At 42.5% G+C, this 72,089-nt stretch overlaps 1 protein-coding gene and 2 pseudogenes across 3 annotated transcripts in view; 1 reads left to right on the forward strand and 2 right to left on the reverse strand.

The window, feature by feature from the left end:
• Positions 1 to 3,512, reverse strand: part of LOC308285016 (laminin subunit alpha-3-like) — a gene marked incomplete at both ends in the record, with an annotated part of 95,084 nt that extends 91,572 nt beyond the window's left edge. The window contains 2 exons of the mRNA XM_080725737.1: positions 2,395 to 2,547; positions 3,249 to 3,512. Coding sequence (XP_080581863.1) covers positions 2,395 to 2,547; positions 3,249 to 3,512 — 417 coding nt within the window. The remainder of the gene's footprint in view (positions 1 to 2,394; positions 2,548 to 3,248) is intronic.
• Positions 3,513 to 7,584: 4,072 nt separating this feature from the next.
• LOC308285017 (oxysterol-binding protein-related protein 1-like) lies at positions 7,585 to 41,288 on the reverse strand (annotated as a pseudogene). Its single transcript has 24 exons — positions 41,165 to 41,288; positions 40,974 to 41,059; positions 40,797 to 40,871; positions 40,553 to 40,671; positions 40,369 to 40,498; positions 39,882 to 40,031; positions 39,284 to 39,328; positions 39,129 to 39,202; positions 38,452 to 38,515; positions 36,507 to 36,585; positions 35,932 to 36,038; positions 28,091 to 28,259; positions 24,887 to 25,079; positions 22,087 to 22,162; positions 21,329 to 21,463; positions 20,392 to 20,489; positions 18,026 to 18,208; positions 17,682 to 17,789; positions 17,210 to 17,299; positions 16,815 to 16,938; positions 15,816 to 15,932; positions 9,914 to 10,037; positions 9,357 to 9,447; positions 7,585 to 7,687 (listed from the first exon to the last, which is right to left on the reverse strand). The product of its transcript is annotated as an oxysterol-binding protein-related protein 1-like (transcript).
• Positions 41,289 to 46,171: 4,883 nt separating this feature from the next.
• LOC308285018 (histamine H3 receptor-like) overlaps positions 46,172 to 72,089 on the forward strand; it is a 38,636-nt pseudogene continuing 12,718 nt past the window's right edge. The window contains exons 1-3 of the transcript in view: positions 46,172 to 46,356; positions 49,717 to 50,106; positions 50,470 to 50,856. The product of the transcript in view is annotated as a histamine H3 receptor-like (transcript). The remainder of the gene's footprint in view (positions 46,357 to 49,716; positions 50,107 to 50,469; positions 50,857 to 72,089) is intronic.

Raw genomic sequence — 72,089 nt, forward strand, 5'->3', positions numbered from 1 at the left:
TTTGATAGTGGAAATAGCCGATCTACAAGCTCACAACGCGTTGCGATGCGACACGTTGTGAGCTTGTAGATCTGCTATTTCCACTATTTCAGACATTTTTCAACATTCACGATTATGACGATTATGACAAAATAATTGCGATAATGTCAAATAATCACGATTAGACGATTATGTAATAATTGTGACAGCCCTACCACCCTAAAGAATCCTACTGAAACGTAACAAGGTCATTTCCAGACACAATGGAGGATTTGTCTGGTTGTGTGGTTCACAGATCAAAAGCCAAGAACTCTGTGTAAGCCAAAAGTAAAGATTTAGCATGAAGCTTCATGATCTTGACAAGAACACTGCATACAGTGTATCTACTCATTTTCTCCACTGATGGACCAATCTTTTTTTTCCTTCTAAAATGTTAAATGAAAGTTAAATGAAAAACTCTCCTGGAATCCCTTTCCTACGGTATTGGTGTAATCCTTTAAGAGGCTATTTTTTGCTATTAGGTAGATTAGTCTTTCACTAAAGCTCAACTAAGGCAGCCCTTACTTCAAACAAGGTGCACAGGGCAGACGGAAATGGCTGTCAAAGAGGCCTGTGCCTTTGAACCTTGCCGTTCATACATAAACATTTTATATGCCATTATCTGATATATCCGCTGTGAGAGATGGAAGATAACTCAAGTGAAGGGAGGCACCTGCGTTGGCCTTAAAAGAAAACCACAAGACTCATTCAACTGGATCCAGCCCACACATTTCTGTGACCGCATCATCTATGTGAATTTTAGAATCTACAAAGCCCACAAAGCCTCAGGTTGAACAGCCTCCCACAAACAACTCTGAAATTCTCTCCTTGCTTGAAAGGTGTGCTAGCTTACATAATATGTAGGAAGGAAGAGAGTCATAAAGTGCCCTGTAAGTCATATATCACTTGAGGTTTAAACACAGGTAGAGGCCCCAACAAAACCCATATCAAAGCCTAAATAAAGAACTACCGAAACTTTCTCACCAAATAGCCTGTATCATTAAGTCAAAGTGATATTTTGGTTTACTGGATGTTTACTCCAGAATGGTTTTATCACTTTGAGTGGAATGCTTGCAATTATGTTTTGGCAGCACCAACTACGACTGACATTGCTGAGTTTGCTGAATTGAAAAGCCACGTGTTTTAAGGTGCCAAACTGCCAAACCACAATTCTCCCATTAGCAAATCACAAATATTTAGGAGCATTCTTTTGCAATAATATGGTGTCTCTTCCCAAAAATGTAATTGTTTCTTTGCAAGCTCCAAATAAGAATTATTGTTACCGGAAACAAATATGAAAAAACTAAAGACAAAGATAAAAAATATTCTAAGACCTAAAGTACCAATGGTCCAAGTGCACACTGTTCAGAGTCTCACTTGTTGCACCAGATACAGGGTAACAGGTGAAGCAGAGTGATGTGTGTATGTACAGTATGTATATATAGCATGTTGTTTATAGCACACTTCATGCAACAATACCACTTTCCCCACTGTCAAATAAACAGAGCATTACCACGTATTAAAGTGACTAGGACATCCCCAGAGGCCCTGCATGCATCCATCCTTTCATAAGCATAATACTATATTTAGCCTCTGTGGCCCCTCACTCAGCTCAGGGGTAGGGGGCATGGGATCACTCACCGTGTGTTTACTAATGTTGTTTGTCCAACTGAAGCCTATACCCCAGTCCAGACCCATGTCCAAACCCTCCTTAACCAACACGTCCAGGCCTCCACATGCACTCCCTCTCTCAGACTTATAACCTCCCTCTGATCCCTAATCCCTAGACAGAATTCTTCTCTCTTTCCTCACAGTGGATAATTGAGCATTAGGTGCAATTTCATGGGCCATGAGCCAAACTCCTGCCACAGACACGGGTCCTAATGGACGCATATCCCCCGACCAAAGAGGCGTGAATCTGATTCCTGGAAATAGGCCAAGTGCAGGACATCACTCACATGACCACCACTGACTAAGATGAGGAGACTCAAAACTTCAAATATTCTACTTGACGGTAGAACAAAATTAAGCATGCATTTGCTCATGCAAAGAATTCACCGCAATAAAGACAGCAGAGACAACAACAAAACACAGCATTGAAAGTAGTAAACGAAGAGCTAGGATTTGTGGTAGGAATGCAAGCAACTGAAGGGCGTAGGCGGCAAGGCCTTCAACCACCCGGCTCACACAAATGACATAATGCATCTCACATCAGTAAACCAAGAGCTGAGGCAGAATACAACATCCCTCTATTCTCTCCTGTAACATGCACGTGTTATATTCCATACTGTCACCACCAGAACACTTGTCATTTACATGCCATGCAACAGTAAGGTGAATGACTGTCCTTAGTTGACTCAAGTGCGTTAATCTCACCTGCCCAAGGTCCAGAGTGACGTTCACCTCGTTGTTGGCCAGTCCTCTGGAAAGAGGAGGGCTTTGCCACCAGCGCTCTGTTCCATCAATGGCATTGGTCACTGGGTGAGCTTTGCTTGGGTCATTGGCATTGCAATAGTCACAGAATGATCCCTACAGTGGATGGAAATGATTGACACTTGTAAGCTGTATTATGAGAGGAGGTGTGTCAGTCACATGAAACGCATATTCAACGCAAAATTAATATATAGCCCATTTCAAAACACATTCATAGAATAGGAAATGAGCAAATGACCATAACAAGCAAGAATGCTAGACTATACCTATACCACATAGTTAAGTCTCCTAAAATAATAATAAAAAGTTTGGTACAGTAAACTGATCCAAATAGGCCTAATGGAGAAAAGACAGCAGTGGGAATAACACCCTTCAAAATAAGTCCTGAGGAGACAAAGCTCACATTGAAAGGGTCTTTCGTTTAGAAAACTCGGGAGTAAACACAATGGTGTGTAAAACTATTTTTGGCAGATGTACAACTTGGTCAGGGCAGCCAGGCAGAGTTGCCATGTTTCCCCGCGGGGATTTAATGACTCATTTAGTAGCAAATAGGAAGGGAACATTTGGCGGGGACACCGTACGGTCAACAGATATCGGACTCTGAGAGAATAATCAGCAAATGAGTGCTGATTATATTTGTTTCCATATAATCAGCACTCATTTGCAGGTGCACCAGGTAGCCTATTTTACAGTATATTGACAATTAAACTGCGTCTACTGCAAACTTAGACAATATGATTCAAATCATTTAATATGCACAGAATAAAAGTCATCAACCATCCAAGTTCCCCACGTACCTGTACATCCTGAGTTGGAAGTCTAAAGTTAGGTCCCCCGACAAGCTTACAGTACAAGTCAGATCGCGCTCTCTCATTGTCATCCTGACCGCAGGTTGCAGAGGCAGAGATCCGTGCCCCTTCAGCCAGGTTGAAATAGGGTGGACTCAAGCTGAACCCCGTTATTTCGTTGAACGATACTTGTCCGTCTACGTCCCTGACAAATGATATCGACAAAGTACAAAATAAAGCGACGAGATGAGCTCCTCTCATCCCTCTCGCCATGTTCCACGTTTAGAAATAAATCCCTGTAGTGTAGATGCTGAGCTGAGCAGAGCAACGCGCAGCTCGCAGTTCATGCCATCTCCATGAAATGTGCCCAGTAGACTACACAGCATCAGACTCTGTTAGGACGACTCCTGCCGCGTACGCACGTATTCTGCTGCTCTTCTACAGACCATGCTTTCAGCAGCATGTTTCCAAGCGAATGAAGCCCTCTCTCCTCTCTCCCTCCCGGGTTTCCTTCAAACAGTAGGCTGCTGCTGCCACACAGGGAGTATCAGGTGTCAGACTGTCAATGGCCAGAGAGCTCCTCACTCACATTTAACGTAATAATCAGTGTAACAGTAACTAAGTAGGCTACATTTACTTAAGCCTACGAGTTTGAGATATTTGTACTTTAGGCTACTTGAGTATTTATTCCAATAATTCCAAGTTTTTACTCCACTACTACCACCATGTAGATTTTATTAGGCCTATTATTACAAAACACACATAACTACTTCAGCCCTAATATATAGTAGCCTATACACATTTTGGACATTTGAAAATAGCAGATCTAAAAGTGATGCATTGTGGGCTAAGCTTGTAGATCTGCTATTTTCAAAAGATTTGTATTCATTTGAAAACTTGAAATGGCACATTCTGCACAATGACTGCTTTTACTTTTGGTAGCCTATACATTTTGATGCACATTTTGATTAGGCTACTTCTAACAGAGTAGGCTAGTTTGCACTATTGATACTTTTAATAGGGAGCTGCTGGATTTCTGGATGTTTAGGGATAATTTATGAATTCCCCTGGACACAAAAAAACTAGCAATGCATCAATGACAAAACGGGAGAAATATGAGGATGTCCAGCTGTACACAGCCAAATCCAGAGTTCTAACTTCAGGAGAGCTAAATTGCCATAATACATAATAATATATAATAATAGGCCACGGACGGACTCATAAGTAACGCTGAGAATACAGTCAGACCCAATTAGTTTACAGAGATACAGACCCATAAGGGTCCATTGGTTCCCAATAAAACATAATTTTAGCTATGGAGGTAACAATATCTAACCTTTAAATTGATCCTAGGGGGACACCTAGTGGATGAAACAGTCACTTCATTACAATACAGCAAAAATATGTAGGCTATTTTATGCAGATCAGATGTGCAGAATATTGGAGCATTATAAAGTAGTTATGTGTTAATATGTTATCCAGATAGCCACTGGCACTGTAGGCCAGATGACACTGTAGCCTATACATATTAGTCTGCCATATCCACTCTGTTGATAGACTCACTGTTCACATATAATCATACAGGCCTATCACTGGTGAGATATTGTGTGTGTGTGTGTGTGTGTGTGTGTGTGTGTGTGTGTGTGTGTGTGTGTGTGTGTGTGTGTGTGTGTGCAAGTATTACCAACTAAGTACAATCTGTCAATCTGGTATCCTGACATCCATAGCCCACTCTGTATTAACCATCATGATTCTGAACAACATCTAGAATCCATCGCACACATAACAAACGGTTGCAGTGCATATAAAAATCTATACATTGCTCGCCACGACCGCATTGTCGACTTAGTGTCCGATGCAGTTAGAAAATGTGTGCCATCTAGTGCAGCAATGCATAAACACTCCAGAGTGTTACCGGATTGGTTTGATTGTGCTTATGATGTCTTTGCTAGCATCCCAAATACACCAGATATTGTTTTTGTTGACCCCAGACACAGAGAGGTTCTGATTTTGGAGGTGGGTTGTGTTTTCGACCTCTACATGGACCAGGCTTTCCAAGACAAGCACTCTAAGTACCAGCCGCTGCTTGAAATCATAACAGATCTTGGGTATAGCTGTCGTTTCTCTATACTCATATTTGGAAGCCTGGGCCATGTACATAAATTGACCAAGAGTGGTCTAGCAATCACTGGCATGACAAAGGCCAAGGCCAAACAGCTGTCACAATACTGCTCTGTTTCAGCAGTTATGGGCAGTTTGTCTGTGTGGAGAAGAAGGTGCTATGTATATCCATGAAGTGTCCATGAAATATCAAAGCCCGTTAATATTTGTTTCCCTGTAAATTAATTGTAATTTGTGGATTCAAATAAAGAATTAAAATGTGTGTGTGTGTGTGTGCACCAAATGTTAATAGTCATGGTGATTTTTTTTTGGTTTGTTTTCATCTTGCACCCTACTTGAAGCAGGCAATCAGCTTTCATAAAGGTGTTATGGCATTAACTACCATCTCCATCATTATGATTACTGAAAACACCATATCTTGGCTTTGACTCCGAGCATAGAGCACGTTGATCGATGGGTCCCCGACTCCCCGTAGTGAGCAACTACAACTGACCAGAAGGACATGGAGCTCATCGAGAAAGAGAAGGCAGAATAGAGGCTGCCACCAGAGAGGATGCTCCATGGGGTGGAGACCAGTTTCTATGGAAACAAAATAGGTACCCCATAATGCCAAAATAAAGTTGGATCATGTAACCAGTCTTCATAAAAAATGGTGTTAAAAATGTTGTGTTCATAAAAATAAAAAAAAATAAAAAAAACTTGAACAAAACAAAATATTGACTTTTCGATCAGCCAGTAATTGTTGTATTGCAGTGTGGAATGTTTTGTGATGTTGATCTGGATCAAAATAAACTAGTTATTTTCTTGGTCAATTACTGTAACTGTTAATATGAAAACATATCTTCTAGTTTAATATTTACTGTACGGAGATTATCCAACAAGCAGTATTAACACAAACACCTTTAACAAGTAAGCTAAATTAAATGGCCGGAGGGAAGAGTAATAAACAGACGCAATTTGTTTTCATTCCTTTACAATTCGTTCACAAAAACAGTAAATATTGCCGCACACCATGCAATTCATCCCACAAATACCAAAAGTTTACAATACACAGATTTTCTTTTAAGAAAGGGCCATAAGACAAGACACACAAACGCATGTTCAAGTCATGTTACGCTTTTATTTAGCAACAATAGAAATTCTTCCTTTAGTCTGTCATGTTATACACAAAGAGTTAAAATCGTGCATTTAGCAAACCATTACCGAGGGCCCAGTCAGTACTGTATTTTACATAACCCTAGCCAATTACAAATACACGGCAGCTATTCACATCATCAGAAAGGAATGTGTTCAGTGCATGAATGTGTCGTGAACATGTGAGTTTCTTTTTCTTGAACATAGCCCTACTGTACATCTAATGCTTGCATAGATAAAAGTGATGCACATGCATTTCTTACAGGTAGATTTTGATCAAATGTATGCATGTTCATCTCAAAACGGCTAGAATTAAAGAGGACTATGGCAAAACCTTCACACAAACACACACACAATGAATAATTCTTTATATGGGCAGAGTTCCAGAACTCTGCGTCAGTTTAGCTATTTAAATATCCAAGTGCTACAGAGACTAAAGAGTCGAGATAGGGATTTTATGTGAAATACAGCCATTCTCCTCTACAGTACATAACAGACAGTTGTACAGTAACTTACTTGAATAAATTATCTCCATTTGAGATACATAAAATATCACGATTGACCACAACCATGAGGTCCAAAAGCCAACCACACTTTAGATGTAATGACATGTTTGATCTATAGTGCAAGTAAACAGGACAGACGGTTAAAGTTTTAGACATACATTTAGAAAGCTCTGAAGATTCACATTCAAGTTTAAAACACTCCATCTACCTACCGGTAATAGAATAAATGTAAAACACAATTAAGTAGCGAACAAGCTTAAGAGCGCTTTGTCTTTGTGCTTTTGAAATTGCAGAACTGATGCATTTCAGTGCCATTCAGCTCCCATCAAAAATGCTTCATGGCTTTACCTCTCTTGGAGAGACAGACCAGGGATCTTTTTCAGGCCAAGGCCAATTTCTTACCTATACAGTACATCTACACAGAAAACGATGTAATTGTACATTTATTGCCAAGTCTCTTATATACGTTGATAAGCTAGAAGCTGCACCAGGAGCCCTACTACACACAAAAACACAGCTGAGAGAATTTGAATGAGGTTCACGTAGATCAGTTTTCTGTATGGTACATAAGTGAGCGTCTATAGTTAGTAGATGTCAGGCAGTTGAGTGTAGTTTCTCTCCCAGTACCCTTTCAAGTAGAGCCAGTCCTGAGCTTTGTTGTGGGGGTTTGGTCCCTGGTGAAACCACCTGCAACAGTAAAAGAGAAAAGAAAATCACAGATGTCAACAATTAATTCAACAAAACAAATTCATGTCATTGCGTGCAATAAAAACATGCTATAATCTTTGTTGATACAAATAAGCACCAAAGTGGACATCTAGGCCTCTAGCATGCATGGTGTAAACGGGGTGGCCACCCCAGATGCCGACCCAAAATGTCGGTCATGTCATTGACTTCCACCTCGCTGAGGAGCGGGTGTTTTGGCCAGCGCTTATTTCTACCAAGTAACGAGTAACAAACGTGCAAGACGTTCCCTCACCCATACACACACCCGGTCTCACAGAACAGGATGTGCTTTAATCGGGTGAAATGCAGGGCACTCACTTTGCTTTGTCTATGCTGCACTGCTCCTTCCTAAGCAGAGCACTGATTGTTGAGAAGCAATCCAGGCATTAGATCTATATTTATGGACTGCAATGGAAACCTATGCCCCTGCTCAAGGCACAGTGCCAAACAACCAATGTTTTCCTTGAGCTTGAGGAAGATTAAAATGAGACACAAGTAAGGTATTAGTTCTTGTGAAATTGAACACATTGTTTTGGCTTTCTCTAAGGTGATATTACAGAAGGCTGAAACAATACCAATCTCAAGGATGGGATGTGGGATGTTAAAATGAGTAAAATCGATCAGTTACTTACAGGGGACCTTGAAATGAAAAAGAAGAACGTTTTCAGCAAAATCCCCACAGTGAATATAATAATAATATTAGTCTTTTGTCTACTTTCTGAAAGTAGAATAGTGCATAAACTGCATATCAGAGATAAGCTGAAGTTAAAGGTTGTAAATATATAAACTGAGTAATTTATGTTACATGCCAATGTTTGTATTACAAGATGGTTCAGCTCAACTTCCACTAAATGTTTGTACAGTAGGTGTCTGCAGTTTGTCATGTGCCTTTGTAGGAAATGTGTCTTTTGGTTGCCACACCTCAGCTTTAGCTGATTTGATGATACTGTTTATGAGCAAAGCGAGTGCCGCTTAATGTACGAGTGTGGTTATGGCATGCCACAACACATTCAAGACTGCTTCAACTAAGTGCGGTTGTAGGTATTTATTTCTATAACGCATTTATGTAGGTAAGTATAATTCTTTTTTTAAATCTTGCACGCTTACTTGAAGCAGACAATCAGCTTTCATAAAGATGTTATGGCATTAACTACCATCTCCATCCATTATGATTACTGAAAACACCATGTTGTTTACAAGACTTTATAACCTTTCTTGCAAAATGAGTAGAGTAAAATAAAGTATTACAGTCTAACTTGTAATGCCTTATGACGGTTACTACAAGACATCAGCCGTAGAGAGAAAACGAGAAAACGTTTACCACCCTCACACAAGAGACCAAAATGTTGCTTGCAATTGTGTGTGTTGTCCTGATGAGGGCAGTGCAACATTATGGAGACTAAACCAATGCAACACTAAGAAAGCAAGGCAAAGCAGGGCATAGTGAGTGAGCCAAACCTTGGGTCAAGCGCAGGGTTCCTTCTCAATGACAACAAAGTGGGTGGAATGGCATGGCATGGTGGGGACGGCATAGGAGATACCACAAGACAAACGGGAAGGCAATCAGCATTGGGGCAAATGCAAAGCACAGCATTCTAGGATAGATTGACATTTAACTCTGTGACTTTACCTATTTTTCCATTCCTCGCTAGATTTGGTACGATTTTTCCGGGACATCCTTTGTTTCTCCTCCAACCTCTTCTTCTCTGCGCTTGCTGAATCTGAGAGTCATGGAAATATTATGAAACTAAACATCTACATTTAACACATGGAAGTTTTTAAAAGTGACATACTGTAAGATAGGGTTCCCCAATTAGTTTTCCCCAAGGGCCGAATTATGTCTAGGGTACCAAGCCGAGGGCCACAACATCGCAAGGGGCGACGGTGGCGTTCCCGCTACTCCAGCGTTTTTCGTCGTCGTTGTCGCGGTGCGAGGCGTTGTGTGCTTGTAGATCTGCTGTTTTCACTACTTTTGTGCGACGGCCTTGTATGATTTGCGAAAGAACGTACAAATTTGGAGATACGAGGTTTCCACCCGACAACGACGATATACTAGTGTTGTTGCTGCTCTTATATAACACCATTATTACTGGGGTTGGTGGGGGCCAGACAGTAGCCCCCCGTGGGCCGCAAATGGCCCGCGGGCCGCCTATTGGGGAATCAGAGGATCAGTGTCGTGTGCTGTACCTATATCTCCATTTTCCATGGCGCGTATGTCAGGCCTGAGACGACAGTCTGTGCGGGGCATAACTTCTCCCATGGCTTTATCGAGCTCGTTCAGCTGCATGGCAAATGTAGAGAAGGCGTAGAACTGCCATAGGAAAACATGAGACCATACAGTATAAAGCTGTTATCTCTATGGAGACAGAAAGTGCAAAATACAATCGGCGCTTGAAATAGAATGTTATCCTTCTCATAATACCACAGAGACAGAGCACCTGATTTGGGTTGACTCTTTCCAGTATGTCAGGTAACTTTCTTTTAGTTTTCTTATAATCTGGTTCAGTCCAGCATGTTTTGTGTCAGAGTCCCTGAAACAGCCGGCTAAGGGGGTTTTCTCTAATAGGTGAGGGCTTTGTTGGAGCGTATCTGGGTCGCTTTCTTTTAGGTGGTTATACAGTTTTTGTTACACATGATGTGCATTTCAGTTAATTGTTTATGATCATCATAGTATTAGGAACAACATACGACTAGTAAGACGCCTCAGGGCGACAAGCGACCTCACCCTAAAGGGCGAGGTCGTGCCATGTCTTGGCCGTCTAGCCAGTGATGTGTATCGGACCAGTTCCTCATATATGGATATGAAGTCCTGTTAGATATGGGCTTAATATTGATGACATCAGCGATCTCCATATATGGGCATAGAGTGGTTCCCATGACAATGTGAGGGGGTGGAAAGCAGCGTTATTCTTTTTATTTTTCTTTCCTTTAATAATTGTTGTTTTTACAATTATTTCCTTCTGTTGAACATGTTTTGTATAATTTGTATAATATGTTTCGTTTGGTTATAATGTTGTATTGCTGTCCCCCTTTAAAACCTCCTCTCTTTCCATGTGTGAGTCTGAATGCGAACTGATAGGATAACTAGAAGCCGGTGCTGGCCAATGTATGGGGACTGACGTCATGACCAGCCAATGGGTGGCTGGTAGAGTGGGAGGCGGCCCTTTAAGAGGAACGCCAGGCTCAGTCTAGTTTGACGAGCAAGGGGTGCAGACGTGTGTGTGTGGAGCGGGCTGAGGGAAGTGACTCAGGTGGCCGGCTGTGATGAACAGAGAGACAGGCACAGGCCGAGCCAGGCAGTAACTGAACTGAACCTTATTGAACCTTACTGAACTAAAGTGCTAGGACCGAGTAGCACTTTACCTTACAAACCCAGCGGATTCCAGGCGGTGATCCGGGTGCCAGCGTTACCAGGCAGTGTCCGGGCCATCCAGAGACGAGCGAAAGGGTCCCGACGAGCCGAACCGGCTACCCGGCTAACGAGAGGGGTCGTTGTGACTACTGTGGTGTCGTGCGAACTATTCGCAGCGGCAGCCCACAAGGCTGCCTGCGTGTGAGTATCCAATCCTGTACACCACTGTCGCTAAAGTCACTGGCCTAGAATTGAGCTGTATAGTCGTCGCGACAAGGATACTGGCGTATTCTTTGTATTCACAGATGAGTGGACTAAAGAAGTAGACGACCAGAGATGAGCTGTGTGTCGCTGTGTGTGCCATTCCACCTGCTGTAGAAGTCACTATTCCCACCTGCTTGAACGATACGCTGCTTATTATTTGATATCTGCTTAGTTTATAGTAATAATTATTAGTCACTAATTTGCGCTCCTTGTATAATATCCATTTATCGTAATACTATATTATTACGACTTGAGGGCCGTAACGGGCCTGGAACTACACGCTAAGTGCACTTTAACTGTCCCAAGAAACGATACGATAAGAAGGGGGGGGTGAAGTATTGTTTTATTGTTGGAAGTGTTCTTATTGTTTTAGGTTTTAGCTTAGTGGCGCCATAGGATTATAGGATTCCCTTTTATTTTATTATTGTGTTTTTGGCATTATAGAGGCCGCTGTCACTAGAAATAAAGATTTGTTATACTTTTTCTAAACTGTTGTCCTGGTCAGTCTCTCCTCATGGTTCATATTGCTCTGATATCCCGTAAACGAACTTGTGTGTCCTTAAAGGTAGTGCCTTTTGTGCACTTACTTTCCTCTTTAAACGAGGTGGCGTTGTCGGAAACTTATAATTATATAATCTGCTAATGGTAATACTTAATGATATACATCAAACCAAAAAGGTGTATTTACAATTATTTATTGGCAAATTCAGTAACAAGGTGATGACAAAAGGGTACCAGTTTAAACACTGGCAGTTAATGTGAGTTGGGCCACCCTTACATAATTGACGTTTGTAGCGGCAGGATCGGACACAGAGCAATATAGAGGAGAGATTGAATAAGTGTGTAATTGTGAACTTGTAATATGATGATGATGCCGGTGTATCCGGGCGCCCCGTGGCTGCCCACGTTTGGAGGTACAGAGGGTGAACTTAAGTACAGGGAATGGAAAGTACAGATTAAAGGGCTATTGGGGACGCAAGATGTTAATGAGGCTAAAAAGGTTGCCATTCTATTACAAACCTTGACTGATGAAGCTAGACGGCAAGTTAATGTGTTGGATGAGGGGGATCGAGATACTGTGGCCAAAATCTTTGCTCATCTAGATAACGTGTACAAAGAAACAATCCCTGTTGCAAAGGTACGCTCACAATTTTATAGTTGCGCACAGCGCCCTGGAGAGAGTGTCAGTGCCTTTATTCTGAGACTTAGAGAATTATTTTGTGGGTTGCGGCGTTATGATGCGACTACAGCCCCCTCCGAGGCCGTTCTGAAAGACCAGTTTCTTATGGGATTAACTGAGGGCCCACTTGGCCAAGCACTGAGAATATATGCTCGACGCCACCCTGACGAAGACTTCGCCGCGCTGCGACAGGAGGCCTTGACGTTGGACACGGAACATGGAGGTACGCCAGCTACTGAAATTGCTTGTCATGCTATTAACCCCGTAACTGTCCCTGTGCCACCACAGACCTCTGCGTGGAGAGATGAACTGAAGCGAGAAATAATGGAGGATGTCAAGACGCAGTTGCAAGGTATGACGAAGGAGTTGATGAGTGAACTCCGACCGCTCATCCAAGCTGCCGCTCCTGCTGTGCGTTCCCAACCACCGCCGCCTGAGGCGCCTTATGTGCCACCTGCACGCCGGTACGCGCCACCTCAGAGACATGAATGGGATGGGGAGGGGAGGCCAATATGCAGACAATGCAAACGACCGGGACACATAGCTAGATGGTGCACTAATAATCAGCCGTCGTTAAACTAAAGGGCCCTGTTGCCGGAGCCCGTGCGACAGGGGTTATTTCCCCACCTATGGGAAGGAGGGCTAATGAGGCGTTTGTTGGGGAGTGTCAGGTTATGGGGGTACCGAGGGAGAGAGTTCCATTATGTGGCTTACCGGATGCAGGATTACAAGTTAGGTTAATGCAGCAGAGACACGATCGGGATATGCGGGCCCTTTTGGACAGAAAGAACAGCGAAATTGAGGCGTATAGAGCTAAGCAGCGGGACTCTGAGGAGCGCGTCCGCAAGCTAGAGGAGACAGTTCGAGGCCTACGGCGGGAAACCCAGGTCATTCGTGAATGCAAAAATAAGCAGATCGGTGAGCTGAGGAAGGTGGCGGTTCAGAGCGCCAACTCGTTGAAGGAGGAGCAGGAGAAGTTTGAGCTGCAAAGGAGACACACAGAGAGCACCCAGGCTCTGCTGGAGGACACCAACCTCAGATGGGCCAAGATGGAGAGTGAGTATAACAGCCAGGCACAAGCAGCTGACCAGAAGGTGCGTGTTCTGGAGCTGCAGGTAAGGCAACAGGCGGTGGAGCTGGAGGGAGGTGGTGCTCTGCGTCAGAGGCTGAGCCAGGAGAAAGCCCAGCTGGAGATCACCATAACGGGCCTCAGCGCAGAGTTGCAAGAGGCCAACAGACGGAGCGTGTCCCCGATGAGAGAACACCAGCAGCTGTCTGAGGAACAGGAGATGGCCCTTCAGAAGCTCCAGGACGAACCCCAGTTGCAGGTCACCTGGGGGAACGAGGCTCAGGCCGTCCCATTGAGGCGGAGAAAGGGAGGATGCATTCAACCAAGACGACAGCCTAACTGGAAGAAGCTTTCAGGGAGGTATCAGGGCCCCGACGTTCTGCTGGAGTTAATTTGGGCAGCCGTCTGTGCGGTACAGCCCGGTTGAGTTAGTCGCAGGGACTGCTAACGATCAAGTAGGGGGGAGTGTGAGGGGGTGGAAAGCAGCGTTATTCTTTTTATTTTTCTTTCCTTTAATAATTGTTGTTTTTACAATTATTTCCTTCTGTTGAACATGTTTTGTATAATTTGTATAATATGTTTCGTTTGGTTATAATGTTGTATTGCTGTCCCCCTTTAAAACCTCCTCTCTTTCCATGTGTGAGTCTGAATGCGAACTGATAGGATAACTAGAAGCCGGTGCTGGCCAATGTATGGGGACTGACGTCATGACCAGCCAATGGGTGGCTGGTAGAGTGGGAGGCGGCCCTTTAAGAGGAACGCCAGGCTCAGTCTAGTTTGACGAGCAAGGGGTGCAGACGTGTGTGTGTGGAGCGGGCTGAGGGAAGTGACTCAGGTGGCCGGCTGTGATGAACAGAGAGACAGGCACAGGCCGAGCCAGGCAGTAACTGAACTGAACCTTATTGAACCTTACTGAACTAAAGTGCTAGGACCGAGTAGCACTTTACCTTACAAACCCAGCGGATTCCAGGCGGTGATCCGGGTGCCAGCGTTACCAGGCAGTGTCCGGGCCATCCAGAGACGAGCGAAAGGGTCCCGACGAGCCGAACCGGCTACCCGGCTAACGAGAGGGGTCGTTGTGACTACTGTGGTGTCGTGCGAACTATTCGCAGCGGCAGCCCACAAGGCTGCCTGCGTGTGAGTATCCAATCCTGTACACCACTGTCGCTAAAGTCACTGGCCTAGAATTGAGCTGTATAGTCGTCGCGACAAGGATACTGGCGTATTCTTTGTATTCACAGATGAGTGGACTAAAGAAGTAGACGACCAGAGATGAGCTGTGTGTCGCTGTGTGTGCCATTCCACCTGCTGTAGAAGTCACTATTCCCACCTGCTTGAACGATACGCTGCTTATTATTTGATATCTGCTTAGTTTATAGTAATAATTATTAGTCACTAATTTGCGCTCCTTGTATAATATCCATTTATCGTAATACTATATTATTACGACTTGAGGGCCGTAACGGGCCTGGAACTACACGCTAAGTGCACTTTAACTGTCCCAAGAAACGATACGATAAGAAGGGGGGGGTGAAGTATTGTTTTATTGTTGGAAGTGTTCTTATTGTTTTAGGTTTTAGCTTAGTGGCGCCATAGGATTATAGGATTCCCTTTTATTTTATTATTGTGTTTTTGGCATTATAGAGGCCGCTGTCACTAGAAATAAAGATTTGTTATACTTTTTCTAAACTGTTGTCCTGGTCAGTCTCTCCTCATGGTTCATATTGCTCTGATATCCCGTAAACGAACTTGTGTGTCCTTAAAGGTAGTGCCTTTTGTGCACTTACTTTCCTCTTTAAACGAGGTGGCGTTGTCGGAAACTTATAATTATATAATCTGCTAATGGTAATACTTAATGATATACATCAAACCAAAAAGGTGTATTTACAATTATTTATTGGCAAATTCAGTAACAAGGTGATGACAAAAGGGTACCAGTTTAAACACTGGCAGTTAATGTGAGTTGGGCCACCCTTACAACAACAAACAATCCCTTTCATGCCCATACATGGAGGTCCCTGTCTGAACGAGCCACACCACAAACTTTTTTAGCTTCAGACCCAAAGGAGTTTCACTTCCCGAGATGCAAACGTACAGAAATACATTATGAATTTAAACAACGACCCTAGTATGGGAAGCTCTTATAGTGTGAATATTGAAAGTTGTCGTGATGGTTTCAATGTAACTCTGCTCACCATCCAACATTTGTAACGTGTCCTCTTACCTGGGCTGAGTTTCCAGGGCGAGGGGATATCCTCCACATGAGTTCACTGCCTGGAATCACCTGCACAGTCTCAGAATCAGGCGGAGGCATCTCCTCTGGCTCCTCATCCACACTAGGCTGGAGAGAGAGAGAGAGAGAGAGAGAGAGAGAGAGAGAGAGAGTCATACACACACATTAACCACTTTCAACCTGACATACAAAATGTTATTTTCTCCTTTACAATAAAACATAATAATCACTCCCTTGTGAAGTAAGCAGTGCTGCTGTTGCTTCTGATGATGATGATAGACCCAGGGGTGTTCAAATACTGATGACCCCCCCCATACATACAATGGAAAAACACTTGTGATGACGTCACAGGGGGGTCAAATAGTGATGGCATGATAACATGGGAAACCCCTTGGAAAAACACATGGTCAAAATATCAGATCTACAAGCTCACCATACTACGTGTTGTGAGCTTGTAGATCAGCATTTTTTGCCATTCATTGTACAGTATAGTATATGGGGCTTAATGTTAGGTTGTTTAATGTGAGGCACATTGAGTTTATTTTGAAATGTAATAGCTATACAAATAAAGCTGTTTGGCTTGATGACCTGCTGCAACTGTGTGTGTGTGTGTGTGTGTGTGTGTGTGTGTGTGTGTGTGTGTGTGTGTGTGTGTGTGTGTGTGGTTGTTATTTGGGTTCATCATGAGTTGATGTGGGGTGGCGTAAGGGTACATTCTGTATGATGTGAATGGATCGGTTTTTATAAATGCTTAATTGTATGTGCATGGGAGGGTGTGTGTGTGTGTGTGTGTGGGGGGGGGGGGGGGGTACTATATTTACCACCATCTGATAAATATCTGTTTGTACGTATTTTTCGCTGAGTTTACTTGGTATGAAATATGTGAATTGACTTATCCAAAAACCTTTGGAGCTACAGTACGAGTAGAGTGGTACAGTACAGCGGTACAGTATAGTACAGTACAGTGGAATGTACTGTAATACGTTTTACCCGTTTGCCTTTCTTTTCCTCAGCATTCTTCTTGTCTGCCTTCTTATGTGCATCAAAGGTGTCGCAGTCTACTGTGTATAAGCATTCAGTCCATTTGCCATAGAGTGCACAGAGCTTCTTTTTGCTGCAAATATGCAAATAATAGAGGTTATTAAAACAGAGCTTTAGGCATTTCTGATATGGTGTGCCATCACTGACAATTAGAGCTCTTATTATAGGAGTATGCAAATTTGGCATTTATTCACCGTCATTACATTGCATACTGTACAACAAGATTTATTCAATTAAGCTTATTAACTAAAAGAGCAAGAATTGTATTAGGAAATACCTAGTAGATACATTACAGAACATTACAGAGAATTAATGAGCCACTGGTAATGAAAGCATACAGATACCTTTTATCTAGGATGTAACCCTCCACTTTGTGAAGCTCGTTGCCAAAGAGACCACAGGGCTTGAACGTCAAGCTGCATCTCTCCCCTGTCCTGTCACAGAATGACAGCCTCTGTGTTTACCAATTCTCTTTTACCATTCCCCTGCCGTGTGACGTCAAGGCTTTCAAACATTCAGCACTCTGCTCGCTCACTCTCTCTTACTTTCTAATGGCATGGAACTGTCCCAGTTCTGTTGCCACGATCAATATGCTGAATGTGAAAGTAGATCAACACAACACTGCAGATATACTGTACACGTCTACAGTTGCAAACATGCAAGCTCCCCTGCACGTGCACAAACAGATTAGCATTATGCATACATACATACATACATACATACACATACATACAGCAACACAAATAGCACTCACACGCACACACAGTACTGTATACATAAGGCCGGGCCATGGAAAGGGTGTGTTGTTTGTATTACTTGTGGTTGATCACTTCCACGTTGCCATACTGCTCAATCCAAAGCTGTCCAACAATAATATTGTGGACACAACAGGTGGGGTTTGTCCAAGTGTATGCTTCATTATATCTGCAATAGGAAAAGACGAAAGCAAACCAAAATAAAAATTTGTCCAACACAAGATTTTCAATTAATAATCATTTCCACCACTCTGCTCACCTGAGAAGGCAGTGTGAACTGATACGCCTGATTTAGACTTTTGTAGCACACTGGTGTTTCGCAAGAGACACGATGCGCAACAGAGCATAAATCGGGCAACACTGAACCGTAATGTAAGAAGCACAGCGAAAGGACTCCGCACTCACTTGGGCAGCTCCAGAGTAATGATCCCTTTGGGTTCAGCTTCAACACTCTTTCCCCAAAACTTGAGCTTGGGGTAGATGGAGCCGTGGAAAGCAAAGTCTTCATTAAGGCCTTCAGCATGGAAGGCACTCACTGGAGGGTGGTGGCTTACTTGTTCCGACAACCACCTGAATCCCAAGTCCTCTCTGATGGAGAGAAAAATGCTTATATAAGGAGATAAATTATAGATATTTTTTTATGAAAACAAATAATGTCAGAAAAGTTAACTAAACCACCATTCATCTGTAAACAAAAAACATGAGCGAGGTGCAGGAGCTGAATTAAATCAGAGTTAATGAAAGAAAACAGCAACTGCATACTCGAAACACTGTGCAAGTATCCAATTTATTGCAAGCTTTTCGGGCAGGAGAAAACATTTCATGTAAAGACAATAATACATCCTGTGCCCTCCAAAGTGTTTGTGCAAAACTATGTACAATACATTAACATTTAAAGATTCAGAGTGCTACATTTTACTATGACATTTATTTATTGAAAATTAAATGAAATTAATTGATTGTCATCTCTCTGCTCTTCTGGAGCTGCACATTACAAGTCCTCTGTTTTAGACCCAGAGATGGAAAATACTTACTGTGGATCCATTTTGCTTAATTTATACTTAGTTGTGCACTGGTGTTGCACGCTGAAAATAGCATATTTACAAGCTTGTAGAACTCTGCACACAACTGCTAGCGGAGGAGACTGCAGTGGAGCTCCTCACTAGATTATTCAACACTATCCTGGAAGGTGAGAGGATGCCTGAACAGTGGAGAAATAGTATACTGGTACAGATTTTCAAGAACAAAGGCAACTAAAGGTAACTACTGTACAGAGTTATAAAGATGCATGGTGAGCCACAGCATGCAGCTACAGTATGGGAGAGGAGTGGAAGCTAGGCAAAGAGTGTTGTTGGAGAAGGTCAGTTACACTTTGTCTTTGGGGACCTAGAAAAAGCATATGATAAGGTGCCAAGAGAAGAAGTGTGATACTGCATGAGGAAATCAGGAGTGGCAGAGAAGTACAGGGGAGCACCTAGCTGGCTAGGGGGAGGTAGTATAAAAACCAGGACTACTGCATGTTTTTGTGAGGGCATCTACCCTAGGAGACATGGGGAGAACATGCAAACTCCACACAGAAAGGCCCTATCACCAACCCCACCTAGGGTGTGGGTGCTGATGACGCGGAGGGAGGAACACGCCCCCAGCGCGGACATATTTAATGTTTTGACCAAAAGGTGTATTTTATAGAGAAGGTGGGGTGCTGCGAGGCTTCGCACCCAGGAGAATAGACTTTCAACAACACAAAACAGCCTTTGTTTCGGTGAGTAGCTAAGTAGTTTTGTTTATTTCTTTACTAAAGACGGAGCCCTCGCAGGGCAGTGGTATTCTTTGTCAGACAAATGCCAGGCGCTCGGCTCATAGACAAAGTTTGTCTATGAGCAGAGCCGAGCGCCTGACAGGGCGCTAGAGAGAACTCGCTAACGCTCTGGACCATGGTTAAGTAGTGTAGACTGGTAGGAGTGACGGAAGGGTTCAAGGTGGGGGTGGGTGGGCCTACATCAAGGATCAGATCTGAGCCCTTTCATGTTCGCACTGGTGATGGACAAGTTGACAGAAGAAGTGAGGCAGGACTCATGGACTACAACGTAAACTATCTAACACAAAGGGTAGTGTGGACGAGAGGCGAAGAGGAGAGACCAGCCATGCTGTACGGCTTGGAAACGGTGACACTGATGAAAAGACAGGAGGCGGAGCTGGAGGTGGCAGAATTGAGGACGTGACCCTTGTCAGGTACAAGTTCAGAAATGATTCGAGGATCATCCCAGGTTAGAATGTTTGGGGACAAAACGAGAGAGGCGAGGTTGAGATGGTTTGGACAGGAGGGGTGAGGGGGTCATTGGGAGAAGGATGCTGCCACACATGTTATATGATAGGCAGGAGTGACCAAGGAAGACGCAGAGAACAGGAGCAGAGGGAAAAAGATGGACTGCTGTAGCGACCCAGATGGAAACTAGCCGAAAGAAGAACCACCAAGTTTAAATCAGGTTTATCTCAGTGCCAAAAGATATACACATATACATACTGTAAGTGTCTACCCCAAGACAATAATACTTAGCCTAAATACTTAAAAAGTGCAGAGCCAAAAAAGTCAGTGTCCAAAGTCAGTGCAAAAAAGAAGTGACTAGTGCAGACTCCATGTCCCAGCAAAAAAAAAACAACACACACGAATGCCCCTCACCGCAATCCCAAGGGGAGGGGGAAGTCAATGTGGATGGCACGGTATGCTCACCCAAACATCAAGCAAAGTATAAATGAAGATTTTCTCTCACCTTATTAGCTCGTAGGTCTCTCCTAATAGTGGGTTAAATGGCTTCCCAGTCCTCTCCCATTGTGATGCTACAGCTGACACAGCAAAGGCTGCAACACACTACACAGTAAAATCCTGAATGTTAATTTAACCAAGAGTGTACAAATGTAACCAAGTTGTCCCACTCAGAGTTACAAATATATAAATGGACACAAACCATAGACTTATAATGAACAGGATATACGTCATTAGCTAATAATAATTACAAGCAATTATTAAATCTCACAGTACCATGGCAATGTTATAAGAAGGTATAGTAAGCTACAGTAGAAGCAAAAAAATCCATCTCATAACATCCGACATAAAAGAAATGGAACAGTTAGAAAATAATAGTTAACTTCAGAAATTTCTGTTTGTTTTGAGCATAAAATCCATATATAGCCATTTCGTAAAATGAGTATTTGGGTTGGGTATATCTATTAATGCAGGGGTCTTCAACAGGGGGTCCGGGACCCCTAGGGGGTCCTCAGAGTTACTACAGGGGTCCTCCAAATCTTTTTTTAGTGTCCATATTCTGAGAACTTTAGCCAAAAATTACAAATATACAAGCTCACAACGCCCCCGCTGCAAGGCGTTGTGAGCTTGTAGATCGGCTATCTTCGGCAAAAAACGTTGGTGTCGAGGGGAAAAAGAGCAGACTAACTACAGAGTGAAAGGTCAAGTTTATTAAGTATTGACAGTTCAAGTGGCTAAATATCTGAAAACACAAATTGACATGAATCCAAAATACACTGATGATTGTTGCTGTCAAACAATGAAACTATATGGAATCTATGAACAGGTTGTGGGTTGTCCCTGCTTCATCTCTCTCTCAACTAAGAGGGTCCTTGGCCTGAAAACGTTGAAGACCCCTGATCTATGGGAATTCATAGAGCAGGCAATGTGTTTATTTTTGCAACCTTCATTCTCTCTATAGAGTCTGTGGAGGCGTTGGCCTGGTGAATGAGGTAGGTGTGCTCCATGTACTCTGTCAGCCGCTGCAGGAAGCTCAGGGGCTCGTTAAGGATCACGGGCATGGCAATCTTTGACAACTCCTGAGAGTGAGAGAGAGAGATACAGAGAGGATGAAAGAAACCATATGAGGACACTGCATCATTATGATGTATGGAATATAGCCTGAATACATTATGTATCCAGTGCATGATGAAACACATTGATGTTTTACAGTAGCCCATGTTCTGAATGTGTCATGGAGTTTTACAGTTAATTCTCTGTATCTACTATTAATATCAAATGCATGATAGAGAGTACATGACATAAAGCAGGCACTAGACTCTATTGCCATTAACAACGCATGTGTTTGCCCATCAGGTCAGGTATGTATAAACCATTAGCCCCATTTAATTGGGGATTAGAGGGTAAACAGAGATTATAAAGTCTAATTAAATCCAGGCAGAGACTGGAGAGGGTATTTGGGCCCCATGAGACCTCTAATAATGATCAACCTCAACTCCACCGCAAATTAACGAGGAAGTTCAAATCTACGTCATCACTATTGGGCTACTTTCGCCCACGTTTACTTGAGTTGCACTAAACCTGCTTGAAGGCAAAGTCTTATGTCAGCACTTTATTTCCCTGTCAGGGGAAATAGTAACAAGAGATCCATCATCGTCAAAGTAAACAGGAAGGTTATTTTGGGTGGATTCGTTGTTCTCACCATGCCGATGCATTTTTTGAGGATGCTCCAGATGCTTATATCGTTCCTGGAGTACATGGGAGCCGGTAGAGATGTTCTGTGGGATGGCAGGAGAGAGAGAAGCAACCACTGTCAACTCTGCATGCATATTACTGAAATACAGGAATACTGAAATACTGTTTTAGTGTCACAACCTGAGGAATAAATTACTGAAGAGGATTTACTGAAATCCAAGGCCCTTTTTTGTGGCGTGTTAAAAATACAACATTTTCTCCAGTGGAAATCGCTATATTTGTTACTGTTGGTTTGACTGCATTGAAGCATGAGACCCCGTTTCCTCCTGTGACCCGGTTTGTTTTTAACTCATCTCTGCTTCTCGCAGTAAAGAAAAGAAAAGAAAAAAGTAACAGAAATCAGAGCAATAAATACCAAGGGAAGCTAAACCTATCTAAATAGATTTCCATCAAATGAAGTAGTTGGATTACCTACCATAAAAGTAAAACTACAGTGTGTGGCTTGACCTGCGGTTTGGAAACAAAGTTAACCTGACACCTGCAAGTTAATGAGCTGCTCTGGTCAAAGCCTCATGCAATACCCATGAATGGATGGGAGATCTGTGTAGCTGTAGTATTCAGGACTGCTCAACACATGCATTCTTCTTTCTGCATTGCGTGTGATATTCTATTTACGGTAGATCAAATACTGCCACGCATAATTTCTGAAACACTATTTGATATTGATTGACTGATTGATGATACTAATACTTTGTCATAAGTTTAGAAATGTGTCTTGCACCACCAGCACCATTTGCAACTCTAAAGACAAGAAATAGACATACAGTACATACAGTACTACATCTGTACATTTAACATTACATTTAACATAACATTACAACCACCACAATAAGGACAAGAAGGCCCTTCAACATACATTTGGTACGCAAAAGAGTGCTTCAGTCCAAGTGTATTAAGTCGTGGAACCCTGTGTCTCCTGTTTGATGGTAACAATTCATACTGACTATAGAGGGTATGCATGTGACATCATCATCATACCAGGAAGTAATGCGGGAACGCCTACTTAGTGGCAAAAAAAACTACTTTTTGGCCTTAACAGCCCATACATCCAAACAGATAAGTCCTATTTGATTGCATTAAACAACGTTAAACTCACTTTGCCACTCGATTTGCCACTCACTTTATGCATGCGCATACCCTCTATTCAGAACATTGTTGGGTCAGAGACAATGTTGTTAGTCAGCCTGAACATGTGATTATGGTACGCTGATTCATAGAGTTTCTCAAGGGGTTGGCCTGGAACCAGTTTTGACTGTAGAGAAGTGGACACATACACTTATATAAAATTACAATACGTGTAATGCTCATAATCTTAGAAATAAAAAACAAAGTAGAATCTGTCTACCCTTTCCAAATACCATTTTCATTCAGACTCAAGCATGTCCTTGACCTTGGGGTCCTGACTGAGGCTCTGTCTTTTCACTGAGGTGAGCTGAGAGGCTTGGTAGCAAACTATAATGGACTGTCTGTATGACAGACAGGTGTGCTGACCTAATGCAGGGTGTTGCCTTTATTCACAAATCAGCACAGCAGCAGCTATACTGTAGCGACAGAAAAATAATCCAATCCCACAACAAACCACAGCAAGAGACAGAGAGAGAGAGAGAGAGAGAGAGAGAGAGAGAGAGAGAGAGAGAGAGAGAGAGAGAGAGAGAGAGAGAGAGAGAGAGAAGGATAGCGAGAGGGAAAGGCCATGGGGCTCAAGCTGAACCCTCTGTTAACAACAGTGGAATGAACAGGCCACTGGTGCATGGCAGAGATGCACTTCTGTCAGCTCCAATCCACACCAGAAAAAGAGAAAAGGCTAGCATAGTCATCTGTAAAGCCATGTTCCTTTAGTTGGGCTCAAAACCAGCCAAGTAAACATTACTTCTTAGATAGATGTTATAGGTGTCACATATAGAAGTCATGTTTTACTGTGAAAACATCAAAATGACAAAATGAATAGTTGATGACAGAATTTTGTGGTCTGTATTTTAACAGTGTTAGAATTATTTAATGCAAATAGTGTCAGAGAGAGTTCCAATTAAGGCAGGATGTCAGTTCCACCAAGCCATCAAACAAACAACATGTGACCATGTACACAGATATCTGAATGACAGAGTAATAACATTCAAACAGGCACCTCATCAATCTTTAATACACACACATGCACAGAGACCTAGTCAGCCAGTCCCTTTCCTTTGACTCTCTAGGCCAGAACCCACTAAATTATTCACAGGTCACTTGTTGGGTTTGAAAAGAGCGGGCAAACAAGAATAAGCATTCACGGAAATGAGATGGACCCATGCCCCATGCCCCCATAGCATTCTAACGTTGAACTATGGCAAAAAGGCTCTGCAGCTCAAAGCCAAACTGAACGTGTAGGAAAAACAAGAGCGGTACTACTCTCTGGGGCTTGGCGCTCAAACAAAAACAAATTGTGGAGAGGCTGTATTCCATTACAACTACTGTGACATTTGTTCACCTGAACTCTCTTGCTAATGCAAATCTGTAACACGATGGTCATCAGACGAGTCTGCTGGCTGATATCACTGTGTGATCGAACATGTACACACTGCCGTATGGCAGCAATAATAAATACTAGTCAACTAAAAGATACCATGATGTACAATTAAGGAAAAGGCTGTGTGCAGAGCACATGGTCCAAATATTTTCACCTGGCGAATGGTAAATAAAATATTAACAATACAACAAACATGGCGAGTACAAAACAAGCGTGACCTATTAACTAGAACATGTCCCACCTGTGCTTCTTGACTCCGTTGCACTGGGCTGTTTGGTTGTCATGGTTCCCTTCCCCAGACATTCCGGTAGGCCCCCTGAGGGTGCTGGGATGGCGGCGGCTGCTGAAAAGGGGGGCGTCTCTCCCCTCGTCCTCTTCGAAAGAGGGGCTGGCCACGGACAGGAAACCACTCACAGAGAGCTCCGACCCAGACTCTGTGGGACGAGAGGGGGCAGAAAGCAGCTCATGCCAGGCTCAAACATACATACATTACACACATACACAGGGCAGCTCAGAAACCTCCAGTCCTGTAGTCTTTAACTGTAGTCTAGACCAGGGAATGAACACCACTCCTCTGCACGCGCACACACGTGCACGCACACACAAAAACACACACATACACGTCAAGCTCCACCTGGGGATTCTGTTCCAATGAGACGTCACAGACTGGCTTCACTTCCTCCTACATGGTTTGCTCTGCTGACTGGCTAGCACTCCTCCTCCCTGTAGCCTGTATGGCTTCAAGGACAACACAGTGGATGGGAGGGGAGATAGTACGTACATCAACCATGTCATGGAAAACTAGAGATGCTTAAAACCACTGTAGCCCAATATACACTTAGCTGTATGACAAATAGTGAAAATAGCCCATGGGCTGTTTTTGTTTTTGACATAATGACAAAATAGGGAGTAGGGACGCCAGGCTGAAAGTGGTTAATTTCAACAACAACAACAACACAACAGAAACTGGGACACTTTCACAGACTTAGTGATAGGACATCTGTGTGCACATTTTGTTTCACCAACCCGGGGTGGTACTTTTAGAAGATTCAAAATGCTTCATACTGTACAGCATCCCTACAGCATTTTTGTCATTGAATATGAACCATCTCATATGGATGCTGCGAGGTTTAGGGTCATAAATGCAACGTGTGTTGCTGTGACCAGAAGCCAACTGTGTCTATGAATAATGCAGCAATCTCTCAGAGCCAGAGATCACTCCCTACACAGACAGTACATTCAAAACGTCCATTGTACAGACAAACCACCGTGGCAAGGCTAATACAGTATATAGGCAAATATACAGGGAGGCCAACCAACTAATGAGCTCACAGACAAGACAAGCATGCGTTACTGTAAACTGCTGTTGGCTCTACCGACATGAATTGCTCTTCAAATAACTAAAATGCAAACAGGAGCCATTTTCCAGGCTAATGTACCACAAACTCATTAACCTTGGATATAATTAAAGGATAATTTGACCGGCTGCACTACATCAATGGACCATCTCAGCAATGTAGCAGCTGACGTTGGGGCAATCAGCCGTGTCAAACTGCAATGGGAACGGCCATTAGAAATGTCTGTAAGGGCAAAGCTGTGCGCCTCAAGTGACCCTAGAGACAAACACCACCAAGAGACAGAGCTTGTGGTGCCTTCCAGAGCGCACGCACACACACAAACACCCCCCCCCCCCCCCCACTACACACACACACACACACAAAATAATCTCTAGGGAGTAAAAAAAAAAGAAACTGAGTGAGTCTATAAAGAGCGACAGTCTCCAGATAGCACCTCTTGCAGTGTGTCTTTGTCTTTAGCAATATTCTGCTAACTATGATACAAAAATATAAAAGGTGTTTTGACAATGAACAGTGAAAACTGCACTTAGAGAGGCGTGATCCCACCCAGTTGATTCAGCAATGCATTTTAACATCTTCCGTACCAATATTGCCTGTGACAAAAACAGCAATGAAATGTGCAAATCAGACTTGATTTGTCTGATTTTGTGTCCTCCTGACCTAAGCAATGACAAAACTAACAGTATAAAAATCATGTTTCAACAATAAGGAGTAAGCTATATGGGTTAGTTGGGGGGGGGGGGGGGTATTTGTCTGTCAGTCACCGATTGAAATAACCCATTAAGCCTATAATTATTATGGCCTGCTGGGATTTTTTATATCGTCTTGCTATCTGACTTTTCCCTTTGTTTCTCCTACATTCTTATGACCACCTTATATTGTAACTGCAATTGTAGCATGTACTCAAAATGATGTCACTTCATTTTCAAAGTTTGCACTTTGTGGGCTTTTGGTGGTTGGGACAGCAGTGACAATGCAGGGTCATTGTCACTGCTCAGGATTATTATTATTATTATTATTATTATTATTTTTACACATCCAGCGCTTTCCATTTCGCATCGTCACAAACGGATGCCATTTGTCATTCTTTTTGCTCTACACAAGCACCTGCAGGGACAGGAGAGAGCTGGTTATGGATATTAATGGATATGAATTCAGGTTGCCTTGAGATTTTGACTCGTCCTTTGGTGTGCCTTGGGCACAGAAAGTTTGAAAACCACTGGTCTAAATCACTGGTTCTCAACGTGGGGTCCAGGGACGCCCGGAAGTCCTTGAGGGTGTTCCATTCCCTGGCTAAATGATTGATAGTCCATGGTGCAGTTTGGTGCCATTACACTCATAGTTTAATGAACACATCTGCTATGTAGATTGGGGTCTCAACCCGTAGCCCGTAGCACTTGCCATCGCACTTGCCCTAGCCTTGACAACCTTGCAGGCTTATGCAAAGGTTAAAATGTTATTTAGATAGCATGTTATTAGACAGATACCAGTTTAATCAGATGACCTGGCATCCTAATAGTTTGTAGTTTCAATGTACAATGTTCTCTTCTTTTTTTATATTATACTGTTTAGACTGATGAAAGGTTCTTGGTTTACCTATGATCCTAGATTATATTCTGTGCATTTGATGTATTACCTTACGTTTACCTTGCTTACTGTAAATCACTCTGGATTAAGAGCGTCTGCTAAATGCCTGAATTGTAAATGGTCAGAAATAAAATTGGCATCAAAGACGTCCATGCCATGGCCTTATGCATGGGGGTCCTGGAATGTAAAAACGTTGAGAATCATCAATGGTCTAAACAATACATTTCTTTTCTTTTTTTGACCAACTAAAGAGGGTATGTGCATGCATAAAGTGAATGGCAAATCGAGTGGCAAATCGAGTGGCAAATTGAGTGGTAAAGTGAGTGGCAAAGTGAGTTTAAAGTTGTTTAATGCAATCAAAAGTTACTTTTCATGTATGTATGGGCTGTCGAGGCCAGAATTCTGCCACTCAGTAGGCGTTCCCGCATAACTTCTGGGTATGATGATGATGTCACAGACATATCCTGTATATAAATGAGGGTCAACAGTCTGGGGCTGACCTGACACAGCATCATAGAAGTCATCTTCAGTGACAGAGCTCAATGTGGGGGACCTTCTTGTCTGGAACAAGGACTGTTTAAGCTCGTAGTGCTTGCTGGTCAACGTCTGCAATGCCTCCGATAGAGCCTTGTTCTTCTCAACTTCTTGTTCAAACTTCAAACTCCAGACCTGCAATACATTAAATAAATGCATGGACGAATGACCACAAACTCCTCTCTTGCAAAGTATATAGAGAACAAGACATGTCATGCTCACAGTCAGATAACATGTCTGATCAATTAGTCTCACTGATTGATTCATTGATAGATTGATTGGTGTGTGTGTGTGTGTGTGTGTGTGTGTGTGTGTGTGTGTGTGTGTGTGTGTGTGTGTGTGTGTGTGTGTGTGTGTGTGTGTGTGTGTGTGTGTGTGTGTGTGTGTGTGTGTGTTGTGGCAGCTGCCTCTGATGGCAGGTCATTGTTCTAACCCCTGCCCACAGGTCCGGTTTCCACCAGTCGGAAACAAACACCTCGGTCTCTGAGAGCTCCGTGGCCTAGAATTGAGTGTCCCTTCAGGGCAACCTGAGACGTGCTACTATGGGACAGACTGGATCAATGTTCGCCATTTGACGCTGCTGTCGTGGGCTCTTTACCGACCCAGCAGTAACATCGGAGCAATTTCAACTTGAAATGTCTTCTAGAACAGTGGTTCTCCACCTGTGGGGACCTTGTCAGATATTAATAGATATAATAATATAATATAATATAGAGGCAGTAATTGTGAAAATAGACGATCTACATGCTCACAACGTCTCTGTGTATTTTCACAATAGAACCATGTTATACAAAATGTAATGCCTCAAGTCTTAGTGCTCGTCAGGGTGGGAGGGATCCGCAGTTCAAATGTGATTATTTTGGGGGTTGCGGCCTGAAAAGGTTGAGAACCACTGTTCTAGAAAACAAGGATTTCTAAGGACAAGAATAAGCATGCAAAACTTTCATCTCATTCATTGAATGTTTCATGATTCAGGGAGCAAAAAGTGCACACTGACGACAAGAAATACAGCCAAGCTTCCCGCGTGAAAAAATGCCAAGTCACCTTGAGAGAGGCAGCCGGCAGCCTTGGACAGAAACAGGGGCCCGTAAATCAGGTTGTAAATCTGTTAGCAAAGCGAGGCCAATGTCTTCATATAAAGTAACGAGAAAGCTCCATCAATTATTCTGCCTTTGACTCTCAGTTGTCTCACTGACTCGCTCATTCTCACTGCTGTGCAGTGTGCATGCTCATAGACACACATGCACACCCCTTGTGAGCACAGAGGCGCAAGCACACACACTTCAATTACCCATGTTATTTAAGGAAGTTACCAGAAAAGGCACAGCTTTTCTGATCCTGTTCTATGCTTCGTGATCCAAAATTATTGTGCTGCTGTCATCTGTTTTGTTGGTTTTTACATTAAATGTTTTTGGCCTGGGCCGTGATCCAGCGGTCCAGGCAACCTAGGCTGATGTGCATCGTGGGTTCGAGTACCGTTCACGACGATCTTTGCTGCTTGTCTCTCCCCATCTCTCTTCCTGTTTGCTGTCTGTCTCTACTGTGAATCTATAAACTAGTAAGACGCCTCAGGGCGATGTGTCCTCGCCCTAAAGGGCGAGGTCACGCCAATTCTTGGCCATCTGGCCAGTGATGTATATCGGACCAGTTACCCATATATGGAGATCCATGTACTGTATATAGTACATCCCTTTTATGCCCATACATGTAGATCCCTAGCTGTCTGAACCAGCCGCACAGATATAGGCTGTCTATGTATGGGCATTCCCATATGAAGTCCTGTTAGATATATGGACATCAGGGATCTCCATTATGGGCATAGAAGGGATTCTGTTAGAGTGGTTCCCATGACATCACAACATACAATATCTTTTATGCCCATACATGGAGATAACTATCTGAACCAGCCACACAGATATGGGCCATGTCTTGGCCATCTGGCTAGTAATATAAACTTTATTACAGGCTCAAGGCCAACAGGGTAAAAAGACAATACATTACAAAGATAATAATTAAAAAAACAACAACAAAGAGTACATTCACCGAGCCCCACCGGAGCTAAAGAGGCACTCATGCCAGTGTCCTCTAATGGTAGACGTGTACCTGACAGAGCTATATATCGATGACATCAGGGATCTTCATATATGGGCATAAAAGGGATTCTGGGGAATACCCATATATGGACTTTTACATAGGTGATGTCACCTGTGATATCACCTGTGATGTCACAGTGATGTATCAAGGGAACCACAGTGTCAGGCGTGACCTTCAGAGATACACGGATACGTGGACAAGATGTGCCGGACATCACAGTGACATCAGAGCATGATGTCAGAGCGGCAAACCCATAGACTGTAAAAATGTGTACACGTCCGTCTACACAAGCTGTGACATTTATCATGGTAAACTGCTACCTTCGGTCGCAAATAAAGGAGCCCAAAAATATCTGCTTTGATGACATAGGCCTACTGTACAGTTGAAACTTGTTTAGGAGGACCCACTCAAAAAATAGTTTCTTGAAAAGTGCCAATTAGTAGGTTGTAAATAAGGTCTGTAGCGGTCTGATTACACTTTATTGCATTTTGTGGCCATGAAGGAATCGATATACAGGTTTGGTTCAATGATAACGAATACTGTATCTACTAACAAATGTAATATATTTTCAAGTGCAAAATCTGTCTCTTGCCACAGAACCATTTTCCAACTCACTACTACTATAATCAGATACACTACAGTGAATTGTACTTACTACTTGAAGAGGAAGCAACATTTCAGCATACACAAGCATAAGCTTGTGTAGGCTTCAGCATTTGCTTTAGAGTTCTCGAACATTTATGCTGAGCCAACACACCGTGTCTGCCAATTTGCCTCAACAGGACTGAGGCGAGTGCCACAGACAGAGAGCAGCTCAATCACAGTGTAAGACTGAGTATAATATTCAGCCATTATAAATGAATACCTGTCCACAAAAGTGGTTGACCTTGCCTTGAGCCTCTTATTTGTGTATAGTATACAGTAAATGAGCTAATGTATCAGGACTCAGGAGCCTTAACCACTGTGTCCTCTATCCTTAGGAACTTGGCTCTTGAGAGCCTGTCCCGCAACGGAACACTTTGTTGTGCAACTACCCTAGCTGGCTTTTCTCTCTCCCCGCATCCTCTCGCCTGAGAACACACATCGCTATTTTAAGCCCTGCTGAGGCTGGGCATTGTACAGTAGTTGATGCTGAAACTGGGGAAAAGATGTTTCTCACTTGGCCAGGAGCCAAAGGACCCAGCTTTTGTTTGGCCTTTCCTGCCGAAGGGGAAGTAGATCTCGGAGACAAATGGCTCCCATCTCCACGCAGTGCAGCGGTGCAGGCTGGCATGATGACGTACCATAGATCAGTGTATGACCACGGCTGAGAACCAAGCAGCTTGCATACACGGGTTAAAACACTGCATTTAACAGCAGCCCTTAAAGGGCCAGTTCACCTCTGGGGCAACCAGATCTTATTTTATTGTTGTTTGGGACATGATCAACAAAATCCTGAGTTCTTTTTTGGTCTCACTGAGATCTGGTTGCCCCAGAGGTGAACTGGCCCTTTAGAGGGTAATTTCAAAGCGCTGCAATGTTTAACTGCAATGTTCTAATCAACTAGAAGTTTGCGGCCCGAAAGTCTAGAGTTCAGGCTGCTGCGCGGCCCTCACCGCCATGTTGCGGCAGTGTGGTGTGTGTAATGGCCAAATATGTTTTTTTTTGAGAAAAAATAGTTTTTTGAGAAAAAATAGTTTTTTGAGAAAAAATAGTTTTTTGAGGAAAAAAAAGTTTGAGAAAAAAAGTTTTTGAGAAAAAAAAAGTTTTTTGAGAAAAAAAAAGTTTTTTGAGAAACAAAAATTTTTGAGAAAATTTTTTTTTTTGAGAAAAAAGACATTTTTGAGAAAAAAAAATTTTGAAAAAAAAAAAATGTTTTGAAAAAAAAAATGGTGATGCGATGACGTGGTGTATACGGATGTTACTGCGATTGAGGTGAAAGAGAAAAGTGGAAAGTTGTGAGCTAACTATTAGCTATTTTTGTGTGTGTGTGTGTGTGTGTGTGTGTGTTCTGGCTACGCCCCCCTCGGTTGAAATTGGATCCGCCAGTCCCATAGCTGGGAATACGAGCCAATGGGCGGCGGTCACCGGTCACCATGGCAACGGGGGGCCAATGATAGAGTTAGGGCGGTATTCCGTGAGTTCTACCGACATACATCTGATCTACATCTGATCTAGCTATGAGTTGAGGTGGATGTGAAGTGGGCGTGAATGGGCTTGGAAGTGGGATGCGGCTCTTAGAGGAATGTATATATAAGATGCTTCATTTATGGTTCATTGTACAATGGTGTTGGGTTGTGAGTAGGTCAGCTATTTTTGTAGGTATAAATTCGGCTTAAAAAGTTTTGTTTTGTCACAAATCTTTGGTCTGAACTAGGCTTAAACTTTACTTTTAGCAAGATTGATTTTGCCTCTCCATTATCAAGACGAGTACCAAATGGAAAATAAAGGACATGCACCGGAAAAGGGTCCAGAGTGCTGTTCTACTATGGCTCAGTAAAAACACAGTCTTCCTGGGGTGCCTGCTGGCCTAGCGGTCCAGGCACATACCACATATAGGCTCTAAAGAAACCTCACAGTGCATCGCAGGTTCGAATCCCAATCTCGACGACCCCCTGCCTCTCTCCCTGTTTCCTGTCTAACTCCACTGTCTACTACTGTATCAATAAAAAAAATAACCCCCCACCCCCACACACAAAAATATCTAAGCATAGCCTTCATAAAAAAAATCTACCTCAGGGTTCTTCCAGTGTCTTGACCCCATGAGAGAGGGAGTTCAGCACGGGGAGAAAACAAAGCATTTAACCCATACTCTATGGGTTAAATGCTATGTAAGAGACAGCCACTGACAGCCACTGATTCAGTCACCTGGTCAGAGGAGGGACGGGGGTCACAATGGTTGGGGTTGGGCAACATCTGCGGTTTTACTAGAGCAGCTGTGCATAAACATGTATAAATGACTCCTTTAGAACTACACACTACTGCCATGCTGCCAGTCTACTGTAACTGCTGTGAGAGCAACGAAATTATGGATTGGCTTATATGTGTGTCAGTCAGCAAGTGGTTGGATGATCTGAGCTTGTGCGTGTGGTGCATTCATACTGCAATGAAACACCAAGAAACGTTAGGCCTTTGCAAATCTTGGTTGTGTGTTTTGAGAAAGTGTCCAGGCAGCTGTCACAACCCACTACAGCGAGCTTCTCAGACCCAAGTTGGCCTGCACAATCTCCCTGATGACCTCAAAAGCCCTTGCCTTCTCCACGAGACAAAGAAATGTCTACTTCAATCAGTACGCAATCATACTCTCCCTGTGTGTGTGTGTACTAGAGATATGACATCCTGGCCAGCAAAACCCCAGCTCTGCAGCTAATGACGTGGGCCATCAGATCACATCCACCCTTGCTGAAGGGCAGGACTGTAATTGCTGCAAAATACTCCCTGCTATGAATCATGGTTCCCTATTACACATCTCCTGAGATGTCACAGCACAAGCATAACAGCGTACGGGTCTACATTGGTTATGTAATGTGGAAAACAAATGTTTACCGACTAGCACAAACAAAGCAGTCCCAACTGGTCAACTATCTGCCAGGACAATACGAGGGTAGGATTAATATCCATAATGCCATTCTCAGCACTATGTAGGCGTTATAATCCAGTTGGTCTGGGGTGGTAGCACTACAGTAGGTCTAGGAATCATTATTATGCCTTGAGATCATCCCATTTGACCCAGTGCTCTGGCAGTCAATTCCCCCTGTAGTATTTCAATGGCATTCCAGAATTAAATGGCCTCTGCATCCCAATTATCTCTATGCGATGTTATTTCTGAGGACAAAGCAATAACTCTTGCCAGTCTACAGTACATGAAAGGAAACCCAACTATACACTACAGTACATGAAAGGAAACCCAACTATACACTACAGTACATGAAAGGAAACCCAACTATACACTACAGTACATGAAAGGAAACCCAACTATACACTACAGTACATGAAAGGAAACCCAACTATACACTACAGTACATGAAAGGAAACCCAACTATACACACACACATCGACTGGGTCCTGGGCTAAAAAGACTTAAAACGTAGGAGGTAGAGCACACCAAACTAAGGTAAAATACTTATTTATTTGGAGAAACAATTGGCCATGTTTCGATCCGATATAGATCTTCTTCAAGTCAATCTATACTTAGACAAAGCAGCTTCTGTCAAACACACATCTTTATAAGGCGGCTAAAAATCTCTTAGCACGTGAGCAATGGTCACTCTCTACAATTAAATCTAGCCAACTTCCAGAATTGCTTTAATTGCATTAGATGTATTAGGACATCTGTGCAGCTATTTAGTTCATTTAGCAAGGCCATGAATTAAAACTGGGAGTCTGTGGGTGCCTCTCTGAACCGAGGATCATCCTAATCCCAATCTAAACCCAATTATAGTTGGTCTGTCTGTTCTGGCCCTGTACCAGCCCGGATCATTGTGGATAATTTCTGCTCATTTTGGAAAGTCACTAAAAGCACTCTGGACATAAAATGTTCCACACACTTCTAGTCTCTCCAGTTTGACTTTGATCAATGACAATTTAAAAAAAATCTTCAAGTTTCTAATCTATGCACAGCATATACAGTAAATGTATAACACAGTAAAAGCTAATGTCACAGTTTATGCAGTATGCATAAAGGCCACAGAGCACTGAAGGTTTCAGTATGCAAATACCTCTTTACATCTAGGAGAGATTCTAAAATCCATAGGAATGAATGCAGCATATTAGCGCAGTTACAGGTAATTTTGTACACTTTCAGAGTTCAATTAACACTCAGGATTTTACTGTGAGAACAGATTCCTGCTTTAAATATTGTTCCAGGCCGTCTCTAAACAGAACAACTCAAAAGTTTGTAAGAACGAAAACTATACCATGTCCTCAGGGAGCAAGCCCACTGCAAAACGTAGCCAGTTGTTTCCGATGACAATGAAAAACAAGGACGCGAGAACAAAGAATGAGATAAAGAGCAGTTGTCCACTTGTACCTGTGCAGATGTTTCTATCCTCTCTCCAGTGCTCAGATGCTCAGCTGGCTCCAGGAAGCGTGGCTGTGAGCGGCTGTGTGGTTAATGTGCGAGGGTGAACGCATGAGACAGTCTGAGCCTGTGAATATGCACGCGCTCGACTTCCCTCCCTCAATGCACAGTCTTCCCTAGAGCAGGAGCCAAAGCGCCTCGGTGTGTGTGTGTGTGTGTGTGTCTGCACTGATCTACGAGCTGAGTGCAGACCTCAGCATAAAAGCGGATCTTGCCTGTGTCCTTCCTACAGCCACGCTAGTGATTATCACACAGTTCTATGGCTCCCCCAAGGGCAACAGCATGGTCACAGGTGGACAGGGACACGCACCTCTGCACCCCCCCCCCCCCCCCCCAACACACACACACACAGAAATTATCTCACTCACACTTACCATATGGCAGAGAGGGAGCTACGTTAAGTGGGAGGGGTTAGGTTATTTTGATAACCATTCAGCATAAATTCCGAAGCCAATAGGAGAGCAGCACACGAGTGAGTGCAAAAGTCTGTAGGAATCAATGGGATAAATATAGACTCTTGACGCATAAAAAAGGGACCCATCATCAGCAAAATGTCATCAATACAAGCTTCTACATTATCAAAAGATGACAGAGTTTGCTCCTAATATGTGCGTATGATGGGTGAAAATGTTGATGAAGATGTTATTTCTCTACCTCCTCCTGTTTGGACAACAGTCCAAGGCAGAGATGGAGGGCAGCACAGGTCTCACTGGACAGGCTGCAGGTCTCCTTGGCTTTCAGCATGAGGGGAGCAGCCAGTGCTTAGAAAACATGAAGAACAAAAACTCCTAATGAAACATATTAACATGCTAGAGTTAAAACTGAGTGAATGGATTTTAACAGTAAAATCCTTGTGTGTTAATAGGGAAAGAGGAAGTGAAGTATATTCTGGTGCCCTGGGGTGGGGAAATTACTTTTCAGCATTTATCCAGCAGATGGCAGCTAAGATGGCTCAGTTAACTTGAGAGCTTAGGGGAAGTTATTAGGGGTTAAGTATCTTGCTCAGGGACACTTCGACGGGTAGACTGGGTGAGTTCAGGGTTGAACTGGAAACTTTCCAATTGGCCTCTCTACCCACTCAGCTAGAGCCACCTATTCATTTATCCATTTCTAAGTCCGACAGAGTAAAACTTTAACCAAATGGAACAGTCCATTTGGTTACATTTGTACAGGCTTCAATTAACACTCAGGATTTTACAGTATAGCAGAAGACACCACATCACTCTTACCCTGATTCTCTGCATTTTTCACCATAGAGAGAAAAATAGATGTTTCACTTGCCAATTTCTGCTGGCAGGCATCAGCTACCTGAAAGAGTGATTTGTCATCAAGGAAATGGAATTGTGTGTAGTGAAGTTCACACAGCTACAGCAAGCTCTAAACCCCACACTGTAAAAGCCAGAGTGTTAGTTTAACTATGAGAGCATACAAAGAACCAAATGTATGGGTCCATTTGTTTCAATTTGTACAATCTCAAGAGTTAAGTTAACACTGGGGATTATTTAAACTCCTAACTTTGCTTCAACTCACCTGAAGGGCTTGTGCCAAGTTCTCCAGTGATGTACTACCTTCATCATAATCCACAATCTGCTGTTGAGCACAGTGCCGGGTACTGTAGGCTGAATGCTCTGCCACAGCATCCATCCATCTCTAAATGGACATAAGTGCATACAAAAATAAGTCCGAAAGTACACTGCTGGGGTGCAAAATATCATTGCAATCGGGCGGAAACCTGTGTTGTCTGGTGGAAAAATTTGTACTGGTATTTTTGCTATATACCTTTGTGAAACACTGTCATATGACAAAGTATAGACTATGTGGTAAAGGATGACCAATAGCATACATAAATGAAATAAGTCATGTAAATCATGTCAATCCAACCTCACTTTTCTTTTGGCCATTGAATCAATCGTGGAGGAGACCTTAAAGCGATGGATGGTGTCGTCAAGGCATTTGATGGTAAAGAGGCAATTATCCCATGGTTTGACCTGGAAGTGTATATGATGACATTTCTTACTGTACTGTCGCAGTTTTCTCGGTGAACCTGAGCGCAACAGTGGGGGCGCGGGAGAGTGTGGAACACACACCACTGACTATTGCCGATGATGGAGAGGTTATATAGCTTTATGAAATGAGAGGCACTCTTGCCGATTTCGTAAGAGACTCGTCGCCAATTGCAAGATATTTAAAAGTAATTTGGGGCCATGATAACCCCTTCTTCCCACTACTAGATTAAGGATTTATATTGTTTGTGTTATTGTTTAAAACCACAATTATTCACGTGTGGAAAGATCACGGTTCCAATAGTTTTACTAGTAGGCTAGTGTAGGCTTAGAAGCCTTTTCAGAAGTTAATTTAATGTTTTCCATTTAATGATTTCCTTTATCCTCATCTAATCTTGCGCTAATGCACGCAGCTGTTTTCGCCAGGTTTTAAGGCCTAGTAGGCTTTTCAGAAGTTAATTTAATGTTTTCCATTTAATGATTTCCTTTATCGTCATCTTGCGCTAATGCACGCAACTGTTTTCGCCAGGTTTTAAGGACTTATTTTAGTTGTTTCTCATAAGCTCGCGACCCTCCATGCCCATCGGCCCCCACCATTGCGCTCAGGTTCACCGGGAAAACCGCGTCGCATACTGTACATACCTCTCAAACGGTAGCTACAGCAAATAACCTGCTCTATCAGTCTTGTTTACAAATTCCTTTTTAATGTTACATGCATTTAGTAGATTAAAATTAGTCTCGGGAGAGAAACATGAGACTTGGGAGTCTCATGAATAATGATTCTTAAACAATGTAGCCAAGAGTGATGACAATTTGTGATTTGAATATCGTTTAGCCTCAAAGCATAATTGCCTAACTCATATTTGTGAGGCTTTCAGGAGAGACAAACAAAAAAAACTGCTAAAGTCACCTATTAATCTAGCAATCAGTCAGTACAATACAACAACAGTAACAACACAGAAATGTGTGTGGGCAGGAATCAATTCGAATAAGGACTAAATTGGGGAGATAAGAAAGCAAAAGAAATTCTATGATGCTAACGATATACAACATTTTAGTAGAAATGATATTGCCAACATTAGAAAGCCAATAATTCCTGATTGTGAATAAATGTTTTCGCTGAAATTTAACAGATTAAAATGCATGAATTAGAGAGTCCAGATTATACTACCTTACAGTAGGCCTGTGTTAGAGTTTTACAGCCCTGCTTTCTCATCCCAGCCAGTGCATCCGCTCTAAAGAAATACATGGAGAGTTTTATGAAAATTAGACATAAAAGGACCCGAAACACATTGCAAACTCCAGGCAGAGAGGCAGGGGCGTCACAAGGGGTAGGAAAGTGGGACTGAGTTACTGGGGCCCAAGGTGGAGGGGCCCTTATAACTTTATCTATTGAAAAATAGCAGATCTACAAGCTCGCAGCGAAAAGTTGTGAAAATGTGTGAAAATCTTTGAATATATGTATTTTTTAAGCGAACATTTCTAACTCAAATTTTGCTTCTGGGGGTCCCTGGAACTAAATATTTTGAGATCGGGCTCCGTGGCCAAATACATATCATCTTGGGGGTCCTTGACATAGGTTTCTTCAACTTTCTTGCACACATTTTCACGATTTTTCAAAAATAGCAGATCTACAAGCTCGCAGCGCGGCACTCGGTGCCGCGCTGTGAGCTTGTATATCTGCTATTTTTCAATAGTTAATATTCATGGGGGGCCCGCAGTGAATCCTTGTACCCAGGGCCCAGAATTTGGTGTGACGCCCCTGCAGAGAGGAAACATGATTTCATCCATCCATCCAACCATCTATCATCTGTTTAACAGAATTGTCTAAAGGGAATGATAACTCACTGGCTGGGATACCAGGAGAGGGTTCCATCTTCAATAACCACCCAGTGTGACCGCCAGCCAACTAAACGTGAACTCTGTCAAAAAGAAGACATGGATATGAGCACTTTCTTTTGTGTAAAAACCCTGACTGTACATCTCTCCCAACACTTGAGTACCTTCCAAAGTGGGCCTTCAAACTTCTGTGCTGCACTTTTCACTCCCTTTGGGGAATATAATAGTTATACCAAATGTAAATATGAAATACACTTAACTTACGGTAACTACAGCATTATATAATGTATACAGTAATGTAATATAATATATAATTTAATATAGCATTACATGGTATTTACCTGGATATTATACTCTGCCAGAATTAGTCTAAGTTCTTCATTGTGGGACAAGTCTGACACTGTCTGATCTGGAAACACACACACACACACACACACACACACACACACACACACACACACACACACACACACACACACACACACACACACACACACACACACACACACACACACACACACAAGAACTCACCCTCTAGCGGCAAGGGAGAATGAGTTATATATTTTTTGGCTGGCTGACTTCTAGCCCCTCTGGAACAGTGATCATTTACATGAATCATCAGCTCTTTGCACGCAACCGTTAATATAACCGTTCTGAAAACACATGTTGTTTATTCATTACAGCAATAAGCAAAGGCATTATTTGAGCTAATGTTCAATTAGAAAGATTCAATAAAATGACAGGAAAGATTGACAGAGCTACTATACCATTCTTGTTTTTGATGCTGGGGTTGGCTCCAGACCGGAGAAGTTTTAGAACACACTCTTTGTGCCCCCTGTAGGCGGCACAGTGTAATGGCGTATTCCCCACAAGATCCCTGCAGTGGATGTCAGGGGGCTCCTCTCGGTTGAGCTGAGGGATTAACATCAGACAGTGAACAACAAGAGCTACAACATAACAAGGCAGGAAGATTTTTTTATATGAAATGTCAACTTCACTCATCCACAAGCATCAAACCTCCTAGTCCTAACATGATGTTGTTATGATACATTGTGTGGCCCCTTGTTTGATTGAACTAATGAGCACAAACTTTAGTAACATGTTAAGCAGGCGCCGACAAGGAAAAGTAACAGCTGAGGTCAAGCATAGAATCATCCAGACAGTGCACTACAGTATGTTCTCAATGGGAAATAGTGCCATCAACAGCTGCCTCTATATTTTGCCAAAAGGCTCAGAGTCAAATGTTGACCAGTTTTGACAGGGTGGTGATATCTCCGTCTCTGGCTGCTTGCAGAAACTTGTCTTCTCGCCGAAGTTCCTCTCTTCTCTCTGCAGCTGTATAAAGGAAACCATTATGAGAACCACCAGGTCAAGCACACCTACAGTAATGAGAGTCCATCAATCACTATTCTATTTTTTCAGCCCGCAATCACCACATACCCTCTAGCATAGTAATGATTTCATCATCCTCTGTGACATCTTTGGGGATTTGGGCCGTTCCATTGATTATGTTGGCACTGGCATCATACCTCAGCAGCAACAGAACAATTTCCTATATGGTCCATTGGAGATAATTGATTACTGTATTTACAGTAGGGGGGAGGGGGGGGGGGGGGGTTATGATGAGGCAGATGTGGCCGGGAAACAAAATACAGAAGAATTAGAGCATTATTTCACCTTTCTTCCAGTGTAGGAAGCTGTGTGTAGCGGTGTATCGCCCAAGCTGTTCTGCACATTTACATCAGCACCTGCCTATACGGACACATTCGCAAACCCATGACATTGGTGGCAAACCGCTTGAGGAACATACAATAATGATTAGATACAAAATGCAGTTTCAAAGCCCCCAATTACCTTGAGCAGTTCCTCCACTGCATCAATGTGACCAAAATAACTGGCCAAATGGAGCGGGGTCCATCCTGCAATGTCTCTGCGCTTAGCTAGAATGACAGCCAATAAGAATTCTTATTATTAGTCAGTCACAAGACTTCAGCTATACGTGATGGTGTTTGTTAAAAGTAGATATTTGGCAATAATTCACCTACATTTGCAGTTGATGTTGAGGCATAGCTTCTGCTCAATTCTTAAATGGAGGAGTTTTTGAATATGGGAACAACTGCCACTCTTTGCATGGTGGAGCAGCTGCTCCTCTAGATTAGATGGTTCCATCGCCACATTACTCTCCAAGGTGGTACTTGCTTCCTTTAACAAATATGTATTGTAGCTGCATTAAAAGTCATTACAGTTATTTCATTGAACACATCAAAAACCCAAACAGCTCATATAGGGGTCCGTGGCTAACATGGATTTAGCCATGGACCCCCATCTGAAAATAGTTTGTGCCAGGAACCCCCATAAAATATTTGTGTTGATAAAATGTTGCACATTTTTAAAATCTACAAACTACAATTTCACATCTGTGAGCTTGTAGATGGGCTATTTTCTAATAGCTGATAGGATAGCGGATAGGCTACTCCTATAGGCTATTGTGTTTTGTTTACATTTTGTTGCAATAACTAATTTAGCTGGGGACCCCCTGGAAGCCAGGAGCCTACTCAAGGACCCCACCTTGAGAACCACTGATTGATAGAGATACTTTACAACATTTTCAAAACTTCAAAATCAATGCATTATCCCTAAACTTTTTTCACCAACTTTTAAAATGTGAATGAAACCGTTTTAGGATTCCTCATTCCTCCATAAGGGCAGATTGGCAGGGCTTTTTTAAACGTTCAAAACGAGGAAAATACGAGCAAACTTAAACTTAATTTATCAATTCACACAACACACATAATAGGACTATTGCAACTGCTATGTGCACCAATTTGGTAAATATATAATGTAGGAGAACAACATGTAGCCTAGCCAATAGCCAAGTTATTTCAACTCACAGGTTTCGTAGTCATTTTACAACGAGACGACCATGGGGTTGGACGGTCATCATGGCAAAAACATTGACCAGTTGCTCAAGTGAAATGTGAGCATTTAAATCAGCTGACAGCTGGTAGCCATCGCTGCATTGTGGACTGCTCATGTGACCAGTGTGTATGAATGAGACTGAGAGTATCCTATAAAAAAAAGCATATCTGATATGCCAACGTATAGAATGAAGTGGTCGACTGTGAAACCGTCGCAAGGTATCCTGTTTCATTTTAGGGGGGGATGCAAATTAGGCAATATTGATCGTTTGGTTTTCATACAAAAAAATAAATAAATGCCATTTTCATCTCTTGTACACTAGGTGGAAGTATTTACTAGGTTTTCCTAAGCTGCCAGAGGAAAAGTTTCATTATGCAGGTAGGTCTATTTCATTTTTCACCGTGTCCCTGTTTAGCGCATGTACAGTAGGCGTAGGCCTATTGGTAAAACGAATTAATTAATTAATTAATTAATTAAGAAAAAAACCATAATAAAACATTTACGAAAATATCAGATATACAATGAAAAGGTATGCTAATCAGTCTCCTCCCTCATGCAACACATCTGCCCTAAAGGTCTGGCTGTTAATGAAGGACCAAAAACATTTTTTATCTTGAATACTTTATTAACAGTTTACGAAAAGTATAGTACGATTATACAATGATGCTAAAAGATCGAAAAGGATGGCCAAAGGACAAAAATGTAAATTAAACTTAATGGCATCAATTAAGGCCCTATGCTGTGTTTAGGCCTACATAAAGGCCTGTCCATACTTTGACCAAAATCGCCCTTTTCGGTCAAAATGTCCGGTTCGACTACAAAATGACGTCACTCGCGACTTCTGAAAAGCATATTAGACCGAATGAGAGTTGGGAAATTTTGCAAATTTCGGAGATACTATAGACAGGCCTTAACACGTGGCGGCCAAGTGAGTTTAATGTTGTTTAACAGTGTTTAATGCAATCAGATAGGACTTTTCTGTTTCCATGGGCTGTCAAGGCCAGAAAGTAGTTTTTGCCACTCATTAGGCGTTCCGCATAACTTCCTGGTATGATGCAAGAAGGCTCAAAGAAGGAGAAGACACCCACCCGGAAGTTGGCACACCACGGTCCATGCGCCATGACACTTTTGGGTGGCGGAAGTGGCACCGCTAATGTTATTCACCGAACCTCCGGTGCCACTTCCGCCACCCAAAGTGTCATGGCGGATGGCCATGGAGCCTAAAATGACGACGGTGTCCATTCCTTCTTTGATCTTCCTTGGTATGATGATGATGTCACGCGCCCTCTAGTGGAGGATTCTGTCAAGCGTCGCCCTGCCTGCATTCTCATTGGCTGAATGCAAGACTGAGAAATCAAGGACACCACCATTACTTTTCCAACAACCGCAACGGTGGCGCACAGTCTCAAGCGACCTTGAGCCACAAGGTCACTTGACCTCGTGACTTAAGCATCGTTCCCACTGGGCGCGATAAAGATAACTATAACGATAATTAACAACAACAACTTGTCCTGCCGACAACAGGACGCTAAGCCTAGAATCCACTTAACTTGAGAATGATTTTTAAAACTATTTTGTTTATTGTGCCCGGTGGGAATGGCGCTTAATGCTGCACAGCGAGCTTAAGCAAATGAGTTGCCATGCCGAACGTTGTGAGGACGTCTGAGGATATTTTGTAACACAGTACATTACCAGTAGCCTACATTTCCACTTGCTACATCATTTTGATGTAGAACAGCGCATCGCGGGTTCGGGTCCCAATCCTGACTGCCTTTGCTGCATGTCACTTCCCATCTCTCTCCCACATTTCCTATCAGCCTACTACTGTCTGTGTGTTGATGTCTATCAATAAAGACATAAAAGCAAAAAAAGGAAGTCGAAGGAAGACCGGCCTTGCAACATCAAGGCTAAGTATGCAACGTCTGTTTTTTAGGCTGCGCTGGCTGCACAAAAGACAAAACAGGCGGCCGCACACAACCTGCGTTCATCAACCTGCAGCAGTGTGCACCATGCAGGTATGACCATACCTGCCCCATACTGTACATACTGATAGTAAAAACACATTTATGTGGAATGGGTATTGTGAAATATAGACCTGTGAAGGATTATACCAAATTAGTTGTTAAATTGAAAATGTTACAGACAAAAATTATAATAATCTGTGCATATTGATATTTATCTATTTTTATAGCTTAAAGTTGCCAGCCCACGTAGTTTCTTCAACTTAATCACTGTGCCAGTCAGCAGTGTGCTTGATGATTTCTTAATGTACAGTACATAAATCAGTCAGTATTATCAGTGTCATGGATTATAACAGTGCCTTCGAAGCACCGCTGCTGCATACATTAATCAAAGTATATTCATCAAATCAGGTCTGGCGAGAGAAGAAGTATGCTGCACTACTGTCTGTACTTCCTGTTAATTAGCTTGGCAATTATTGTAAGCTGTCACAGTTCTTAAGCGGCAGGGTGGACTGTGTGTGCTCCAGAGCGTAATCCCCCACAAATGACAAGATAATGGAGGCAAAGAGAAGGCATGCTTCAAAGGGAACCTGGAGATAGAATCCCCACCAGGGACATTTTAGGGACAGGCAGTGAAAGAGACAGGGAGAAAGAGAGGTATAACACTTGATACGTTCCCTTCACTGAGAGCAGTCCGAGTATCAGAAGATTGTTCTGTAATGTTTGACCTCGTGCTGTGCAATGACACCGCCCGGCTCCAAAGGAAGCAAAGCTTTTGGGATGTTTCTATTCACAATACTGTAAGATGGGAATTTTAGTGATTTGGAAGATAATGTTTTTGCACAACAACAAATCTCACTCTGAATTGTGTTTATGCTATCATGCATTATTAGTATCCCAGAATTCTCAGAGTTAGACAGAACTGCACACATCTACAGATGTAGACCTACACAGATCAAATAGTCTCTTTTATAGTCTGTGTCTCTTTGTACATGTATACTCCACTATTCTGCAGCATATCTTGTACCAATGGTTTCCCTTCATGTGTAGTTGTTTGTGTACATGAGTTATTGCAAGTGCACCATCACATTATTCAGGTATGATTTGTTGACAATTAACCTCCTGTATCCTTCATCATACGCCAAATATCTAAAATAGCAGCTCTACAACCTCATAAAGCACCACGATGCAATGTGTTGTGAGCTTGTTTTGGGCTATATGTTTTCACCTACAGTATAATGACAAGCCTGAAATAGCAACACTGGGGTTAATGTGGTTAAACTATTGCCTGCAGGATATTATGCACCTGTGCTGAAGAAAATACCTACAAGTGCAGTCAGTACTCAAGTAAGTAAATGTATTTTACACACAAATAAGTAAATAAATCATATAGGCATATGCTCATGGTGTCTAGAAAAAGCACCTTTGTTTATATTTTGTTACAATTAGGTAAAAAAGAAACCTTAGAAACCGTGTGTGCATGAGGAACCCAGCATGTCTTGCACCCCCTGCTAGAAGAGGCTAGAATCGTCAATGGTCTCCGAGTAGAACTCTCCACCGGCGACGCTGCCAGGCATCAATGCCTATGTGGCAATACCTATGTGGTATGCACCTGGACCAGTAGTCCTCGTGTTTGTGGACAGCTAATCTCCGGCACCGTTGGCGCGATGGCAGTGCAACTGTGCACGCACACTACCTGGATGCCAGAGCATCCAGGTATATAGGCGTTGTGTATATAGGCGTTGTGAGCATCTGAAAATATATTTTTTGATTACTAAATAGCTGATGAGATGTAGATACCCATTACTGAAGAAATTATTGTAGAGTTTTTACTTCATTGATTGAGTATAGACCAGTATAGTAGTAGTGTTTCACACCTGTGGGGGTCCCCAACAGAGCGCCGCTTAGCCAATTATTTTGGCTAAGCACATGTTATATTTTACAACATAGCCTACGTTATGATTGATGATTATGTACTGTACCAACTGCATAGGTAACAAAATTAGTCTAGTTGCCCCATCTAAGTAAGATATCTATCATATATAGATATAAGGTTAGAACATTAATTATGTGAGTGTTTAATTGCAGATAGAGATATCTGAGAAGGGTACTATTTTCATAATATCCTTCACTCAAGTGTAAATGTACTTAATACTTAAATAATGCTTGCCAACACCTGGTTTCCCTGGGGCGTTCTGCATCCTGCTGTACATCCCTTATAGACTTACAGGCAGGTGGACACTGGGCAGAGGACTCTGTAAGCTGTGGATGGTCATGGACTACTTCAGCCTCTAGTCTTCAACATTGTCCTCATCAGCTACTGTACGACCGTTTCCTCGCTGTCACCCAAGCGGTGAGTTTACAATCTTTCTCATCTGGAATCATACAGAATCGGATGGCACTCAATCAGAAATAAGAATTATGATATGCCATACATCCAGAAGAAAATTAAACTCCCATCATGATCAAAGTACAATAATGTTGGTGGATGGCAACATCACTGGGATTCATTCAAGTAGTGCAGGGGTCTTCAACGTTTTCAGGCCAAGGACCCCTTAGTTGAGAGAGAGATGAAGCAGGGACCCCCACAACCTTTTCAGAGATTCCATATAGTTTTATTGTTTGACAGCACAATCATCAGTGTATTTTGGATACATGTCAGTTGTGTTTTCAGATATTTAACCACTTGAACTGTCAATACTTAATAAACTTGACCTTTCACTCTGTACTTAGTCTGCTCTTTTTCCCCTCTACTATTTGCCGAAAATAGCCGATCTACAAGCTCAAAGCGCCTCGCAGCGAGAGGCGTTGTGAGCTTGTAGATCTGCTATTTTTGGCTAAAGAATCTCAGAACACCACCGTTCAAGTGGTTAATATAAAAAAAGGCGAAAAAGGTTTCTATCACACAAAGATTTGGAGTACCTCTGAGGACCCCCTAGGGGTCCCGGACACCCCGTTGAAGACCCCTGAAGTAGTAGATTCCAAAGGTTTAAAGGCTAAGTGTCTTTTCCCTTGTTCACAGTAAAAGCCTGAGTGTTAATTTAACTCTGGATGTGTAGGTGCTGTGTACTCAATACCGTTGGTCACTACTGGTGGTGGTCTGTTACTTTGTTTTTGAGGGTTGAATCGCCCAGGTCATCAGTGGGGCCAGTAGCACCACACTGTCCCAAATGAGCCCATCTGCACAGGTTAATCATTCATGACCCGTTCAGGCCCAGTGCCACCCCTAATTATAGCCCTCCCACATGATGAAGGCAGAAAGGTCATGTTTCAACTTCAGGACAGGCTTGGCCTGGTACTGGAGTGGCTCTGATAGCTCAGATCTGCTTTATCAATTGTAATTGTCAAGATGTATGCGCTTGCACAACTACAATATTAACTCTATTGACATGATCATAATCCGCCCATGATTCAATTTCAGTCTTGCCATTTAGTACAACAGTGCTTTAAAAACATACAGCACGACTGGGCTATGGGCTGCTAACCTTTATTTTTACAACTCCTTCCAGTGTTGTACAAATACAAAAGTATTTTGACAGATATTTAGTAGTTTCAGACTTTTAGCCCCTGCAGCTGCAGCTGCCACTGCCACTGCCAGCCGTGTGTGTGTGTGTGTGTGTGTGTGTGTGTGTGTGTGTGTGTGTGTGTGTGTGTGTGTGTGTGTGTGTGTGCGTGTGCGTGTGCGTGTGCGCACGTGCGCGGCTGCGCGCGTGCGTGCGTGTGTGTGTGTGTGTACTGTGCTGCTGAAAGACAAGGAGGCAATTAGCCAGTAGCTATGCCCCTAAAAGCTTTTGTCCAATGCTAGCTTTGCAAACCTTGGCAAGCAGGAAGTTATTCTAAGCTAGCATTGGACAAAAGCTTTTTAGGAGGGGCATAGCTACTGGCTAATTGCAAACAGGTGGAAAGAGCACTATAAGGACCTCTTAAACAGGGACACCATTCCTGAGATGGAGGCCCTTGACCATGACAACTCCCTCAACATCCCACAGATGAAAGCATGGGAGATCCACCCAGCCTGGATGAGATAGAGGATGCCATCAGAAAGATGAGAAACAACAGGGCTGCTGGACCCGACGGCATCCCAGCGGAGGTCCTGAGGAGAGGCGGTCCTGATCTTCTTAAACACATCCATGCCCTGCTTCTAAAAATATGGGAAGAAGAGGAAATCCCTGCACAGCTTAGGGATGCTTTAATTGTTTCGGGTCTTGGCCAATAGACTCACCCCCCTGTCAGAGAGCATTCTTCCTGAGTCTCAGAGTGGTTTTCGCCCAGGCAGAGGAACCACAAACATGATTTTCACTGCTCGTCAATTGCAAGAAAAATGCCGGGAACAAAATCAACCATTATACATGGCCTTCATAGACCTCACCAAAGCTTTTGACTCAGTAAACCGTCAGGCCCTTTGTCTGGTTCTGGCAAAGATTGGCTGCCCAAAAAATACATCCGGGTACTGAGACTGTTGCATGACAATATGTCAGCCACAGTACTTGGTAACAGTGGAGACGAAACAGAACCCTTCAAGGTTGACACAGGTGTCAAACAGGGATGTGTCATCGCTCCAACACTATTTTCCATCTATATTGCTGCTATCCTCCATCTGGCCAGCAAACATCTGCCTCAGGGAGTTGAAATTATGTACAGAACCGACAGTCAACTCCTCAACATCAACCGATTCAGGGCTAAACGTCAAACCACCACCATATCCATCATGGAGCTGCAGTATGCGGACGACAATGCTCTTGTAGCCCTCTCAGAAGAGGACATCCAGGCCATTCTATCATGCAGCCTTTGCAAAACCTTACAGACAGCTTGGTCTGGCCATTAATATAAAAAATACTCAAATCCACACCAAACAGCAGTACACCTGTCATACCCCCAAACATCCTCATAGACAACATCCAACTGGAAAATGTGGACCATTTCCCATATCTTGGCAGCCTCCTCTCATCTAAAGCAATCAGAGAGAACAACCACCAAGCAGGCCCAACCCAAACCCACTAACACTACTACATTCACCTGTCCACACTGCTCCAGAATAATCGGGTCCAGAATCAGCCTCTATGCCCACCTTAAGACCCACAAGGACCAAGAAGGAGGACAGTCATACTCGACTACGAGTGAACGCCGATGATGATGATGGTGTCAACTCAAATGTGGGGTCCAGTACTGTAGACAAAAGTTTTTGCCAGAGCAACAGGTTATATGGATTGGACACACAATACAATCTGCTCTTCTGGTAGACATACATGAAGACAGAACACTTTGCTCAGTCAATACATTATTATATCATATGGACTGCATTTCTGTTGTGGATCCGAACAGACGGTTATACCATATACATATACCTTATATATATATATATATATATATATATATATATATATATATATATATATATATACTGTACAACAGACATAGTTACAAACGAAACAATGCCTGCTGGCCAATGTTATGGACAGATTATGTAAACGGAGAGCTTGTGGGTAGTACATCATTGACTTCACATTTGGTATGGCGGTACATTACTAACTTAGTAGTTATCTAACTCTCCAAACTCTACAATGACATACACATTTTTATGTTCTTATTTTTTGCTGTAGACAGATGAACCTGGCAGATTTTCATTAATTATCTGCGCATTGCATTAATCATAGACTACTCCCATTCCTTATGTTTTCAGAACACAACATTTACGTTAATAATAGTGGAAGAAACAGCATACATTTTTTGTAGAGCCAGACAGGGCATGACGGTGACCCGGGAGGTCACCAAGATGGTTGCTGTCTAGGTGCTAGCATTTGTCCTTTATGGACCAGCCATCATATTCTGGGAGCTGGCATGCAGTGGGCAGAAGCCGAGTGCCAAAGAACCAATGCTTTGCCGAGTTCTATTACACTTGGTATTTCCTGCTCAGCGCCTCCATGCTGGAGTTCTTCTGCCCGCTCATCCCTGTGGCTTTTTTCAACCCCAGCATCTCCTTCAGCATCCGCAGGAGGAGGCCGCTCCGCTGCAAGGAAGGCCCTTCCAACCTCCAGCCCAGCGAGCCAGCCGGTGCCCAGGGGGATGCCGTCCTGTTCTCTCTTACTGGGGGGTGGGCACGCAGGGACGTGCAGAGAATGTTAGAGAGGCAGAGGCTGACATGTCTAAAAGGGCCTTTTGGTGAAAATATCGAAAATAGCAGACCTCCAAGCTCACAAAGGGGTTGTCGGCTATTTTTAATGCTTGATTTCTACACAGAGAGGGCAATTCTTTCAACATAAGATGCTGCATTCAAGTTCAGGAGAGTTTGGACTAGGCAATTCTCTTGAATGCTGGGGCATTTGCATTTCTTTCCCCATAGTAACTGCATTCATGGTCTGGAGATGGCACTTTTTTACAGATGGATAAAAGGGCAGGGGCTCAAGCCCCCTTTGATGTCTACCGTATGTGAGCACATGCCTGTGGGCACGCTGTCCCTCGGCGCGGGACTGGCACTCACAGGCTCTGTCCATTCCCAGTCCTCTTCTCCCTCTGTGGGCAAACTGGACCCCTCATCCCCCAGGGTTACCCAGCCCAGCCTTCTGTCCAGGGATACAAAGGTGGCCAAGTCCCTGGCTGTCATAGTGTGTGTGTGTTTGCCATCTGCTGGGCGCCCTACACCCTGCTGATGATCATCCGTGCCACCTGCAGGGGGCAGTGCGTCCAACACCACTGGTATGAGGTCACCTTCTGGCTCCTGTGGCTCAACTCAGCCATTAACCCCTTCCTCTACCCGCTCTGCCACAGTAGCTTCCGCAGGGCCTTTGGCCAGATTCTGTGCCCCAGGCGACGTACCGCTCAGCCCTCGGCTGACCTTCAAACTGGCCAGCGACGGACTGGTAACCTTGGAGAGAGACCACGAGCAGTTCAATCAGCACAAGTTGGATTGTGCACCACAGTATGTCATAATGACCATCGGTAGTAGTAGTTCTCAATCGAACACTTGGATGTTTTGATATTTTATTTTTTACATTTTATTGTAGGTGTGCCTGGAAGTTTGCTCTCCTACTGCAGGTTTTCAGTGGAATTTCTGCATTGTATTACCAGTAAGACTCCCTAATTGGGAGATCAATTGACCGTCAGGTCGTCAACCTCATGGTGGCGCTAAAAGGGACAGATCCATGTTGATGACATGACTCTAGACATACTGTGTACCGCTTTGCGTGATTTTAGGGCAAAATGTGTAGGAGCAGTGTCCAAAAATGTGTTTTGCAAGAATCGTCCTCATCGTGGCGCTAGAAGAGGAGCATATGAGAAATGAGGGATGGAGGTTGTGGTTTGGCAGCCATGGAGTGTGTGTGCAAAGTTTGGCATGGACAGGGGCAACGGTGGCAGAGATTTGAGTAGGGGAAAAGTGTGACGTGACGGACAGACTGACAGACTGACAGACTGACAGACTGACTGACAGCCGGTGGAGGTTTTGATAGTAACTGCGACTTGACGGTCGCAATTATAGATTACGAAAAGATGCTTTGTAGTAAACAAACACTTTTGGCATTCACAACAAGATAAACTCCACAAATATAACACTTTTAATGATTTTCCTTGCCACATGCCACTTAATAGAAGTTTACAAAAGTAAACTCCCAAATTCATGTTTGAGATATTATTAGAAATGGTAACCACAGACCATATTTTTGAAAAACCTTTGAAAAAAAAGCATCAGAAATGTGGCGAGAGAATCCAAAACGGATTTTAGGACTATACAAACTGTAGCACCCTCCCTATTTATTGTGCTTACAGCTGATGTCTTTATCATAACCGTAAAAGCTGATGATGAATTGCGGTTGCAGCGTATCACGTTGCTGCATCTGCCTTTCAAAGAAAACAACAAATATCTGGATTTATGTTTATAAAAGGTATGTGGCAGCAGTTTAATAGATCACTATCACCCTCTGCTGTTTGATTCTGCTATTTGAGGTAATGCAGTGGAGTGCCAACAAATGCATAGGCTACATTACAAGAAGGGCCCCATCACAATTTGAAATTCAAAATACAACTAAATGTTTACTGTTATCTTTGTAGTGCTGACAACGTAAGCCTTTAAATTTGGTGGGAGGTACATTTATAATTCATACTAAATTGAGATATCAGTCTTTGTATTCAGACTTTGGCAACTAAATGACAACAAACAACCCCATATATATATATATATACCAGTATATATATATATATATATATATATATATATATATATATATATATACCCGTTCTCGTCCTCTTTTAACTTAATTTCTGAGTGCTCGGGCTCGGATCTCTCCTCTATTTTTCAAGTTTCATCCCACTGATCCTAGAAGAAGCACCCACCACACGTTTTTAACTTTGCTACTACCTCCTGTGAGCATCTAGTTTCTCTTGTTCTTCGCTAAACAACTCCATATACTGTATGAATTTAATTAATTTGTAATATTCTCACAATACATATCAATATATAACTACTGTAGATATATCTGGTGTACACACTGGGCATGTATGAATGTTTATATACCACTAGATGTCACCATTCACCTTTATAGCATTCTTTGCAGTACAGGACATTAGGCTATAACACAGTATAGGATGAGTTCTCCTCTGGCAATTGGCCTTGGTTCACATAGACTTTGACACTATTGTTTGCATTACAGCAATCTCCATCTCAAGGTATATTTTGTGCTAAGAAAACCACTCATCTGAGAGTGTAAATGAATAAATATAGCCCAATAATCAATGGATCTCATCTAGCTATCGGAAACTGCTACTGTACATTTAGAAATGTTTCATTTGTTTCGTAATAATTTGCAAGAATCTTTGTGTCACATTTATTTTGCAGATAATATTATTGTCCTAGCTTCTATTACACAATATGTGAAACTACCAGTTGTCCAGTGCCCTACTAATTGTTTCTGGTGCACAAGGGTATCACAGTGACTAAAATATAGGGTGTTCGTAGTTACTTTGTACTACGTGTGAGTAAATGGAACCTAGAAGAACAATTTGCTGAAATTATAATAATGAAATATCTACATCTGTAACTGGTCAACATTCTGCATGCTCTGTAAACCCTATAGGAAATAAATACATTCCTATAGTTTAAATCCTGCATAAATGATGCTGCCAGGAGGCATGTTGCATGAATCACATGCACCTCCTTGTGATTAATGAGGCCCTGAGTTCAAATCAGACTCCCGTCATGTCTCGCATGTCTTCTCTCTGATCATGGTTTCCTGTCACTCTACACGCTACTATCGAATAAAAAAAAAAAGCATAAATTGCACCATAACATTAAAATAAATGATAACATTGCTGCTGTTTACCTGATGTATAATTGGGTCATTGATCTCGAAGCCACTTCTGGGTCAAGTGGTACTTATTTTGTTTGTATGATGTGAGCAAAAGCCCAGGGTGCGCTACCATCTTCCTATTGTCCCACCTCGCAGTTAGGCTTGTTTTGATAGATTAGATGAGACCCTCCGATGTGGACTTATTAGACCTGTAATTACGCCATCATGCTGGATAGTGAGGTTCCATTTGCAGGTGCCTGGGGTCCCACCAGGGACTTACATTGCTCAAATTGTTGCCACTGCCCGTGTGCACATCTGGGCCCGTGGTCAGGTGCCGCGAATAAGGGCACAGCTGCAGGAGCAGGCTCCCCTCTCCCGTGTCCCCCCGTGGCATGGTGGGGGGACGGAGGCACACTTGTGACCAGAGGGAGGCAGGCGCATTTCCCTAGGGAGGGCAGAACTGCATCTATCAGCAGAATGGCAAGCCTGCATGCATGGCTTGCCATGCACTCCCCGTGTATATCTAAATGCAACAGCAACATATAGCTGTCTCACTGCAGTGTGTTGGGATATCAGGGGGGATGCAGGTGTTGATTGATGGATTGAAAGCTGATCGCACATGAGGCAAGCCAACGGGCTATTGAAAGGAAAGGGAGTATTTGAAATAGTCAGCAATTAGGATTCATGCCATCTTACCATATATATATACTGTATATATATACAGTATATATATATATATATAGTTATTATAATTTTGATATATGTATATACATAGATACTGTATAGCAATAACTATCGGCTTAAATATACAGTATGGTACACACACACACACACACACACACACACACACACACACACACACACACACACACACACACACACACACACACACACACACACACACACACACACACACACACACACACACACACACACACACACTGTATATAGTATATAGTATATACAGCATACACACACAATACCGGTATATATAAAAAAGCATATACAAGAAACACAGGTGAAACACATATGCGCGTGTATTGCGTACGGTGGTGTATTTTTATGTTGGCATGTGTGTCAAACACCTCTCAGTGGGTGCATGTGAATGTGTTTATGGGGGGGTTTGTATGTCTGTGACCTCAAGCGATGTGTCTGAAAGCTGTGACCCCAAATGGAGTGCACCTGTGCCCCTTAACTTTATAGTCCCCCATTAGCAGAGAGAAAGCCACTGATCAGAGGGGGCTGGAAGGCCTATATAAATTCCCACATGAGAACCTTTCAATAGTTAAACTCTCATAGGTTTCTCTACAGCGTTCTGATACGATGACTTAATGTAAAGAGGAAAACAACAACAACAACAAAACTCTACTTGCACAATACCTCCGGTCTACACAATTAAAACCAGGGACATGCTGGGCCCCTGATTCAGCCCGGGAAAAAGAGTTTTAGAGGCCCTCATTGCGCGCTATAGAGAGAGATCTCTCTCTATAGCACTGCTGCTGCTACTCAAAGATTTGCCATTTCAGATCATGACAAGTGACAAGCCAGTGGACCAATTACATGAGTTAGTCTATATTTCGTCGTTGTCAGGTGGAAACCTTGTATGTCCAAAACCGTTGGTTTTGTATTTATCATTTTAAAAATTATTTAAACTAGTGAAAACAGCCGATCTACAAGCACACAACGCCTCGCACCACGCACCCGTAGATCTGCTGTTTTCACTACTTTTGTGCAAACAGTTTAATTTTTATTTTTGTGCAAACAGTTTAATTTTTTCCTAATGGCCGGCCTGGACCGGCCGGGAATGAACCGGCCGTTCGGGAGTTGTCCCTCTTTTCCCAATGGCCAGCACGTCCTGTAATAGATTCTATGAAATGTAATCTATTTGTTTTATATGTGCAGTCACGTGTCTGTCACTTTACCTAAGAATACAGTAAGACTGACTCAGCAACAGCTGTCGGGACCGTGGCTCCACGCGCGCTCCGACGTCATCAGTCCATACATGGAAGACTCTTCAGAATTGTATCTTTAGACATTGTTTAGGATACACCCTCTCAACTATTCTTGTCACACTGTCCGTGTATATAATGGGACCATGCCTGAGAAATGGAAGCGACAGATGGGGATGCGTGTCGCTCAGAGCTCTTGATAAGATTGTTCAATAAATGTTGTATTCATTATACTCCACCCTCTAAGAATTCGTTTCAATTTATTATGTTATTATTTATATAAGTATGATGCTTAAAGAATTCTATTACAGTGGCGACTCTGGTGGGACCGGCATAATCTGTCTGTCAGCTTTTCTCTTTTTCTGTACAGGACACACTGGCTGTTGATTCAGAGCGGCTGACGGACAGGGATCGCCGGTCGAACTTAACGGGGTGAGAGTATCGTGAATACAATATGATTTGGGAGGCCAGACGTGGTCATTATAATTGCATGTACCCGGGACAGGCCACAACATTTTTATGCGGCTGTCGTACTTGCATGAACAAAATTTAATAGAGAGATGCCTTGCATGTATAGAAGGTATCTACCGTATCTCGGAAGTATACTGTTTAAACGTACAGTACCCGTGTAATCCGGGGTGAAAGCTAATACGTAGCTCCACGTGATCGTGGGTTGTTTCTGTTAAAGTACAGTACCTGTAGGAAACCAGGGTTAGGGTTGATTATCGATTGGGGAATCGCCTTTCGGCAATAATCATCTCGGTATAGGATATTGCATGACGAAATATTCTCTAAAACGCCGCATGTGGGCGAGTAATTATGAACGTAATCAGGCGATCATAAATGAACGTAACCAGACGTGAAATATGTAATTATGAAATGGTCGTATATATTTAACTGTGAAAGCCAGACTTGGTTGTTAAATAACTATTCCATGTAGTACAGTTGATACAGTACAACTAATGTTTTAAATTCGATGTGTTGTGAGCATCTTTCTGGTAGGCCATGTTTTGGGGTGCCTTTATGGGCATCCGTCTCCTGTGAAAGTTGCTTACAAAGGGGGGGTAGGTATGAATTTAATTTATGCATTTATGATAATCAACTAGAAGTGGGTAGTTGAAACCAGAACCAAAATAGGAATCGGGATCATCTTTTCTTTTCTCTCGCTGGGTTAAAATGGCCTGGGAGAAGGTCTTATGTCATTAAGACATTGGGTAGACTAAAAATATAGGTTTTGACCTTACCTTTTTTGTGAAAAGCATAAGTCTCGAGCTGCTGGGGGTGTGAATGTGAGGCCGTGAATGTAAGGAAATGCATTTTCGGCCTATATCAAATAACTGATGCTATTGGAAAAAATACCAGGCGGACGGGAGAGTCCGTTACCTTGTATAAACTGGTCAGTCGTGGTCGAGCGATCAATATATCTGAAATGAAGAAACTGTTCCGTTGATTGGTAATAAAGAATCCACGACTACCATGGTCAGCTGGGAAAAGAAAGATTTTAGGCTATAATTTAAGCCTATAAAACTACAAATTACACATTATTATTTGTCTAAAGTGGTAAAGCTACAACAATACCTAAGTAATTGAGGTCTATGACCTGTCAAACTCTTGTGAGTCTGTCTGATACGGCAGCTGTCTGCTTCTGTTACGTTCTATTCTCGCCGTACAACAGTTACGCGCGGTGGGGGGGTGACAGAGCGCCTATGTGAAATGAGCAGAAATAGCGTTAGCCGAAATAAGGCTTCCGGCGCTGGTCTCTTCAGAATAAGAGTATCCCTAAAGCCGGCTATAATATACATTATGTAGGCCTACTGCACCTTTAGTTTGAAGGCTGGAGCCTGGCATATTTCTGCCGTCTCTCAGACCGGAAACGTTCTTTCTGCTCACTTCACTTCACGGACCCGTCAGAGCTACAAGCTGACAGCGCGGTGAAATGCGCTGCGCTGTGGGCTTGTAGGTCTGCTATTTTTAAATGAGATACAGGGTCACAGCAGGCAAGGGTTCCTTTGCTGGCTATTTTAGTAGCGTACCGCACCGGCCATACGAAGAAGCGGATAGGCCTACATTGAGGAGACGATTGTTCTCGTGCGTCAACGCTTGCATAATCATACAGCAAAGGAAACCTCGGCACAATTAAATAGACATTATTTGATTTAAATCTAAAACCCAGGGACACGTTGGGGTCAGGGAAAACCCATGAGAGTAGACCATTGTAAACTTGTGAGTCTGTTCTAGCAGAACGGTAGATCAGCGGTTTTCAAGGCATGTTGGAGAATATTGATTATAATTTATAATGGTTAATGAAGGCTTAATTTTGTCTTAATATTTAAGTAGGACATAGAAGTCAGTTTGACTATTGAGACTGTATACTGTACTGTGAATGTTAGCTGCAGTGATTGGAAACTAGGCTATAGTTGTGACAGAGTATCTCATTGTTTGGTAAACAGTGATGTTTGAAGGTTAAATGGATGAATTTACATGTATGTGTTGACCAGATCATTCTGGGTTGACCTCTAAAGCTTGACTTAGATTATTTTACCAGGGTTAAATTAAGGTTGGGTAGCAGTCTATTCTTAATTATTAACACTACGGTAAAATCGGTTGGCATTGCTTTGTGACAGGTATTAAGTGAGGTAATTTGTGGGTGAGAACCACATCATAGACATGGTAGTGGACGTCAGTCTAAATGGTTTAGTAGTTCATTAATAGACAGCTTGGGCTGTGATTGACATTATGCTATTTGCTGACTTGGATAGGACAGTGTAGAATAGCTGGACATGGGGAACAGGTGCCGTGCTTTAGGAATGGTGGGGGCCTGTGGAAGACAACCCCTGCTGTGAGAATAACATTTCTGTGGTCCATCCCAAATGTGTGTCAGTCTGGGTGGAATGGCTGTTTCGATATTTGGGCCTATTTGGCCTTTGTACGCTCATTTAAAAGGAGAATGTAACTTATTTCAGCCAGTGGACTGAAGAAGAGATTGTCCAAAATATATCTTTAGCTTTGCAGTTTAGCAGTCGTCAAAATAAAAGTGACCATATGAACTAATGAACATTGATTTAAAATAGGCTGTAGTCAGCTTGTTGTCAGGCTATTCTCTTCATAGGTCAAGCAAGGACTAAGGGTAAGGGTAGGAAATAAACAGTAGTGCAAAATATATATGGTTGGCTGAAAACTTTATTGAAAAAATGTTTCTCTAATTCAGTGAAACTCAAGCAAAGTGATGGTGTAATCTGGTTACACAAGTAGGTCACATACAAGAAGTTAAACGTTTCAGTAGAATCTAATTTTTCCTAATATAGACAGTAAAAAAAAAAAACGGTTGCCACCCTGTCAGTATATTTTTGCATACTTCAACTTGTGTGGAGACCAGTGCTCGGGGGAGCACTGCTACTAGTTTATTTTTAAAGTCTTAGCAGCCAACATGGCACTTTCTTTGAGAAAGGATAAACAACCGATTGGTTGGATGACTAGCTTTTAAGTGTAACCATTTTAAATTCTTAGATGTGGCATGTAAAATGTACCTAAAGAAAGGGAGCTGAAAAACGGGCACTAAATAGTGGTGAATGTATGTACTTAATATTGTAAGAGGGGTAGTGAAATTATCCAATGTACTGGGGTTTTCCCATGTGAAAAATAGACATAATATTATAATATTATATTATTTGTTATTAATGGAGGACATGTGGTCAGATCTAGAGAACTGTTTCCGGACAGTACAATTACTGTAAAATGTACAGGGCCTCTAGAAGTAAGTGTGACAATTTCTCTCACAGCAGCTGTTCAGGAATACACTGTCGGTTCATGACATAGTATTGACAGAATTGCCTTAAGAAGGATTCTGTGTAAATGTAAAATACTTTTGAGATTGCAGGGCATTATAATTAGATAGCAGATGATTGTAGCATTAGTATAAGGATAATGTCTGGTTGTGTTGTTTTATCATATTGGGAGAAGCCAGGTTTTTCAAACATAGACTTTGGGAAATCCTTTACTCTGCTTACTGCGTGTCCATCAGGGGTTCACCTGTCACTTGAGCTATACTGGGAGAGGGCAAATGCGATCACATTGACAGTCTGGTCATCAAGATGGACTAGTTCCGCATCTGGAGAACAATGTTGGACTGGGGACAACATGACACTGAGAATGTTAAATGACATTTTGGGACTGCAAGAATTCCAAGGCCTACTAAAGCCAGGTGCATGGCTTTGGTTCTGTGAGGGCACACAGAACCTTTGGTGAGACCGAACATTCCTAAGGAACATGAAGGATACATCGTGAACACTTTGGATGGCTAATCATTATGTTTTTTCCTGTGTGGTGGTTGTAGTAATTCCTCTCTCAGTGGGGCGCTAACGTGACGGGGGAGCAGTGGTGGGGTCATAGTAAGTTGGTGAGTACCCATGGCTCTGGGAAGAAAGGATTGATTAGGTGATTAATGGCTTCCATATGATAAAGATGAACTATACTATCTAAATGTCTACTTGGCGTAACAGAGGATGAATATGATCCTAAGCCAGGGTCATACATACCGATATGGAAATAGGACATTTACTTATAACTCAGTAACATTGTTTAAAGAGCAGGTAGAATTTGGTAGAGTTTCTGAAATCATGATATGTTGTGTTCAGTAAATTTTGACCCTATTTAAAATACTTTGTAGTTAGAGTGCCCATAACTATATATATTGGGATGGTTTTAAACCTTTCAAGGCACAAGACAGTCTGTGGAGAGAATTGTCTCACTGAAAATGATTTAACCCATCAGATAAAGTGTTCCTTAACCCTGCAGTGGCCATATTAGTCCTTTGAGCTTAAAAGGGGGGTCACAAATAAAATAAGTTAGATTTGTCTAACAATAGAAGCCACATTTTTACACTTACATAGCATAAGTGTCACATTGTCATTAATATTGGACCCAGATCATGTAAAATAGTGCAGTGGCATGGAATTTAAGAACACAACAGTGGTATCAGACTGACTGTTGCCAATATAATTAAGGATAATTATAACTGATTTAAAATCGTATTTGAATAGATCCCTACTGTAGGCCAATAACACATTTTGTTCTCTTCCGACGTGCTAGAGTGAACACAAATATAATCTCTTAAGTCTATTAAAGATTAAAATAGGAATAATGCGATTCTGTGTGGGTGGTGGGGTTTTAGGTCTAAGATAGTATAAAATAATAGTGTTTTTAGGTGGATTGACATAACAGATAACCCAGGTACTCCAGTAAAGTGTAAAGCTGTTTAAAAAAAAAAAAGCCTACTAGTGTGTGGTACTGTCCAACTCTGTAATAGCCAAACATACAGGCAGGCAGCACAAAGAACAAATATATTTTTGGGCTAAATCTCAGCTGTTGTGGCCACTTACAGATCAACTGTCATGACTTGGTTGGGAGACAGCTTGGGGAGGTCAGTTCAGTGGTTCAAACTTATAGTAAGCACACAAGGGTAGACGGAAATGGCTGAGTGACAGGAACAGTGTGGTCGTCAGGTGACATTAATTGACACGGTTGAGATGATATCTGCTGTTTAGCATTCAGTGATTAAATGAAGAGTGCACATGGAGTGGAGCTCTGCGATAATGTCCCTCCACTTAGCCTTATGGTTCTGTTTTTTCTCACAGGATATCTATAGGAGTAATGTTGAAACTTGTTGGATAGTACAGTACATTGCCACAGCGGATTGATCTATGTATTAAATGTATTACACTACTAATAGGCAATAGGCAATATGGAATCATAAAACAAGGAAAAGAATCCTGTGCCTGATAAAATAATATATGATTCTAGGGAAATATATGATTCTTGGGAAAAAGGTGTGTTTCTATACATATGGGGGTCAGTGTGGGGTTTAGTATTTTAAGTTGTTAAATTAATTACAGGCTTAACCAGTAAGCTGCTTTGAGGATTTTGTTTATATACTTGAATTTTAGTTAGTAGTGAAACACTGAGGACGGATATATCAGTGCTGAGAGGATAGCATATGATTAGCAAATTAGACCCTCTTATTTAACTAATAAGCACTATCCATGAAGTTCCTAGGAGGTTACTGGATGGAACCCGCGACATGGGTTCCTCGGTTGTCCCTTCCTCCTCCCACCACTCCCCAACAGTAGCCCCATGGGGGTAGCCCCATGGGGGGTGTCTATATGTATTTTTATCTCCCTGCTCCTAATAGTTATTGATGATCTTCTGTGTTGTGCCGAGCAGGGTGAGCAGCGCGTCACAAACGCAACCGTTGTGAGCTTGTACTGTGGGTCATGCTCAATTGGAAGACCGGAATGCTTCGGTTTGGAGAGAGTGAGCTTGACCAGTGCTTCTCAAAAAGAGGGGGGAGGTGATAGGAATATAAGAGAATTATAGATATGAATTAGCCTTTTTATGAATTATAAGAGAATTATGAGCATTAGGCTATTAATTATAAGAGGACTAGAAGTAGTTACAATTTCCAGAGTTGTTGTCTCTAGTCTCTAGTAGTTACAATTTTGGAATGGCTCTAGTACATTTTCAGGTTAGATTATTAGGCTATTATTATTCAGAATTGCTGTCTCTAGTAGCTACATAATGTAGGTTTGGTTGACATTTTTAGGTTTGTTTTTGTTTGGTCACCTGTTCAGTCTCCTACTGGCCAGAGGAATCCCTGCTGGGTTTACATGACCAGTTGATATGCATTGGAAATATATTATGGAGGACTACAAGCCTGAACCAAAAGAGTGCAAGTCTAATAAGATTGGATGATACCCGGGTATAAAGACTAATCGGTATGGGAATGAATGGGACAGTGGTGTTTGAGAATCACTGGTCTGTTGGAAAATAATGTATAATGTTGAATGCATTATATGGAAGTCATGCTAACTATACTTTTGATTTGTCTCTATAGGGATCCTGAGTTCCCTACCATTTTGGACGGAAATGATTTGTCTAATGAAAGATCGTCTTTTCCCACAAATCATGATATGATTTTCAGTTCTAGGTAAGGAGAAACGTGTCTTCTCCTATATGTTATTGGATTTGTCTAATGAAAGATTGTTTTCTCCCACCAATATTTAGGTGCCGAAGAAATAATCTGGGTGGTTTAAGAGAGAAACACATTGTAGTGATGGAATGTTCTAACGGATTTCTCTTTTCTTCCCAACATACTGTATGTGTTGTTAACATAAACTAACTAAACTAAACCAGTAACAACATTATCTATGCTATGGAATGTGGTTGTGTAGATGAAATGTATTTACAGGAGATGTCAGACGTTTCTAAAAACATTAAGTCAATATGGAAACAAATGGAAGGAATATGTCAAATGTGTCTAAAACACTATGGTAAGAAAATACTTCCACAAATTAAGGTATGTAAAAATACAAGATATCATTCATTATTGAACCATTCATGACGTGATAAATGCTTCCCATTGCCATGTTGGAAAATACAGAATATTCATGGCTGTATAAATTATAAAAATCATTCTAGGATAGGATGTCGTAACCATTGGTGCTGAGTTTTCTATTTTCAGTTTTTTAAATCCAAAAAATTAAGCCATACAAATGAAAGATGAGACGGAGCCATAAAAATGAGATGTATGGAAACCAAAAGATGTCTGGGAAATCACCATGGAATTGCCGCCTTGCATCCCAACCAGATGAGATGATAGAACTGTGCAAGGGACATACCCTAACTGCCTTGCATCCCATCCACTATGAAGGACGCTGTCAATCCAACTGCTATGAGGACGTTGTGATCGGAAAAGGGACATGGAAGCCCTGTGTCGTGACATTGCCCAAATAAGGGAAGAAGAGACATTACGAACCAACCTAAGAAGGGACTCATTCATTCAAGTGGAAAAGAGTGCAGGAGAAACACATACACAAACAAAATGCTGGCTTTACGAAGTGATCGCTCAAACCTGAGGGTCGTAGGATGGAATTTTACCAAGATAAATGCTTAATTGGATTTTCGCCCCTACCAGATTTAAATGTGTTTCAAAACTGATGTTTGATCCTCTTGTAGATTACATTAACTGTTAATGACCATATATGATGATATATGATCAAAGGGAGGAATTGTAATAGATTCTATGAAATGTAATCTATTTGTTTTATATGTGCAGTCACGTGTCTGTCACTTTACCTAAGAATACAGTAAGACTGACTCAGCAACAGCTGTCGGGACCGTGGCTCCACGCGCGCTCCGACGTCATCAGTCCATACATGGAAGACTCTTCAGAATTGTATCTTTAGACATTGTTTAGGATACACCCTCTCAACTATTCTTGTCACACTGTCCGTGTATATAATGGGACCATGCCTGAGAAATGGAAGCGACAGATGGGGATGCGTGTCGCTCAGAGCTCTTGATAAGATTGTTCAATAAATGTTGTATTCATTATACTCCACCCTCTAAGAATTCGTTTCAATTTATTATGTTATTATTTATATAAGTATGATGCTTAAAGAATTCTATTACAGTCCCTATTCCGACATGATAACCTTTCAATAGTTAAACTCTCATAGGTTTCGCTACAGCGTTCTGATACAATGACTTAATGTAAAGAAGAAGACAACAACAACAACAACAACAAAACTCAGTTCTCAACTTGCACAATACCTCCGGTCTACACAATTAAAACCCTGGCAACACCGGTGGAATGTACCCAGTGGGGTCTTTGACATGGAGCAGGGGCGTCACAAGGGGTAGGAAAGTGGGACTGAGTTACTGGGGCCCAAGGTGGAGGGGCCCTAATAACTTTATCTATTGGAAAAATAGCAGATATACAAGCTCACAGCGCGGCACCGAGTGCCGCGCTGCGAGCTTGTAGATCTGCTATTTTTGAAAAGTTGTGAAAATGTGTGAAAATCTTTGAATATATGTATTTTTTTAAGCGAACATTTCGAACTCAAATTTTGCTTCTGGGGGTCCCTGGAACTAAATATTTTGAGATCGGGGTCCGTGTCCAAATACATATCATCTTGGGGGTCCTTGACATAGGTTTCTTGCACACATTTTCACGATTTTTCAAAAATAGCAGATCTACAAGCTCGCAGCGCGGCACTCGGTGCCGCGCTGTGAGCTTGTATATCTGCTATTTTTCAACAGTTAACATTCATGGGGGGCCCGCAGTGAATCCTTGTACCCAGGGCCCAGGATTTGGTGTGACGCCCCTGGGCTGCAGTAAATATTCTCACATACAGTATGAAGAAGACGTTCAAATAAATGCCGCAGAGAAACATGACATCCATTGTATCCGGGGGAGATACATTTTGCTCTGCGGTATAACGGGTCCAAAGTGGGACCTCTTTTTAAGTTGTTGTGTGGTCGTAGCATCACTTAGTGTGCATTTTCTCTTGCCTAGGCTGTTCGCTTTCTCCACCACCATTAACATTTCATGAGTGCGTTCTAAAAAAGAGAAAAACAGACTGTATTTCTGCTTGATTTTTTTGCCTTTCGCCTTCCTCCGTTCTCCCTGTGCTCTTTTATCCTGCAGTGTACTTCCTGACTGGAGATTAAATAATTCCATTGGAATCCTCTTAGGATGGGTTCCCAGCACTTGGCAATTAAACAATTACATTTAATCAGCATGGGGCGACGCTTCAAGTCACCCTCATTTCAGACGTTGATTAAAAGCAATTCTGCAGTGGTTATTGCAGGACGACTTTAGAAAGTGCGGTTCACTTAGGTTTACTGCGTCTGTGGGGTCAGGTTGGATAGCATTATGGCAGGTTCACTGGTGGTGGAGAGCCGTGTCAGCCTCTGGTGGGTACAGCAGTAATGACAGAACTCATGACAGACCTTATATTGTCCCTAAAGTCAGAGCTAGTTAGATTACTCAGAGACACCTTGACCCCACAGCAAAGAAGACTCAATGAACAATGGAAAGGAGAGGAGCATGTTATGCACGTGGGAGCCCACATGCCGTGTGTGTGTGTGTGTGTGTGTGTGTGTGTGTGGTGTGTGTGTGTGTGTGTGTGTGTGTGTGCGTGCGTGCGCGCGTGCGTGCGTATGTGCGTTCGTGCGTACGTACATACTATGCACACTGTATGCACACATGCATGCATGCATGGATGTGTATTTGTGCATGATTTGTTTGCATGTCCGTGTGTCTTGTGTGAGCTCCAGGTTGTGTATGATTGTAATGTACATCAGTGTGAATGTTGTGCACGTGAGTGTGACTTTTGGTAGGTCTGTTTAGTGTCTATCTAAGTGTGTGTTTCTGACTTAAATGCTCCTTGACATATACAGTTTCATCATACCCTGCAACAACAACCTCCCTACTGTACATAATGGAAAACAAGCTGAGAGGGGAGGCGGTGGCTTATGCCTGAATCACGTTTGGCATTATGCTTGAGTGAGTGAGCGCTACGTGGCGTATAGCGTTGCAGCAGCGCACACTCTGACTCTCCCCCTTTTGCAACACAGTTGAGTTGTGACAGAGACCCGGCCTCCTCTAGTGAAACCCAGGTGCCCCTGTTTCATAAGACACCCCACCGGCTCTCCAGCCCTCTTAATTAGCAGCTTCCGTCAGCTGGCACCCAGGCCTTCTAGCGCAAATCTATGGCCTTTGTTGTTGATGGAATCTAGTTCATTCAAGATGATCAGCCATGTCTAAAAGGCGGATGCATGGGGCATGCCGAGCGGATCATCTCCAGTACTTGTTATTTTTTAGCAAATCTTTGAATGGTATACTTGCACGGGCATGAGTTTCAAGCCATGCATTTCTGATGGAGTGTGGAGGAATATGAGAATAGACTACACTTGCCAGTACATAATACAGCGTGTTCCTTGGTTTTTAACAAGGATGAGCATGGGCCAGGAGTGGGGTGGTGAGTTTTTCCAGGCAGACTGTCAATCAGCTTGAGACGTACACATGCACTGGGGTCAAGACATTGATGTTTTTTATATGATAAAGTCAAATATAGATTAAAGGTTGCTACAAGGCCTGGAATGTAGCCTTTGCTCAGTGGCATATTGTAGTTGGGCTGCAACAATAGTCTCTTCTAATGACATTCCCCTAGCAACTTCTTGCCTCCACTAGTCTCGGGGGGAGGGAGTGCTACAAAAAGTGATAATTACATGAAATATACATAGAGAATAAAGGGAGCATGTTTACATAACCAGGCCCATAAATATCTGACTGAGAAGACATTGTTCTCCGACTCCTTTTAAGCTGATCTCCCAGGGATGCCATTTTAATGACATGATGGTTTAAAGAGATGCTGCTCCATCTCGTTCCATATTTAATTAACTTTTCCTTTTTTGACGCGGAGGAAGAAAAAAAAAGAAGGAGAATAAAGAACGCGCGATAGAGACAAACACGCGATAGCAGGGAGACAATAACAAATAGCTGGGAGAACAGAGGGGGGAAGCAGGGGAAACACGCGCAGAGACTTTGTCATGCTTTTGTGAGCTGTTTACAATACAAGAGATGCAAGACGGGAGGGAGAAGAAGGGATGCTAGGAGAATGACAGACAGACAGACAGACAGACAGACAGACAGAGATACGAGGGAATATGAGCAGGATGATGAGGATTCAGCCAAATTTGCAGAGCTTGTATCTGCTATTTTCGGTGCACGACACCATCGTACGATGGACTATAAACTAAATTAGGAAGGGGAGAGGAGGATCGGAAGAGAGGAATCTGGAGAGAGGGCTGATGGAGGGAGAACAAGGCTCCTGTTCCCCCATGGGGCTCCATTACGGAGCATTTCCTAGTTCATCACCAATAAGCAAAAGAGAGGAAAACTTAATGACAAAGTGGAATTATGAGGAAATGTGATTAACTCGCACCCAATAAGGAGAGGGGGGGGGGGGGGGGGGGGGGGAGGGACAAAAATAAACCTAAACAGTGAACTCTGTGAGTTTCGTGCAGCGGTTTGTTCTCTTTCTTCCATGTTCTTGCCCAACTACACATAGCATTGAGTGTCTGTGTACATTTCACTGGAAACACTGGCAGATGTTAGGAAGAGAAGATTGCTTTATAACAGCACTGCGGTCATCCACAGAGTCTTACTCCTAGAGTTTCTGTATTGATAGCGCTGCCTGCAGCTCCAAAGGCACTGTAACATTAGGACCTGTTTCACAAGTCACTCAGATCAATGTCGTATTTAAACAAAGAATTGATGTGAAGGAACTAATGGAAGTGGCTCTGCCCAGGGTTCACCCTTCTCCTGGGCTCTGTAGGCTACTCTCCTTCTCTATCTCTCTCTTTTTTTTAACAGTTAGCTGTGTATGCATGCTGCATTATTGATAATAATTCTCTATTTTCTCTCTCTCTCTCTCTCTCTCTCTCTCTCTCTCTCTCCCTCTCTCTCTCTCTCTCTCTCCCTGCCTCTGTCAAACTCATCTCTCGTCCTCATCCTCGTTACACCACTGGAGCCAGGAGAGTTGCAGTGGGTTCGACCCCACATGGTCTATATTTCATTTTGTGGTGTTTAATTCATTTTTAAAAATACGCAAGGAAAAAAAAAAGAAAACCCTGTGCTTTCACTGTTATAAGTGTGTGTCTTGGTGGGGCAGAGGGAAAGATGACTGGAGGGGGATACTCACCTTCAGCTCCTCCAGTTCAGGAAGCAGGGGGGATCATTAGCCATCAGGGCCGCGGGAGGGGATATGGAGGAGGGAAGCATGCTTGCCCTCGCATGGCCTGTGGGTGGGTGGGTGTACTAAGGAAAGTAAGGAAAACAACTGCTTCACTCTAACTGATACGAAGCAGTAAGGACTATGAAAGGTTATTTGTATAATATGACTTAATTAGCAATTTATCAATAAGGTGAAAAATGTCTTCAGAGAAATGGGTGGTAGTTTAAGGGGTATTTCAGTTTAAAATACTTCTGGGGTCAATTAAACGACTAGTCAGACTTTTGTCTGCGCCCCAGGCAGTTTTTTAGATGCTTGATTCAATATTTAGATATTTGATATTCCTTAGATCAGACACACCCCACTTCTATACAGTAGCCCATTCAACTTCTAGTCAGGTTCATTATATATTTTTGTCGGATTTTTTTTTTTGGGAGATTTGTAAAACTATACATTTTTGGAATCTTCAGAGCATGGGGAATCCAAAAATTAATGTTCCCATTTGCACAGACACCTGCAAAGCCGCCATTTTGGACGTTCAAAATGGCCGACATGAAATACATAATTTGTGCTATCTTGGCTTCTAGACAACCTAGAAACTTAATTAAACATGCCAATCCTATGTTTTCTGGGTCAAGGAATTGAATGAGTAAATGATGGGTGAAAAATGTTCCGGACCCCCACCCCCTTTCTGGGGGTTTTCTACTTTGGGACCTCCCTGAACAGTACGCCAGCCAGTTAATGTCCTTTTTTCATAATATTTGAGTTATTTTGTAGGTTTTAAAACATCCTGAGTTCATTTATCACACTTTTAAAGCAGCCAGAATAACCCTTCTGACTTTTGGTTGGGATCTTTCCTCACCTGGGACCCCCCAGTCAGACCCCTGAGCCTATCTCAGTAATCGCTCTGCTCCTGCTCCAGAACAATGTTAAATTAGATCATAATTGAAGCATAAAAGTTGTTGTAGCTGGGCTCTGAAAACAAAAAGGAGTAGTAGCAAATACCAGGGGTCTTCCACAGGGGGTCCGAAACCCCTGGGGGCCCTCAGAGTTACTGCAGGGGGCCTGCCAAATCTTGATGGGATCTTTTGATTTTTACATTTGAAACTTTTAATGATTTTTTTGTATCCTGGGTTTTTGTATTGTACTTTGATGGTTTATTATTAGTATTCTCAGTATTATTTATAACGGTTTTGTGTTAGACAGTTATGGTTGACAGCTGTTACTGCAGGGATTGCAATAATTAAGGTATTGCAACTTCTCACTTTGGGCATGCAGAACAATGTTTCCATTTATTGCACTACACTCACACTGACAACACAACACACACACACACACACACACACACACACACACACACACACACACACACACACACACACACACACACACACACACACACACACACACGCACGTTATTGTCACCCCAAAACCCTCGCCGTATCCTCTTAAAGAGCCCAAAGAGATTCACTATCAATAGCGCTTTCGGGGCCGGACGTGACCGGACTCCGTGTGGCCAATATATTTCCCACATGCACGGCAAGTTGGAGGTAGCATCTCACCCTCCAAGTTCTTTGACAGAAATAGTTCCCATCTGAGTGTAATCGCAGGGTTGTTGGACCGTTTGAACTGTAAACATGGCATGCAATATGCTCCAATGACTGCAATGTTGATGGAAGCTCACCATTAATAAGCTCAGGAGAAATGTAACCCTTGCTAAGGTCCTTGTCAAGTATCATTATCAAGTAGGCGCTGTCCCATGTCTTTTTGGAGATTCTAATAAATGTTCCCCTGTCAGCACCAGAAAAATTGTGTAGGCCAAGGAACCCTTGACTTGACTTTTTTTGTACCTTGGCTTTGACTGTTGCAAATTTAAGTAACAGCATGAGGACATCAGTGTCGGGTGACCAAACACATATATGTCTAGCAAAGCACCATAAGCAGCAGAGGCAAGAACTTGATGAGGTGATCAGGGTATCAGCCTCATGTGTGTGAGGTGCACTTCCTCAAAATCATGTCCCTTGACGAAGGTATCGTATTATGATACCTACTTTGTCATACCTGACCAATTCCCCTGAGCTTCCATCAATCGACGGAAATAGATGGAATTCAGAGAGTGGAGGGTATGATCCAGTCAGTTGTCTTGCCCTCCCTCCTCAAAAGACTTTTATTGATTGATTTGATTGAAGTATTTATTATAAAATGTACAGTTTCATGACAGCACAGTTCACTGATGCAAGGTCAACTAAAAGTAAACTCAGGTAAGGCGTAAGACGTTGAGGTCCTTCGCTTTAACTCATATAAATATAGGCAATACTTGAGCTCATCAAATGTGGCTGTAAAGCAGATTGCAAGGGACGGTGCCGTGCAGCTGCTTAAACAATACAAACAAAGACTGTCAACACTATTAGGGAGGACATGTATTGTAGTGAATCTCTTTGGGCATAATTGACCATGAGCTCTTTAAGAGGATAGGGTGAGGGTTTTGGGGTGACAATAACAAAGAGGTGTGTGTGTGTGTGTGTTGTGTTGTCAGTGTGAGTGCAGTGGAATAAATGGACACGTTAGTCTGCACGCCCAAAGTAAGAAGTTGCAATACCTTAATTATTGCAATCCCTGCAGTAACACCTGTCAACCATAACTGTCCAACACAAACATTTTATAAATAATACAGAGAATACTAATAAACCATCAAAGTACAATACATAAACCCAGGATACATAAAAACATTCAACGTTTCAAATCCCATCAAGATTTGGCGGGCCCCCTGTAGTAACTCTGAGGACCTCCCTGGGGTCCCGTACCCCCGTGGAAGACCCCTGGTATTTGCTACTACTCCTCTTTGTTTTCAGAGCCCAGGTACAACAACTTTTATGCTTCAATTATGATGTAATTTAACATTGTTCTGGAGCAGGAGCAGAGCGATTACTGAGATAGGCTCAGAGGTCTGTCTGGGGGGTCCCAGGTGAGGAAAGACCCCAACCAAAAGTCAGAAGGGTTATTCTGGCTGCTTTAAAAGTGTGATAAATGAACTCAGGATGTTTTAAAACCTACAAAATAACTCAAATAGTATGAAAAAAGGACATTAACTGGCTGGCGTACTGTTCGGGGAGGTCCCAAAGTAGAAAACCCCCAGAAAGGGGGTGGGGGTCCGAAACATTTTTCACCCATCATTTACTCATTCAATTCCTTGACCCAGAAAACATAGGATTGGCATGTTTAATTAAGTTTCTAGGTTGTCTAGAAGCCAAGATAGCTCAAATTGTGTATTTCATGTCGGCCATTTTGAACGTCCAAAATGGCGGCTTTGCCGGTGTCTGTGCAAATGGGAACATTGATTTTTGGATTCCCCATGCTCTGAAGATTCCAAAAATGTATAGTTTTACAAATCTCCCAAAAAATCCGACAAACATACATTTCTTAATATAATGAAACGGACTATTCAGTCTTCAGTCTCCGTTTTAACCATGTTAAAACACACATCCCTGATTCTGGTGACTGATATTGTCCTAATATAATATGACAGATCCGTCTTAATCACATAACTATAGAGATAATGTGTATCAATTTGCGTGATGTTTGGACAAAATCTAATCTAATCTAGTAATATCAACAAATGTGTTTTGCAAAAGGCGGCCTCCTGGTGGTGCTATAACAGGCTGATGTGATACTGTAGATCTGGGGCAGAGGTTCTGCTCTGGCCTCCAGGGAGTGTGTGCACACTTTCACGTAGATCAGGCAAAAGGTGCCGGAGATTAGCTGTACATAGACAGACACACGCACGGACAGACAGGGGCGAAAACATAGTCTTGGCTACACCTTCGGCCTGACGGAGACAATAACACATCGATGGCCTACTGTAGGCCTATGGTTTTATACCGGCCAGGCCAGGTCGGGCCATCTGTCTGTCTGTCTGTCTGTCTGTCTGTCTGTCTGTCTGTCTGTCTGTGAGCAGCTAACCTCCACTGGACCGATCAGCGTGAAAGTTTGCACACACATCCCCAGATTTTTCCAATCTGTTTCATGTTAGTGCTACAGTATAACAGTTTGTCAGAAACAGTTTGTACCAAACACAAATTGGTAAAATTATCTCTGTAGTCATGTGATTATAATGTATTTGTCTGAATTCTTCTGATTCCATAATTCCAAGTGGCCTGCTTTGCATAAAATATCCCCCTGAATTCCTTGGCTCATAACACAACTCCTGATATAATGTAGGCCCATGCCATTTCTGCCTCTAACATTTTCATACAAAAGCGATTGCACTTACACCCATAGGGATGCTACA

Source organism: Nannobrachium achirus (genome assembly GCF_963921795.1).
Source record: "Nannobrachium achirus genome assembly, chromosome: 5".
Classification (NCBI taxonomy): Eukaryota; Metazoa; Chordata; class Actinopteri; order Myctophiformes; family Myctophidae; genus Nannobrachium; species Nannobrachium achirus.